The following is a 58,304-nucleotide window of genomic DNA, read 5'->3' as shown; positions in this document are numbered from 1 at the left end:
AAATAAGATCAACACTCGTTAATTCTGAACACGCTGACTTTAGATTCAAAAACCGCCTCTGAACGCATCATTTCTCTAAGGGTGGCCTGGAGTGTGGCGATTATTCGCGCCAGAGCCTGGATAATCATTGATCTCAGCATCCATTCTTCTAATGGTGACATCAGCTATTTCCATGTTCTCCTAAGGATTTGAAAGGTGAAACAAGGAATAAGATCAATACCAAAAACATAAGAAATTATATAGCCAAAAATAGAAAAACTAAGCATGGTACTACTTCTTTTCACAAATGAAAGAGCTGATGTTCTTAATTATGTTGTCTTTGAAAGCAAGAAGGCACAAAAGTACTCACCATTCGTGTATTCTCTAAAACCGTATGTTCTTGAGATTTGTACACCAGACTATTGCTTCCTGGCAACAAAAATTAGAATGTACACACTTAATTAACCATCAATAAATCATTGAAAAAAGAAGAGAAAAATAATATTAATGTTAAAGTCTGTAAGACAGTTAAAAGATTACTTACTTGTAATTGGGACGGCATTCAAGTAGATAACTTGAGAAAAACAAAGAAAAGCCAGAAACAAAGTAAGAGAAGTGCGAGCCATAGCTAGATGCATATAAATCTTTTCCTAATTAATCTTGCTTCTGATCAGTTGTGATGAGCTTAGCCTTTCATGAAACAAGGGCTAGCTAGTGCCCCATTTTATACATTCTTATTATGGAGAAATCCGCACTAACACAATATGAAAAGAAAGCACTTTGTGTGTACCTATTGGTTGCGGCAATCAAATCACAAAGTCAAAAAGGTGACATCTATCTATCTTATGGAAGACGTGCAGCATTAGGCAATACATGTAATTAATATCTACCATATACTATATGCTAACAGTGCAAGACAATATTTATATTATCAGTCTAACTTAATCTATTATAGCATATTAATTATATCATTATTATCTATTACTTATTTCCTCTGTCCCAATTTATATGACATTCTTACCGTTTTAGTCTGTTCTAAAAAGAATGACACATTTCTATAATTAGAAACAATTGAACTTTAAATTTTTCCTTTTACCCTTAATGATATGATTTATAGCCATATAAATGTTTAAGGATTGTTTTAGACCACAAATTCAAAAGTCTCCTTCTTTTTCTTAAATTTATACCAAATCAAACGGTGCCACATAAATTAGAACGAAGAAAGTATTAATTAATGTTTATTATAAACTTAACCTGATTATCTTATAAGTGATCATAAATAATTTTCTAAATACTTTTTAATAAACACAATCAAGGGTATAATACTCTATATTAGTACCGGTACTTATATATCGCATTAACAATCGAAATATGGTTGAAACCATTGGTATAAGTGAATGTGCGTGTGAACCATTGGTATGAAACCAAAAGCTAGAAGGGAGACAATGGAATTTAGGTTGAAGTGGTAGGTATGATGAGGAAATTTATTAAGTCAAAATGGGGAACAAGGATGAGCACACTGCGGTAGTGGGAAGTGACCAAATAATGATGTGTCTCAATAGTACTAGTACTAAATCGAAGTCAAGCCTTAGTGGAACATATAATGAATGATTTTATGGATATATTAAATAGGGTTTTCCTGAGGCAGAATCGCAGAAAAAGATCCGCATCACTAATATAACTTGTTATAATTACTTTGACATTAATTTTAAGATTGATGCATGAACTTTGACATGAATAGTGGTGGAAACTATATCAATTATGAAAATGATATACATTATCTAATTACAAGTGGAACTTTCCAAATAGTCACTTCTAATAATTCTTTCCATCTCCCATTTTTTTTATTTGTAACTAGCTCGCTAGATGCTAGGGTTATCGAGACAAAATTTAGCATGATGGGTCATTAATTAGTACTTATCACTGTGCAGATGATATACGTGTTTTCGGGTAAGACTCGACTACTTAATTAATCGTGTAATTAATTCCATTCATCATCATTTAAAGGATTAATAATTACTTCATTTTCAATCAGTTGCGATCATGTTACTTCTAGAGACATTACACATTCATGATCTACAAGCATTTCAATTCGTTTAATTTATTATGCATTAGTGTTGAACTTTTGGAAGACGAAATGATCATATATTTGACGAAGAGTTCGACATAAACTTGTAAATTATTTTTTTCATTTGTGATAAGCCAAAGTACTTTCTTTTAGTTTCTACATATTTTCCTAATTAAATTGTCCCAGACTATCTTAATTCAAAATAAGGGAACGTTAAGAATCCACCAATCTTGAATATTTCAACAGGTTTAAAGCAGTTTGGAACACCATAAGCTTTTTCCCTGAAATGACTTGTCCAACTTGAGTGGCTCTAATTCGAGAAGAAAATATCAGCCATATATATCGTATTTGAACATGTCGGCAGGGGCTATAAGTTTAGTTTAAGTTCTATTTATTGATCGTGTAAAAAGTTATTTCTATGATATGATCATTTCAAAAGTGGGTATCTGTAATTTTCTACATAAATATTGTAATTAATCACTTAGAATGATAAGTAACTTGATGTAACCGGTTAACTATGTTGATATTGTAAAAACTCTTTACAATCTCATCGTGTATAACTTAAAGACACTTCTGAGTAGGAATGAGAGAAAGTAAAACTTAGTAGAAAATGAGTGTTATATTCCTTGCGAGGAGTAATGAATGTGACAATAAATTTTGTACAATGCGAAATGCAATGCCAACACTCAGATAGTAATAGATTAGTAGAAGTGTTGCGCTGTGGGACACTGGATTGGGGAAAAAATAGTAAGTCAACTGATACTGTCCTCTACATATTTAAGTGTAGATATTGTGTACATGTCCGTAACATGTCACGACCCAAATTACGGACCGTACGGGCACCTACCGTATTATTACCTAGTAGGCGAACCCTTACCAACCACCCCAATATTCAAACAAATTTTTATTACCGGTAATATAAATAATCATCACAATTTAAAATAAAGATTCCTCATGACTCTGCTATCAATACAAGAAAACTGAAAAGTTCCCGAGATCTAATCTAGACAGGTGCAAGAGCTCCTATTGCACAAGATTAGAACCAAAATAAACGACACAGCCTCTGCCTGGAATGAGATGAGCAAGGCTGTAGGAAGATGTCCAGTAATCCACTAAGAAAAACTTTAAGTAATAACCTGCAACACATCTACACCCAAAAAGGATGTAGCAAGAGTAGTATCAGTACACCACACGTATTGGTAAGCATCATAGGTCAACTAAGATTAGTTCACGCAACACAATATAAAATCAACAAGATAAACAGATAAGTCAATGTACACCCTCAAGACTCCCAATATAGACAACTACACTTGTGCGAACTCACCTCTCTAACTCCTGGTTATTCCGATTCCCTTATTACCACACTAACACCAGCTACCCGACTAGTCAAAGTATAGTCCTACTTCGTATTTCTTTTAGGGTCAAATAATTAGTCTTTATCTCATCAATTCCATTAACGTCTACCCTTAGATTATTAGCCCTAGAGTTTTCTATTCAGTTCACTCACTAGGGTATGATGCATCCACGGAAACGTACTCAACACACTTTTACAAAACACTGTGATCTCTAAATCCATCATATGTAACACAGAAATTCTAGAACTCAGTAATTCATTCTTACGCCAACAGCTTCATGTATGATCAGAATTCCTCAGACAGTTCAACACAATTATAGGAGATGCATACTGCAAATCTAGTAGCATGACGGCATGTAAGCATAAGGATATAAAGGTATGTAATGCAATGCAATGGCCCAATACACAAACTGTACATACATGCTAATTGATGTCTTTTCCCAATAGTCATGACCTGCAGGAGACCCATGGTGTCCATGTACCCTCGCTTCGGAATCTTACCTCAGATCACGAGCCTTTAAGCTAGGCCACATCCTTACCCCTTGTCAAATATGCCCAGAATCTAGGTCACATCCTCACCCCCCGTCAAATGTGCCATTTCATATATATATATATATATATATATATATATATATATATATTGTCACATCACTATCAATGATCGATTTTCAAGTAATACCTCATATTCAACCCAACTCAGCCATAAAATCGGGTAGTACAACTGATATTTACCCAGACTCTCCGCTCCATGCTGTGTTCAATAAATGCAAGCAAATATATGCAACGATACTAATGAATAAAATCAATATCATGGAATATGCCCTTGACGAGCGCAACAACATCGTTACGGCGTAGCTTCAACTCACCAAATGCAACCCTTTTTATTGACAAGAATGAACAACCGTACGAATATTACAATTAACTCGACAATTTATTGCGGAAACTAAATATACCTCGGAAATTACGCTGACCTATGGGGTAACCTTCCTTAATAGCGACAAGTGATCTCTCCCAATCAGTAACACATAGACATCAATGAACCTTACAACTTAGTATCCATTTATACACTCGTTATTATCCTAGTTACTATATGTATACAACTTTCCTTTAAACTACATGTATATCCATCCGAACTCCGTGTCCGAAGACCTAATCATGCTTTCTCCTGTCAATTGTACACGTATATACGACTCACTAATCAAAGTCTAACTCAAGTAACCCTAACCTACCTCGATGACGAGCAGCTATTTGAACTTCCATGAAGTATCCACCCTCCTAACTTTTATCTGAAATCTGCGAGAGATGATAGTTGATTGAGAAGATGTGAAGAATGTTGGAGGAGCCTCTTTTTCCTGGTGTCAAGGGTTTTTCTCAATGTAAAACCTAATAGCAGCCTTGAAGGTTGTTTTATTAAAAAAGGGAGAAAAAAGGGGGGTGAAAGATAAAACTAAGTATAGGAAAACGCGTTCACGGGTCTCTGATGTCCGCTGCGGCGGACATCAGGCTCGCTATGGTGAGACCGCTGCAGCGGACAACAGGCTAGCTACGGCAAGACCGCTGCGGCGGCACCCTGTCCGCTGTGACGGACCAAGCTTGCCCGGGCCCACGACTTTTAACTCTTTCTGAAACTGATTTTTCCAACTATTGTTCAATTTAGACACCCCGTAGGGCTTACCATTTAAGATCTTAGGCCTAGATTTGGTACGGGTTCGCGAAGTATTAAATAACGACCGGGCGGGTCGTTATATAACATCTTCTTTTTTTTGTTTTTTTTTTTAATTTAATTACCACTAAGCGTACTTAGTGGGGGTTTTTTATTAATAACATGTCCGTAAGATCACATTCTCTTCTCATTCTTTTTTTCTTCTTTCGTTTTTTGTTTTTCTTTTTGGGTGGTAGTGAGCGGTGGGAACAAGTGATAAGTTGGGATTTTACCAATTTATTAAATATTTACACAAGTTTTTATCGTCTTTAACTGATGATTATGACTATATTCTTATATAAGTTACATGATTTCAGGTTGCACTTGAGTTGGAGTTAAGAAAATGGAAATAATGAAGAAACAGATCAAAAGGAGTCACACAAGTGCAATTTTTAACTTGAGAAGAGTACTGCTATAAGCTAAAGAAAATCGTTAATTGTTATTCTAAATTGCTAAAAGCTAAATGGAGTTTCAAGCAGTGGAAATTGAGCCAATTAAGTGTGGATTTCAGAACCGCTATTCAGTGAATCAGAATCGTTAATGACAAAACTGAACTGCTTATGGCGAAATTGAACTGCGAACGATGAAACTAAATCACTAAAAAGCGATTTTAATCAGCTTTAGCTATTCCATAAGTTCAGAGAAATGCAGATAAGAAAGATATTTCACTAATGGTGAAAACCAATCTCAAAAGGCAGTTCCGGCACCGCATTAGCTCCAGCTTTCATTAACTGTGTAATTAGTTTGTTAGGTATAACTAGAATAATTTTGTAAATTATGCAATCTTTTGTCTTGAAAAAATAACAGAACAATGCTTGGGGAATAGAGAGGCAAAGACCTACACCATTGGAGAGGAATTTTAAGTGTCTATTGTCATGACACAATTTTTAGAACTTTCATTAGTTTTGAAATATGAGATCTAAATACTTTATTGTTCGTGTTTCTCTAAACATGAATAGGTACACCCGTTATCATGGGTTTTGATGGAACCTTTTGTTGGTTGAACTATTTGATTTTGTTTTCTGTTAATCGATCTATTTTAATTTCTTTTGTTCAACTTTGTGTTAGTTGAGTTTAATTGAAAGAGCTCTCAATTGAACGTGCCATTGTACACTCCATTTTTACTTGGAAAATATAATAGGATTAAGTAGGTCTTGAACAACGGTGATTCTGAATAATCAAGGGATTGATTGTTAGGATTTCAACGTAGAAGTTAGGGATATGCCTATATTGTCGGGATTAATGTGAGTGGTTGATTCGTTAACTAGGGTTAGTGCGGATGAATAATACCAGGATATAATTGATATTCATCTGGAGACACTAGTAGTAGCTAAAGAACTCACCATCAAGGAAAATGAATGTGGCGAGACTAGAGCAGAACTAGTCATTAGTTCAATCTGATAATTAGGAAACTCATAATCCTAGGTCATCTACACATAGACTTCTTTGTCAACCATTTACTCTGCACTTAGATAATTCTTTATTTAGTTATTTAAATGCATTTAATTAGTTAATCTTTAGAAAAATCAGGTATAATCGTTTCTTCAACTTACTTAGTGATTGAGTCAGTTGGAGCCTTTTTTAGTTCTCTGTAGAATCGGTTCTGTTACACTTTGGAAATTTCGCGTCGTTTGCATTATAAGTAAACTAACACAAGACTAAAGTGGATATGAAGCCCTTACAAGTTTAATGAGGGCATCTAATAATTCTAAGTATGTACCTTAAGCTTTCGGAGCTAAATGAAGCGGCGGAAGTAAGTTCGTTGAAGGTTAGGATTGGTGTCATGTTTTTGGGAGGATTTTATGTCATTTGACTTATACATTGCTTATCATAACCTTGAGAGGGAGTTATAGGGCTCCTTAGATGGTTAATGAAGTTTTATAAAAGTGCCAAGAAGGTTTCATAAGGATTGGAGGTCAAACGAATCAAAAAGAACGCGTTTTCGTGAAAATTGGAGTTTGTGGACCAGTATGCGGCCGCAAACTAAGTTTGAGGTGCAGCATACTGGCCACAAACTTTCCATTTTGGCTGATCCTACTGCCCAACACCACCCCCATGTTGCGGAGGGAGTATGCGGCCGCATATTGAGTATGTGGTGCACCATACTCCCCGCAACACGCAGCGGTGGGGCTGTTTTCAACCCTTTTTAAGTCCTAAAAGATCCCATTCTTCACACCCATTTCCACACTTCTTTCCCCACATTATCAGAGAGTTTTTGAAGGTTCTATAAAATTCCAAAACCTTCCATACCATTATCCTTGCTTCTACTCAATGTTGTGAAGAACTTGGTCTTAGAAGGAGTTGAGTAAGGTGAAGTTCTTCTATTACGAGGTATGTTCTTCATCTTATTTATATGATTGAGTTGATTTAAAGGTTTAGCAAGTCTTGGAGAGGAAAGAATCATAGTAGAGAAGTCATAAAGTGTTGAATTGAAGTTGATGACTATGAGATGAACTTGAAAGGGGATTTGAATTAATTTAAGACTCAATTGAATATATTTCCTTGATTATGGTATTGTGGAGGTTGTTATTGTTGCTTGGGAGTTGTTTTAGAATTTGGTGGAAGTAGACAAAATAGGGGAAGTGCTGCCCAAATTTCGCTAGCTCATTGGTTACTCTAGTTTGAACTTGTGAGTGTTTTCAAGACTTAACCTTAGTATGAATCCTCTTGAATGTAGATTTGCGAGCTTGGGAGGAGAACGTTAAGTAGTTAAGGAGACGTAAAGGTATGTTAAGGCTAACCCTTTCTTTTTTAAGGCATGATTTCTTTGTTGCGAACCTCCATAATATCCTTATTCCTAAAAATGCTAGAAGCTCATGATTCTCAAGGTCCTTATGATATTGTTGATAAATGTTCTCCATGATAATGATGATTCCATTTCTAGAGATACCAAAACTTACAGTTCCTGATGTTCTCATGATATTATTGAGCTTGTTCCATGATTATTGATTTTATTCATTGTTGTTGATCCCACCTTATGGTAGTTATTCTTTCAAGGTGGGATATAGCGATGATGATGATTCCATAATAGAAATCAGAGGTTTACCGACCTTACGTCACTCCGATAGAGTGGTAATGTTGTATTTGGGCTCTGCGCATACTTTATATATATATGTAGCTATTTTCTCACACCGACCCGCGCTATAGTCGGCCGGGTACGGCACGTAGATGTGCACACCACTGCAGTGGGTACGTTATGATGTTATCCTGGACGCGCGATGATATGATAAATGGATCGGGTTGCACGTTCCGCAACACTAACACTTATATTATATATGTATGGATGAAAATGTTTTTTTTTAAGGCTAAACATGCATGACATCCGCCTTAAGAGGCCATCAGATGTACAGCTTATTTCTCCTATCTCATGGTTCTTCCATATTTTCATTATGTTGTTATTCCTGCCTTACATACTCGGTACATTATTCGTACTGACGTTCTTTTTATTTGTGGATGCTGCTGCGTTCATGCTCGCAGGTAGACAGAGAGACAGACCAGACCCCTAGGCGACTTTATCAGCGATTATACAGGAGTGCTCCATTTGTTCTGGAGCTACAGTTTAGCTGATACTATTCTTTTGTGTACATGTGGGCATGGCGGGGTCCTGTCCCGTCCTTATGATTCTATGCACTCCATGTAGAGGCTCGTAGACAGATGTATATAGTTAGATGTTCGGTAACCTCATCGGTTCATATTTTTGTATATAATTTTTGGCAGCCTTGTCGGCTTGCGTATATAAGCACAGTTGATGATGTTTACATAGACAGGCATATATTTATTGAACTCGTGTCTCTTGAAGTTTATGATATTTATGAGTTAGCCGTGTGGTCCACCTAGATACGATTATGAGATAGATTTTAGTAGATGCTCGGTAGGTTAGCTCGGGGTGCCCGTCGCGGCCCTCCGGCTGGATCGTGACAAAAGTGGTATCAGAGCAGTTCGTCCTAGGGTGTGTCTACGAGCCGTGTCCAGTAGAGTCTTGTTTATGGGTGTGAAGCACGCCACACTTATAAACAGGAGGTTGCGGGGCATTTAGGAATGATTGACCTTTCTTTCTCATCTTATATCGTGCGATAGAGCCATGTTGTAAGGACTCTCCTTTTTCTGATAGTATGTTATGATTTTAGTGACAATGCGTCTGAAGAGAAAAGCTACAGCGGCCCAGAAGCGAAAGTCAGCGGCAGGTAGGAGGACTGAATAGGTACCACCTATAGAGATAAAAGAGGGTGAGTCCCATAATGAGATTCCATCTCGGTCCTCTCACACTCTGCCTGCTCCAAAGGAGCATAGAGAAGCCCCAGCTCCAGCACCCCCAGTTCCTCCACCGGATGCCTCAGGCCAGGAGATGAGGGAGGCCATTCAGTTGCTGACCCAGTTAGTAGCCGCTCAGGCCCAGCGGCAGGGTACGGGTCATGGTGATAGAGCTGTCAGCGCCAGAGTTCGTGATTTCATCAACCTAGACCCTCTAGATTCTTTGAGTCAAAACCAGATGAGGACCCGCAGAACTTCATAGATGAAATGTTAAGGAAATTGCGGGTAATGCATGCTTCGGATGTTGAGTCAGTAGAGTTGGCCTCTTATAGATTGTGAGATGTGGTTGTTAATTCGTATAGTACCTGGGCGTCTTATAGAGGGGTAAAGTACCTCCACGGGTATGGCAAGAGTTTGTAGATGACTTTCTCCGACACTATTTGCCGCCAGAGGTTCGAAGGACCAGAGCTAATAGATTCCTGAACTTCAGACAGGGGAACATGAGTGCCCGGGAGTATAGCCTTCATTTTAATTCTTTGACTAGGTATGCTCCAGTTATGGTAGCTGCTATGGGAGATCGTGTCCATCGGTTTATGAGTGGTTTGGGGCCACATTTGATTGACGATTGTTTGACGGCCTCACTTTAGGAAAGTACGGATATTTCTTGCATTCAGGCCCATGCCCAGAATCTTGAGGAACGACAGCAACAGCGGAGGAGTGAGCGTGAGTATGATAGGGGCTATGGTAAAATTGCCAGATCCTCAGGTGCTGTTAGTGAGTTCAGAGGGGGTCAGAGGCAGCAGTATTCTAGACACTCCGGCTATTCAGCAGCTAGTGCACCTCCACGATTTGCAGGCAAGAGATTTGATCGACCTATTTATTCCGGACCAGGTCAGAGTTCCAGAGCCTCGGGTTCCCAGTATAGGGTTGATTCCGGTCAGATGAGGTCACCTTTACCACGATGTACTCAGTGTGGTAAGTTGCATACTGGACAGTGCCGTTTAGGTACGGATGCTTGTTATGCCTGCGGTCAGCCAGGCCATATGATGCGTGACTGTCCATCGAGAGGTGGTAGAGGTATGGTTCAGCCCACAGGGTCCGCAGCTGGTTCTTCTTCATCCGTATGCCCTCTGTGAATGAGTTCATAGACACCAGCAGACCGTGGTAGAGGCAAAGGGGGAGCATCTAGTTCGAGCGGTCCTCAGAACCGCATCTATGCACTAACTGGGAGACAGGATCTCGAGTCTTCACCTGATGTGGTTACAGGTATATTATCACTGTCTTCTCACGATGTATATGCATTGATTGATCCAGGCTCTGCATTGTCGGTTTAGGGTGAAACCTGAGTCGATTAAAGAGGCCATCAGATGTACAGGTTATTTTTCCTATCTCATGGTTCTTCCATATTTTCATTATGTTGTTATTCCTGTCTTACATACTCGGTACATTATTCGTACTGACGTCCTTTTTGTTTGTGGATGTTGTGTTCGTGCCCGCAGGTAGACAGGGAGACAGACTAGACCCATAGGCTGCTTCATCAATGATTATGCAGGAGTGCTACATTTGTTCTGGAGCTACAGTTTAGCTGGTACTATTCTTTTGTGTACATATGGGTATGGCGGGGTCCTGTCCCGTCCTTATGATTCTATACACTCCATGTAGAGGCTCGTAGACAGATGTGTATAGTTAGATGTTCGGTAACCTCAGCGGTTCATATTTTTGTATATCATTTTTGGCAGCCTTGTTGGCTTGCGCATATAAGTAGAGTTGATAATGTTTACATAGACGGGCATATATTTATTGAACTCGTGTCTCTTGAATTTTATGATATTTATGAGTTAGCCGTGTGGTCCACCTAGATACGATTATGAGATGGATGTTAGTACGTACTCGGTAGGTTAGCTCTGGATGCCCGGTCGTGACAAGTTCGGACTCTAAAATAGGATTATATATTTGGACCTCTTACCGTTTTAAGATTAGTTTTTGACGTGATCAAATTTTGGTGTCAGTATGGAGACCAAACGCTTTAAGTTTTAGTTGATAAACATTATGTAGTGTTTATAGTTGAACAACTCATTTCGTTTTGTCTCATTACTCATAATTAATCTTGTGTGGATAGGTGTATGCCCTTAAGAAGTTCATAGTTGTTGAGTTATAATGATCAGATCCTCAAATCGAAAAGACATTCAGGTATTTTATCACGATTCAATTTCTTATCTAGTTGTAACTGATACCTGATACATTAACTTGAATTAGGTAACCTTCTTGACTTTCTACCCCGTCTAATCTTAACATACCATGCAATTTCATGAGATTTAGAATAAAATTCATAACTTTCTATTTAATCCTGAGGTTCAAATTAAGCCCTTTTTTAATTAAACCACCAATCAGATTGGTTGGAATTTATTAAAACAAATAGTCTTACATGAAACTACCAAAACCTGGTTAGTTGAAATAAAAGAGCAAAAAACAAATAAAGGACTGAAAAGCGACAACGGGACATGAAATTAACAGCTAAAATTTTCTAGTTCCTTAACTTGATTCCATATTCCACACCTCCAAGCTCTCACTAGGTGGTAAGAACAAAGTTAGTTGAATTTTCTTCAGACTGCCAGGAAGTAGCAGGATTTCTGCCTAGTTATCAGCTTCAGTTGACAAAATCAGCAAGTATAACTTGTGCCATGTCCTAAAATCAGGTGTTGAAGTTCAGCTTGAACATATGAGGATTCCCTACATGGGATTGAGCATGAAACACTAATACCGCCCATGTAGAGTTCCCACACATGTAGTCACTAAACATTAGCCCATACAAACATAATCAATTCCAATAAGATGTAGACTAGCAGCAAAATCAGTTGCAGTCACAACTGTTTTCTCTCTTCAATTTTGTTGGTTGGTTATGTCATTAGCATTCCTGATTCTCAGATTTTGAATTTATCTGTATTTAATATCTTTCTAGCCATGGATAGAAGATCCCGAAAACTGTTAAGCTGCTGCACACCAGTAAATAAGAAACAAAGTTTGCAAAAAAATCTGCCAGTTCATTTCCTTCTGTGAAAACATGTTCCACTTGCACAATATGGCCTCTCCTCAGTCTATTGATATCATTCACCACCATAACAATGCTCCAAGCAACCTCCCATTCTCCTTAAATAATTATCTTCATAGTCATAGAATCAGTTTCCAGTATATGAGGATGTAGATTTTGTGCCATGCAGTATTCAAACCCTTTTTGGTAGGAACTGCTTTTGCGATAAGATTGTTTTCATCAGGAATCCTCTGAGCTGCATCATGTATAAGGTCATCATTTTCATTTCTACCACAAAATTTCACTTCTTTCTATTCTGACAAGTAAAAAACTTTGTGAAAAAGCAAAGTCATTCAATGCGAAAACATATGTATGCATCTAATGGAAAATCTTAACAAGAACTTTATAACTGTGTTTATGAAAGCCTCTAACAAAAAGATATGGGCTGACCACGACATGAACTTTCCGACTAATTCTCAAAATAAATAAATAAATAAAGAGACATATTAAACCCGTCGCCATGGTAGCAAGGGCGAAGCTCATCAAAATCATTTTTGGAGTGAGGGAATGACCTGGCAGTAGTCTGATCATCTGCAAAACTTGCACCTACATGATTGTCATGACCCAAAATCCCCAAATAGAGACTAAGTCGCAAACATAAATTAAATACGAAAATAAGTAAGAACAACCCATAATAATTTTCATAATAAGGACATAAAGTTGTCTAAGTGAATATATCTCCCAAACCCTAGAAGTCATATATATAAAGAGCGACTATCTGGAATACAAGTCTGGAGAATACTACATAAAATTGTTCGAAATGAAGATAGATAGAAAATAAAGATAAGAGTAAAGGCCGGTGTTGTGGGACCATCATTAGCTCACCCTGGACTCCAAAGTACGCCTCATTTAACAACAAAACCCCAACCTTTACTCGTGCCCAGAACAGAACCTGCACACAAAAGGTGCAGCAAGTGTAGAGTGAGTACGGGAAGCACGTGTACCCAGAAGCATAGTTGACCGACCCTAAACTATAGCGATGACGAGGGTTGGTACTTCTGATACTCACCTCATTTCTTGTTAGTCTTAAGTTCACTGTTTATAAACATCCAAGTGTTCAAATAAGACTTTCAAATACACAACATAGTCAAATAAGAATGGTATGAAATGCAGGTGATATGTAATGCAATGCAATGGCCAATATGCACCAATATACACACGCTTCTACAGTAGGTTTCACGTGACCCATGGGGGACTCATGAGGTCCATATACTCACCCGGAATTCCAGATCCTCTATATCAACATCGGGTCCCAGCCAATCGGGCTGTCAAATCATCATCACTCCAAATCATGTACCATACTCAATTCGGCCTCTACGGACCATTTCTTATGTTTCATCAACTATATATCATAATGTTATGAGATGTATGAAATGGATATGCATACACCATGCAAATGTATAATTTTTCAATTCAATATCAAGAATAGTTCCTCTTTCATAGTTTAGACGAGATGTGAAATGATAAATTCATAATGAATCAATAATCATAAGTATATGTCAAACATGGCTATCATGAGCCCACATAATCAACAACCATACCAAACCAATAGATATATCACTACCTGCAATGCCCGTAGGCTCAACATACATTCTCCGTCACAAGCACATTCGTTTTACATTAATTACCCACACAAATACACTGGTACCCGCACAAATGCTCGTCACCTCACGAGTACGTAACCCCAATTCCTCATTACGCCCCTTAATTACATTAACCAACTCAAAACACTACATCAAGGGTCTAGTAACTGTCAACTTGCCTGAATCTGAAGCCGAAGATTCACTCTGTGGCTTTCCCTTTCCTTGAGTTTCCGAACGAGCCCAATTTAAGAATACAAACCCATTGACACCCACATTGCATATAAAGGATTCAGGTCCAAATGCCATCCTGAACCCTGAAGGTCAAAACTGTTATTTAAACTTAAAATTCATCTTACCTATAGTCTAAATAGTATGAATCCTAAAAATTATGAGAATCTAATCACAATTGGACCTTTAATTTTATCATTCTCACTAAACCCATTTCCATGCGAAAACCCTTATTGTACAATCTAAATCATGGAAGAAAAAACTAAATAATGGATGGAACCATAAGGAAAATGCTAGATTATGGTTAAGAACTAACCCCAACGTAGAATCTTGAAGATAAAGACTTGAAATCACTCAAATCCGAGCTCTCTAGCTCCCAAAATTGAAATAAGAATGTGAAGTTCGAAGTTGGGGATTTAATTCTATCCAGGTATAAAATGGCCTTCGCGATCGCTAAGCACAACCCGGACCCGACCCATTTTCCCCTCTACGTGATCGCGAGCTCAACGCTGGCACAATTGCGACCCCACACGAGAAGACCCATTATGATCGCGATGAAGGAAGCCAGTGATAGCTAAAACCAGATTAGTTTCTCCAAATCCCGATCCAACACCCGAAACTCTTTCAGAACCCCCCGAACACAAACCAAAAGAGGTCCTCTTGACCTGGTGGTGTTGACCAAGGTCAACTCCAATTAATCAAAATTTTATATTCTCAACCAACGACCCAAATCACACCCAACGCCTGGGGACCCGAACCAACAATCCGACTAAGTCAAAAATCACATTCTGAACCTAATGGAATCGATGAAACTTCAAAAATGACGCATTGACCCCAGATGTTGACTTTGGTCAAACATCTTCGTTTCTTTAACTTGAAACTTTCAATTTCAGCAAAATCAATCCAAAACCCGCCTGATTGCCTCAAGAACTGTGCCACTCATGCCGGCAAGTCATAAATACTAAAATAAAACTATAGGAAGGGTATTTTGGGAATATATGGTAAAAAGCTCAAAAAGGCTAAACGATTCGTTATATCAGATACCACTTAAATAAGCGTTCGTCCTCGAACGGTGAAGGATAGAAGAATACTCGGACTCTCAAAAAGCTAGGGATATCTAGAACGCATATCTGACTCGGTCTCCCAAGTAGCCTCTTCAACTGGACGATGCCTCTATTGCACTTTCACTGAAGTTATCTCCTTTAACCTCAATTTTTTAACCTGTCTATCCAAAGTAGCTACCGGCTTTTCCTCAAAAGCCAATTGCTGATCAAGCAACACTGGATCCCACTAAATCACATAAGAACCATCTAAATGGTACTTCTTCAGCATTGAGTGAAATATGAAAAACTAGGTGAACACTCGATAAGCCAGGAGATAAAGCCAACTCATAGGCCACCTCACCAATACGCCAAACAATCTCAAATGGGCCAATATACCTCAGGCTCAACTTGCCCTTCTTCCCAAACTTCATCACACCTTTCATGGGTGAAACCTTCAACAGGGCTCGCTCCCCAACAATGAACTCTAATCCACAAACCTTCTGATCCGCATAACTCTTTTGCCTACTCTGAGTTGTAAGAAGTCTTTCCTAAATCAACTTAACTTTGTCGAAGGAATCTCTCAACAAATTTTTACCCCAAGGCCTAACCTCGAAGGCATCAGACCAACCAATTGGAGGATGACACCTCCTACCATACAAAGCCTCAATTGGTGTGATCTCAATACTTGAATGCTAATATTGTTGTAAGGAAACTGCACCAAGGGTAGAAACTAATCCCAATGACCACCAAATAAATCACACAAGCTCGAAACATATCCTCGAGAACATGAATAGTCCGCTCAGACTGGCTATTAGTCTCAGGGTGAAAAGCAGTACTAAGCTCCACTCTAGTACCCATCTCTATCTACATAGACCGCCAGAAATGAGATGTAAACTGTGTACCTCGATCCGAAATAATAGAAATGGACACTCCATGCAAACGAACTATCTCTCAAATGTAGATCTTGGCGAACTTCTCTTAAATTGTAGGTAGTCTCAACCGTAATGAAATTTGCAGATTTGCTCGACCTTTCCACATGACCCAAATAGCATCAAACTTGCCAAATGGTCATGGCAATCCTACCACAAAGTCCATAGCAATCCGCTCCCACTTCCACTCGGATATGGTCATCCTCTAAATCACACTACCAGGATTCTGGGGCTCATACTTCACTTGTTGACAATTCAAACACCGAGACACAAACTTCGCATTGTCTCTCTACATTTGTTACCACCAATAATCCTACTTCAAGTCACGATACATCTTTGTAGCCCCTGTGTGAATGGGATACGTCGAACTATAAGCCTCCTCTATGATCAATCGAGTCAGATCCCCCACTCTGGGAACACAAGTCCGACCCTTGATCCTCAAAACACCATCACCATCAAGAATCGCCTCCTTAGAATCACTTCATGACACCTTGTCACGAATCTTAAACAATTTCATATCATCGAACTGCTAAGCCCTAACCTGCTCCAATAAGGAAGACTGTGCCTCCACACAAGCTAGAACTCTACCAGGCTCCGAGATATCAAGTCTCACGAAATGATTAGCCAAGGACTGAACATCCATAGCCCAAGGACATTGTCGATGCTAGACTACCCATACTCACCGCCTTCCGACTCAAGCCATCTGCCATTACATTGGCCTTGCTCCAATGATAAAGAATAGTCATGTCATAATCCTTGAGCAACTCAACCATCTACACTATCTCAAATTGAGGTCCTTCTGATTGAATATATACTAAAGACTACGATGATCCGTGAATACCTCACAATGCACCCCATAAAGATAATGTCTCCAAATCATCAAAGCAAACACTACCGCTGCCAACTCCATGTCATGAGTAGGGTAGTTCTTCTCATGTAGCTTGAATTGCCTTGAAACATAAGCTATCACCTTCCCTTTTTGCATCAACACACAACCAAGACCCACTCCAGAAGCATCACAATAGACCGTAAAGCTCTCTCCTTCGATGGTTATGGTCAAAATCGGAGCGGTATTCAACAAAGTCTTGAGCTTTGAAAGCTCGCCTCACACTCACGAACCAATAAAATGGTACCTCCTAAGTCAATTTAGTCAATTGGGATGCAACAGATGAAAACCCCTCCACAAAACGCCAATAGTAACCCGCAAGACCTATGAAACTCAGAACCTCGGTGACTGAAGCGGGTCTAATCCAATCCCGAACTGCCTCAATCTTCATGGGATCCACCACAATACCATCCTTAGTTACCACGGCCCAAGAATAGCACCGAACTAAGCCCAAACTCGCACTTCGGAAACTTGGCATAAACAGAAGTTCATATAGTAAATTATTCGATGTACTTAAGACTCCATGAGGTTTTATCGAATTTTGGTGTGAATTGAGAACATGAATCAGTTATAAGGTGTAATTCCTCGGTAATTGAGGTGATGAGCTAGGTGGGATTCATCTTTTGAAGTCGGAAATGTCAGCACAAGGTTGGTTATTTATGACTGGAAGATGAAACGGGTCACTATAGACATGAAGAACTTGTTACTACTTTGGGATGACTTGGGACCAGTTCGATTGGCTTTTTGATTTGTAATTCTCCTCGAGCTTTCATTAACTAGTAAAAACCACATTTCAAGCAATTTCTTTCTGTCTACATGGTGACTTCCTTGGTTCACTCAACATCGGGGAAAGGAGTTAACTTACACGTACAAAAATCAAGAAAATGAAAAGGCTTAATGAGAGAAAACTAGAAAAGGAAAAGAAAAGGTGAGAGCTTTAATTGATCTATAAAGAGAATACATACAAATTGCAACAAGTATGAAACTTCCAAAAATTGTAAGGCTGCAATTTAATATAGGAATAACTTGCACAAGTCCAACTTAGCCTAATCTTGGATTAATTAAGGAAGCATACAATTTCATTCTTGAGTATATTTTCATAAAATGACTCATTGAATTTTACACCCCCCAGAACCTTGTCCATGACGGACATTGCCGTAGGCAGAAATTTCAAGAAGATCCATGTCACGACCTGGATGTAGTTTTAAAAGGTTAAATTACAGATAAAACATACAATAGATTGGAAAAAACTTGAACACAAGACTGCATCTACCTGAAACCCGACAATACGAACTTCTCTGAATAAGTTCAGCTTTTGATATATCAGTTCGATTCCCCTTGGATCTATTAACTGTCGCCTGCAGGAAGACAGTAGTACCATCAATTATCTCAACTTTTAGACACACGAAATCGCCAGTTTCTTCCCTCAACTTTCTACCTAAGCATAACCCTTTCTTTTCTCTTCCGGTTTTTCAGCCCTCTTTTGGATGGAGAAAAGGAGCCAAGGCAGGTCACAAAAGTTCCATTTCAATATTGAGATCGACACTGACTCAAAGAAATAGACCAGATTTTACACTTCTAGCAGTCATCAAGGAGCAGTAGAAACTAATAACTTGTCCAGAGAGCATGGATAAAGATGGTTAACCAAGCAGCAAAATGATTAAGGAGATAAAAGCACAAGATAAGCAAGTGACCATAATCCATAAGTACTCCTTGTTTTCTGAAAGAAAAAGTAGGATATGTTTCAAATCATTAAAGAAATATTGTCTTCTAAAGTAGCACATACTATGAAATATTTTTTTGAGAAGGCACATACTATGAATTAAAGACGGATTAACTGAAAACAAATCACACAATAACAGGAAACCCATAACTCATAAGTATGCTATGATGCAGCAAGGAATTTTCAAGATCTCCACACAGCAAGCACAAACAGAGATGTTCTATAAGAGAGAAAATCTCACCTGCAAAACCTGACAATTTTCTAATGTACTTTCTCCACCCTGCAAAAATTTGCCAGATGAACTCAGTCAAATGTCTACTTTTGGAGATTTGGTAGTTAAACCAAAAAAAATCAACAATAAAGCAACCATAGCAAATAATGGGCCGAAAAGACAAGATTAATCTTTTCTAGAAGCAGATATTTCTTATCAATAGAGCACTTCAGAAAATATGACCTTTTTTAACGTACCCAAAGAAATGAAATAAGATGCACAATTTTAAAAAAAATGATTGAAACTGATGGTGTGAATGCTCCTTTAAGGCTAGACGTTGTCGTATAGAGGATTACTAAAATTGAAAATGCAAAACAATTTCACAGCACGTTAGCACTCAAGCGCTCGCCCCTCTCTCAAACCCCCAAGAAGAAGAGAAAAGGAAAGGACAAAAACGGAACAGAATTGAAGATCTTTAGCAACTACTGGCTCTTAAGTGGAGCCACTAACTGTTTAAATTGTACGTTAAGCATGCTTGTAACTTGTATTTTATCAGAAGTACTGATCTGTCTCTCAATCTCATCGTATACAATCTAGTCTTCTTTGACTTCGTCATCCTCTTCTTTGCTTTTCCAAAGTTTAATGAAGTTCCAATCAATTAAGTCTGACCAGAATCATTGGGAAGAAAAGAAAACTATACTTGTTTTTTGTGTGACTCGATAAATTTTGAATATTTCTGCAATCACAGGTCCGATTAAATGAGGTGAGAGAACATGCAAAAGAACCAAGATCACCAAATGAACTGTTCAGTTTTTCATAGATAGTGGGCTGTTCATTTTATCATGAAAGTTTATCAAGTTCTCATCATGTAGTCCATACCAAAGGATGTCCTTGACAGACTAGTATAACAATCCTGCCAGTGAAATGAGATCTGTTATAACAAGCTAAAGATCAAGGGTCATACCCTTTACGAAATGACCAATTCAGGCTTGTAAGAGTGGTATGTAGTAACAATTAACTTTTTCCTTTATCTTCCCTCAGCAGCAAGGCGCAAGCTCCAAACAAAGATTTGGGCATAGATTTGAAAATGTATGTAGTGCGGGTGTCCGATATGGGTGCAGATCTAGAGGCCCTTCATGATCTAAATTTTAAGATTCGGGGGTATGAATCCAGGCACGAATACGGGTGCGGTGATTAGGCTAAAAATAATTCAAAAAACTAAAAATAGAGTTATATGTCTAAATTATGAGACATTATGAGGAAAACTTACAAGGTATTCCGAGAAGAAAATAGTGATCAAGAGAGAATCCTAAGAGATATAAGGAAAAGGATTGACATAGAAATCTCTATATACAAGGTATTCTATTTTCTTCAATTTCAACTTAACTTTTGTTTTGATTATAGAAATCATCGTATATGTCCCGAATTTCTCTATTGACTTTGGTCAAAGTATCCAAAATCATTTGACCATATCCGGTACGGATCCCACACCCACGCCCATGTCGTGTCGACACGGGTGCAGCAGCAAAAGTGAAGAGTCCGAGCAACTTAGTTCATAACATATCATTATCGATTATTAAATATCCCTGCAAGCTCTATTTATTGTTGGTGACACACTCTTCATGACTTAAGTGTGCATGTTACGAACCTTAAACAAGACTACTTTCATATGGTATTTCCAGTTATACCGCATCTCTCCAGTCACTATTCTCACCTGCATTTTAGTCATCTTTAAGTCATTATTCAGACCACTTCTCCATTTTTCTGGTCCAAATTTGGACAATCAAAAATTTCTTAGCACATCATTGGCAACTTTTCCAGCAACAATATTCAGGCAGCTTTTGATGTCTGCTTACATTCTTGTTCAAAAAAGCAAATTCAGATAGGTCTCCCCATCTTGCGTTTAAGAAGACGTGTTAAAAAGTTAGTTGTTAGCACAAAAATGTTATAACACTAGAAGTGTAAAGTTGTTTTTTTTTTTTTTTTTTTTTTGATGACAAGGGAACTCGCAGCCGCTACCCTTTGGGTGCGCACAGGGTAAACCCTACTCCTGTGCAATAACCCGCAAACCACACAGGAGAGATAACCCGCACTAGGCAAGCCCCGTGCGACTAGTGTTATCAAAAGCGAAAAGCGCAAAAAAGCTCTAAGGTCAGCTGGGGCTTTAAGCGCAAATAAAGCGTGGGCTTTAATGAACAAAAGCGCAATAGTGCAAAAATACAAATATATATATGTTTAGTCCAAGATTAATAATAATAAGCATGAATAAAAAATATATGGACAAAAAAATTGTAAAAATATTACGATAAAGTGAAATATCAATCATCTAGCGTCACCTCCTCAAGAGAGGCTCATTGGCAAGGAAAGTATATCTTAGAGCCTTGATGACGACACTGAAGCGCACATAAAGTGAGGCAAAGCGCTCAACATGTTTTGAGCCTTGCTTCAGGGCTTAGGCGCGCTTAAAGCGCGCCTTTGATAACACTGCGTGCGACGAGCTCAACCCAGAAGGCAAATTCCCTGCTATCGTAGGCATAGAAGTGTAAAGTTTTTAAGTTGGATATTGTCTGACAATGGACAAATATAATGCATGTTTTGTATTTATCACTTACAATAGGCTTGTCCTGTATTCATACAGATCTTCGGTTATCAAAACATATTTTCTCTTATTTTTTCTCAAGATTAAAGGATCAATTTAATAAACTAAATCTCCTATGGTGCAATTCTTCATAAATACAAGAATCAAAAAGATGATGAATTAGCAAATAGCTTCTAGAACAAATAGTACTATGAAAACAAGTATGCTGGGAAAGAATTTAAAAGTCAAACAAGAATTAAATAACCTATACCCAAAATATATTAAATTAAGTAGTACCAAAGAAAACCAGTTAAGACTACAAGAATTTTTTCTATACACATGATACATCCTTCTATAAAACAATTTTTACATTTTGCACTTTTATCTCCACTAGGAAACCATTTACAAGAGAAACATGCATTACTATCTAAACCTTTATTTCTTTCGAAGTCGTGATTACAGTCTTCTGATATATTTGCTAAATTATCCATTTGAATTGGTTCGAGGGAATCGAAAGTCTCTGACAACTTTGTATCTTGAAATACACAAAACATGCTGCTGCTACTTAAACTAAATCAGTGATTCCCCAGAACAGCATCAAAAAATCAATATTTAAACAAACCTTATAACTACACCTCAATCCCAAATTTTATGGTTCAGATCTATTCCAACTATAAAGATCATAGTTTGGCTTCTTTTTATATGACTCTCTTACTTTATCCAAACTTGGGACTTGAAAATGGACCAATTATGCTTTGCACAGCTCACAGAACTGTCCATCTTATATGTTTTAAAAAACATACTCCCCCAGATTCATTTAACAAACACTATTTGTAACATATTCAATATTTATAAACCTTTTAGGTTTAGCTTTTCCATTTTAACCTTAAGACAAGTTCTTACAGAGATAAGATTGACTTGCTAAAGACTAAATAATTCCAAGGGTATATGGCATACATTTAAGGGGTCATTTGATAGGATGTATTGAAGAAAAATAATACATGTATTAGCTTTGGTATTATTAAATCCACTAGTGTTTTTCAACCTATGCATAACTAACACCCTATTCAGTGGAGTACTATTCTAATACAGAACAAACCATTGTATTAGCAATACAAGGGTTATTAATACATGGATAAGCATGGTTAAAGACAAACTACCCTTAATACACCAATCCAAACAATGGATAAGAAATAATCTCAGCATTACTAATACAACCTGTTCAGTATTATTCTTATACACTCTACCAAACGATGCCTAAACCAAGTCAAACCTTGCTCTTTCTTTCTTAAACTTCGTACCTGTAGACATCAAAATTTTATGAGACTTCACAAGACGAGTCCAATCCATCTTTCAGACTCTTAAGATTCGTTAGGGTTTCTTGGAGGCTACTCGACCCTAAACCCTAGCTCATGCTTATATAAAGGGACACATATTCCCTTGAAAAGGCATCTTGAAAAACCCATAACCTCATGGGATATTCACAAAGTGACAAGACATTAAATATTGCCTTTCTTCAAAGCCGACGTTCCTATGGATCAAATACATCTCAAGGAGATCCCCTTTTGGTTTATCCCAAAAAAATTGTCTCTTTCTATATTTAGTAAGTTGACAATTCAAACATACAAGTTTATAACCACAAGATTCAAAGGACATATACATATTTAATTTAGAACCACAAGATTCAAAAATCTCTATTTATTTCTTAAACTCTGTGCCTAATCAAACTAAGACACTTAAATTGGGACGGAAGGGCGTATTATTTTATGATTGCATTTTATTTTTCTGCATCTTGAGAAATTTGTTGCAAACAGTACCAAGTGAGAAAGTTGTCATATAAATTGAGAAGTTGGAAGACAAAAGTACCTTAGAATAAGGGACAATATGGTCATAGTCATGGCATAGACAACCAGGACACCCTACAAGCTTCCTAAATATAGTGTTCCCTAACGGGTCTCTGCGCCATCGGTCAGGGTCTCTTCCCTTCACTTTCTCTGCTTTATCCCAGCATTGCTGCTTAACACTATAAGGAAAACTTCTTGGATTGGTAGTCTTAGGTGAAATTTCAAGATTCTCAAACAAAGCTAATTCTTCAGTCACGATTTCACTGTCAAGCACTGAGACTGAGGGTGGAGGAGATAGCCTGGAATTGCGTCCTGATTGGTTAACGGGTCGGGTTCTTTTTGGGGATGATACTTTCTTGTTTTTCCTATTGTTACCTTCTTTGCTTGACCTCATGTTTCTGTATATTTTTGCTCAAGTGTGAGGCTATGTCAGCGTTAGAAGTTAGAACCTTTTGGAATTGGACACCTGTTTGAAAGGGGTCATTTGCACTTTTATCCCACCATAATTGTTGCTCCTCGAGACAAACAATTTTGTCCGTCCCGCGCTGCTCAAGATAAATAATTTTTTCGCGACACATAAAATTATATTTTTACGTTGTAATATCTCACAAGTTATGTCGGATCCTAGCTAGAAATAAATTTGATTTTGAAAGACAAAAATTAAAGACTAGCTCATTTGGATTAGTAAAAATTAAAGACCATCCTATTTGAATGTCCCGGGCTGCTCGAGACAAATAATTTTTTACGTCCATGCTGCTCAAGATAAATAATTTTTTCGGGGAATATAAATTTATATTTTTAGTTTATAATATCTCACAAGTTATCTTGGGATCCTAGCTAGAAATAAATTTGATTTTGAAGAACAAAAATTAAAGACTAGCTCATTTGGATTGGCGAAAATTAAAGACCACCCTATTTGATAGACAAACCGTGCAATTTCTTCGTGTGAATGCGGACATATGAATTGGGCCTACTGAATATTGATCAGCCCAACTGGGTAATACTGAAAGGGAATGTTCCTTAATTGCACAGTTTATGCCCTTAATAACAAATTATGAGGATATTATTGAGTTTACAAAACACAACGACTGTTTTTTCACAAAACATATCATACATACATGCATACACTAGTGGGCATACATACATACAGTCATACATGCATGCATTTTCGTACATACATACATACAATAGTCATAGTACATACATATATACAATAAAAATCTACTATAAAATGAAATTTTAGCGATTTTTTGCAACAATTTAATTGCTGAAATTTATATTAGTGGGCTTAAGTCGTTATATCGCGTAATTTTCCCATTTTCCTAGCTATGATAAAATAGGACCCTGATTACCCTATATAATGTTTTTTAACCAGACTTTTAAGAGCTTTTGCACTAGTGTTTTGAGAAAACATACAAGCCCTTGTTAAAAACGCCTAATAGCTGGAAATTACCTTAAATACGTACGCGCAATTAGCACATGTCGATTATGAAAAAGGGTCAAATATACCCCTGTACTATCAGAAAAGGGTTAAACATACCCCTTGTTGTACTTTAGGTTCAAATATACCCCTGTCGTTATACTTTGGGCACAAATGTATCCTTCTTCCGTTAACTTTGTTCAAGTTGGACATCCAATCCTATATAGCAATGACATTTGATGAGGTAGATACCACGTGACATGCCACGTCAGCGTCCCTAACCCATTTTAACCCTCCCCTCTGTTTGTTCTTCCGCCACTAAAATTCCTTCCCCTCACTTTACCCATTGCCACCATTACCACCATATAATTAGAGCTCTGGAAAAATGTTCTTCCGGTGGACTGTTCTTACTCGTACTATTTTTCAAGAACTCGTGAACCTCCCCCCAGCCGCCAGATCTGATACATTACCTACTTGTACTGTTCTTTCCTCCTAAAAGTACAAATTAAACAGCCAAAAAGGAAAAAATTAACAATTATTCAATTTACAGTGAGAAAAAGAAGAAGAAAATTCAAAATCCCGCCATGAAAATGGAGAACTGACCTGCATTTTGTTTAAGAAATCTCTCTATTTTTCTCAGCTTCTTGTTGGTTTTGCTTAATGTCCAAATGGAAGAGAAGATATAATAAATGTGATGAACTGAACTAGAATGTTATAGCGAATGTAACTGTTTTAATTGTATTTTGATGATTAATTAAAATGCCATGCTTTTTACTTCGAACAGTCCACTGGAAGAATATTTTTCGGAGCTCTAATTATATGGCGGTAATGATGGCAATGGTGGTGGAGGAGAAGGAAATTTTAGTGATGGAAGAACAAATAGAGGGGAGGAGTAAAATGGGTTAGAGGCGCTAAGGTGACATGTCACGTGGCATCCACCTCATCAAATGCTATTGCCACGTAGGATTGGATGTCCAACTTGGACAAAGTTATCGGAGGAGCCGTATATTTGTGCCCAAAGTATAACGGCAAGGGTATATTTGGACCTAAAATATAACGAGAGCTATATTTAACCCTTTTCTGATGGTACATGGGTATATTTGGCCCTTTTCCGTATCAATTAAGATTTCAGTTTTATTTGTGTATCTGTGACTCACCGATAGATATAGGAAGTAAGCATAGTATTCCCTTTGGCCTTCTCAGAATTTGGAATATTAATTCTGTGCGACACCACCAGTTTCACTCTTAATTCCACGCCCTGTATCACTCTTATATTCCCAACCAACGTGGCCTATTAACAGCTCCTGTAGCATAAATAGAATCAGTACATTGGTGTTCATCCTGTTGGTTTAGAGGATTCCTTTTAATTGGAGATCCAATCCTATTACTACTAGGTTTTTTATCTGTAACCACTATCCTTAACCTTCATTATTGTTAGCAACAAGGATCTTGCCCTTGTCTACAACATATGCAGCTTCTTCACCATCCACCGGCACATAATTATTGTTATTTTTATTGCCTGTAGCTACAGTTTTGTACCATACTTTTCAACCATAGATAGCTCCATCTGCCCAGAGGTCACAACTGCATTAGAAACCAACTGTTATCCATATTTTCAGTAATAATTTGCTCATTTGCTCCCTCTGCCATATGCTTTCCATTATTCAATTTTTTCACAAGCTGAACATCATCATATTTAGATTAGTCTGCACCATTAGTACCACCTATAACACCTCCGTTTCCAACAATTAGCTGCTGCTCAGAATTGACTAGCGATGCACGATCAATGTTGTTGGATTAGCTACTTATTTTGGACCACAACCTGTTGCATAACAGTTTTCAGTGGTATTTTCTGCTACAGCCGGAAGCTGCCTAGAACCACATGCAGTTTGTACATCTTTTCCAGCCATCAAAGTATCTCCATTAAGATTAATTGAATTATCATCATATTTCTCAACATAAGAACCATTCTCCACAATTTCTTCCTGATCATTACCATCTTCCTTTCCCAATAAAAACGGAACCTCCTCATGACCGTGATGTTTACGACATAAACAAAACAAGGGCAAACTATCATATATAAGTTCTTCATAGTGCTCCAAAATTTACCCTATTTTCTCATCAATGTAATGAATCCGACTTCAATGAGGCCGTTTGTTAAGCAAATCAAGCTCTACCTTTATCCTAGTTGTATTTAACCAATAGATATGGGTTTACCAGCTGCTGATCCAATGGACAAAAGGAACTGTTTGACATCCTTGCCACTTGTGTAGCTTTATCAATAGTCATGTGCCACTTGAGATAAAAAATACGATAAGATCATCTTAAAAGTTTCAGTCCCCTTGTAATACTTCAGCCAACCAAAACGATATGATATCTTAGTTAGGAAAGACAACAATTAAAATGAGCTATCCTCATAATCCATCTTCCAGACTTAGTTGACTAGGCTAGAAATTTAGAGCCCGTTTGGATTGGCTTATAAGTTAGTCAAACCAGCTTATAAGCCATTTTTAACTTATTTGAGTGTTTGACAAAAATAGAAAACAACTTAAATCAAGTTAAAAAGTACTTAAAATAAGCCAAAACCAAGAAGTTGCCAAAACCAAGAAGTTGCTAAACCCCAACTAATTTTTTTTTTGGCTTAAAAGTCATTTTGGTTTGACCAACAACTTTACCCTTTTATCCCTTATATTTTTTGTTAATTCCAATACTACCCTTACTTCTAAAAACCCTTTAAGCACTTTTATCCAAACACGTAACTGTTTATTTATAAAATAACTTTCAGCACTTAAAAAGTACTTTAAGCACTTATGCTTAAAAGCCACTTTTTTTCAGCTAATCCAAACGGGCTCTTAATAAGCATATCCCAAAAGTAAAGTCTTTACATCAGTGTATGTTTAGCTTTACATTAACTACACGCAGATGTTAAAAGTTGAGTCTCTGCTCTTTACAAGAGAAGAGAGGCGAGGAGATTAGAGTAAAAGAGGCAACGCACTACTCTCTATCTTCCCGCTTCGGTGCTGTTTCAAATTCCCTGATGAAAATACCAATCACAAGTCTGTTTCGATCGCACATCCTGCCAAAACAGAAACTCATTCAGGTACTCTTGAATGTGGACCCAAATCATAGCGTTCCGATTTTCCTTTTGGCAAGTGGACGAGCACATACAACATATTATGACCCACATCTACAAGCACACTTGGTAAACAACGAGACTACTGCACCAATCAAGTATCAAGCTATTTCATCGACTTACTTGTTGATGCCTAATACAAATCAACTATGTTACAACCGAGAAAGCATAAAGTCTATTGCTCAACTCAACACTAAGAGCGAATAGCTTGGCACAGAAATGCATCGAACAATACAAACAGTCAACCTAACTTGCAGAAAAGTCACAGCAGAATCAGCTAAACACATTTAAGTATACTGCAGCAGAAAATTCTACGTCTTTGTAGCAATGTATTAGGAAAATCAATGAAAGAAGGCAGAAAAGTAGAAAACCAAAAAGAGAATGATGATAAACTTACTGTATTATTTATTGCATTGCTTCTTACATTGTCTTAAAATAGAAGACTACATCTTTATTTATCGATCATAAACTTAGAAAGAAAGTAAATATTTTATAGAATATTCCTAAACTAAAACAAAATAAATATTTTAATTAATAATGTAGGTCCTAAAGTATAAGGAAAGCAATTATTATAAATTATCTCTAAATATATTTGACAATTATTCCCAAGAAAATAGAAAGGTTTACATTATTCAATCTCATTCTTCTAGCACGTTCTTATTAATATCCTCACCCAAAGTTGACAAACAGATATATGGCTCAATTTTACATGGGCGGGCCATATTTCTTTTTCAATTTCACAAAATGGACCTGAGCATTATACCTCACCACTAATTTCAACTGTTCCTTCTCTTATTTTTTTTCCTTTTCTTTTCCTTTTTTCGGTCCCCTTTTTAAAATGAATGCACTAAGAGTAACTGATGTTTTGACTTGAGAATAGACCACTGAATTTGAAACTGGGCCAACTTCACCATTACAAATTTGATAGTCAAGCAATTTAATCATTACTATTAAATTAAACTCAATGTGTTTAGCTGAAAAATCATGTAATTTGAAGGTTTTCAGTAGGCGATTCAAGATTATGTCCGCAGTCATCCATCTGAATGCTATTCAGTCATACGAGCTAAAGCATGCAGAAAAAGCTCAATTTTGTTAGAGACCAATTAGTGGTTTCTCATCATTTATGTTCTTGCTTCTGAACTAGGCAAATATTTTATTTTTCTCTACATTGAAGGCAGCGTGATTAGTAGAGGAAAACTCAGAGAGAGAGACAGAGTGAGAGAAGAAGAAGAAGAAGAAGAAAAGAAAAGCCAACGGCCAATTAAGGATGCGGTAAAATTCTTAATTTTAGGCACTGCATACAGAAAATGAAGTATTTTTCTCCTGACCGAGTCAAGTTATTAGTTTAATCGTGACATCTTAATCACTTTAAAGAGTCATGTAGAAGTTCTAAAAATTCTACTTCATCAAAGCATGAGCAATATTCAATTTTATGTCATCCGCATGGAAATTTTTAATGACTAACATCAATGCTCTTAATGCTAATTCATAACAATGTTTCGAGGCCAAAGATTAAGAAAACATAAATAAACTCATAACAGTATAACTAGTATATTTCAGTGTTGAAAGCTACAATGGAGTACCCTTTTAGTTCTATGGATTAAGCAAATAAGAACATATGGTTCTAACTCTTCATTTGTATTTGGATTGTCGAAGTGTAAGGAATTACATTAGATAAATTATCCTGATTATCGGTTCCTATTATGAGCAAGAATTCATGTTACCCATTCTTACCTAAACATTTTAGCAACTTGCATGCCAATCACTTTTCTCATATAAGTTGCACGCATACAAAATCACAGAACATATAGTAACTTACATCATCAAGACCGATGACTGCTAACCGGGACGTAGACCAAGAGAATTTCATAAGAGAAGTGCAGAATGAAATAATTACATTACATAGAGGTTGTGTTCCTTAGCACCAAACCATATTCCTAGTGATTGCTTATAGAACAAAAAATGAAAGATACCTTTGCTTGTCAAAATCTTCACCTTACATATAGTTCAAAGCTTCAACTTGAACCCCGTTGAAAGGAAACCATCTCCTCTGGTAAACAAAGGATAAAACAGACATTTAGCAAAGAAAGAAAGAGTATACAAAACAAAGTGTATAACTAAATATCCCTAAATTGCATAGGTTTGGATGAGTATGCGTGTGTGTGCTTTTTTTTGGGGTGCGGGGTTGGTGGGGGGGGGGGGGGGTTAAGAAAAGGAGAAGTGAAAGAAAACAAATTTCTACAATATTCTAAAGAAAGTCATGTGGAACCAGTCTAACTACTTCACCCAAATGTGAATAACAGTTCCCTGTTGTTGAAAGAATTGATCCTAAAGCTCTAATTGTAAAAGATATACTAAATGCAACTGTGCTACAATATAACCACAAATCAACCAAATAATTGACCTCCTCTTTAAGGTTTTCCTTTGTTCTCCTTTATCTTGACTAAACAGTTTCTTCAGATAACTTGCGTCATCACTGGAATCGAGCTGCACCAGGCTTCCAAAATAGATGTAACTATTGAAATGCAGAAAGCCCTGTAACGTGCCAACTTGGGTATCAACAATCTTTGTGTAACCCTTCTCAATATTAGTCCATAGGAACCGTATATTATCTTGTTCCACCAGAATTTCCTCCCCACTCTTCGAATACGCGAGGGGAACAACAAGAGGACCAATAGGCGTATCTGGCTGTTCAATTGACATAATCTTAGTCCATGACTCCTTAACTCCGTATTCCTTCATCACCCATATGTCCATATGGTCCACAAAACTATCCAAATACTCCCAGTCATCAAGAAAACAATCAAACCAGTAGGAGTGAGATGTGCAAAGACAGCCTCCCAACACGTCCAACTTCACACTGAAGGTTTCATTAGTATACGGGGGATGAGGTACAATCCGACACTTCTCAGTTTCAAGATCAAATGCAACAATCAGTCTTTGCAAAGGTATCTTTATCTCAGTACTAACAACCCAATGAAGTGCACCATTTAGATATGTACCTGATTCATCTTTATGTCTAACTAAATAAGGAAATTCCTCAATCCCTTTCCAAGATTTTGATTTCAAACTGTAAACCTTAACATCAGAGCAAAACCAACCCTTTCTCTCAGTACAAGCAAACTGCAAAATCCCAACAACCTTATAGTCATCATTGACAACATCATATCCAAAACCAAATGTAACATGACCATTTTCTCTACCAAAACTCACAACTGGTAACTTCTTGTACTTTCCAGTACACGGGTTCCATAAAGCAATGTCGTCCACACTATTTGCTATCAACAACAACCCATTGCAAGAACCAATAATCTTGGTAACATATCCACTAGACCTCAAAGGGTTGGTCAATTCTTTCAGAGTAACAACTCTGGAGTTGAGAGAATCAATATTTAGAGAGTAGAAACATCGGTTTTTATATACAAAAGACTCAGTCTCTATAAGGACAACCCAAAGGTTAGAGTTGATTTTGGGTGAATGTTTTAGATGGAATTTAACAAACTCAGGAGTATCAATAAGAGAGGATTTCAGCCAGTACGTCCAACGGAATGGTTCACATTGTTGAGCAGTGTTAGGTCTAAGAAAGAGACGGTGTCTTCATAAGTGATTCAAGAGTCTGTTCAATGCTAGTATGAAATACACTATATTTATGGACAAACATGATTTGGGGAAAAAAAAAAAAAGAGATGGACAAACATGAGAAAAATCAACTAAGTATCTCTTTGATAGCCACCCATGTAATTGGCTGCAATTACATAGTTTGACATGTTTGTCAGGCAAGTAATTATATGATCAGCATGTAATTGAGTGTAATTGGAGGGGATAATTACACTACCCAATCTCAAGGGGTTACTATAGGGTTATTTTTCTAAATTTTTTTCTTTTTAATCTATTTTTATTTCTATTATTTTAATTTCTTTTTCATTTGTACATTTTAAATTATTTTTATTTTTTAAAATATTTTTCTTATATTATTTTTCTTTCATTTTCTTTCTTCTCATTTCCTAACCTTTACTTTGTGTAATTCCATGTAATTGCTCGCATTTTATTTTAATTTTTTCACATTTTATTTTAATTTTTTCTTATTTTCTTTATTTAGTGTGACTACATTATTCTTCTAGTTTTTGAAACTACACTTCCTAATATTAGAAAGAATGAGTCATTAACAAACTTGACATATAACGATTGATGTTATTAAATTAGAATTCTTTAGCTGAATGAGGTATATATATATTTTTACTTTCTTTTGAATTATATTTACTTAAGTTATGTTGCAACTTATTTTATGTTATGTTGGAATTTGACATAAAAGTATCATGGTAAACTTTTTTTTTTTTTTTTGGATTTTGCATTTTAACTTATATTTTTCGGTTTCAATTTATTTGCTTCAGTACTATTCACTTGTTGTCTTACATTGTATATTGTTCATTTTCCACTTACATTTTTGTCAAACATTTGAATAATGTTATGACATTATATATATAAAAATTAATCATTTTGTCAAAATCCAGCCCATGATGTTCTTACAAAATGTGTGCTTTTAATTTCCATAATTAATTAAATTAAAACATTACTAATTTGAAAAATATATACAATTATTTTTACAATATTATTGACACATATGTGATTATTAATTAATATATTTTCAAGAAACAATATGTATCTTAAATACCTAGTTTAATATATCATTTACGTACTATTTGGTTGCCCAAGTGTAATTACATAATTAGATATTTCAAGATACACATAATTTTGAAAATATATTGTAAAAAAATTGATATATACAAATTAATTGAAATAAACACACATTTTGCAATAGTATCACGGACAACATATTTGACCAAAAAAACTAGTATTTAAAATAATAATTTCATAATATTATTTAAATTCGAAAAGGTAATCTACCAATTCTAACATCACTTAGTGTAAGCTGAGTTTGCGTATAACCTCATCCAACAACAAAATTCAACTTTAATTACATGACTCGTTATAAGCCAAGTGTGTGGATGACTTATTCTTTCTAAGATTAGGAGGTATAATTTTTCCTTTTTTAGAATAGTTAGAATAATAACATAGCTAAATGAAATGAAAAAAGTAAAGAAAAACAAATAAGAAGGATGACATAACTAAGTGAAACGAAAAAAATAAAGAAAAAAAAATAAGAAAGACGAAAAATATGAGAAATAATGTAGAAGCACATGAAGTAAAGGTTAGGAAATGAGAAATAAAGAAATAAAAGATGAATAATGTAAAAATAATAATATTTGAAAAAAAAATTAAAAAGTTAAAATAAAAATAAAAAATGAAAAAGAAAAGAAAAGAGATTAAAAATTAACCTTGTAACTACACTATGTAATTACCTGCAATTCTCAAACACCCCCCCCCCCCCCCAACCACACACACACACCTCGTCGAGAAATGGAGAGTGTAATTACACCCCCTCAATTATATGTTGACCAAGTAATTATCGTTAGACAAATATGCCAAAACTGTGTAATTACACTCAAATCCTGTCACACCCCAATTCTGATAGGGCATGATAGGCACCCGACCCTCACTTAGAGCCGAGCTAACCCGCTGGTTCTCGTTATGCTCATAATCTTACTGGACTCTTAATCATGAAATGATATGCATAATGAAAGCTTTTCAAAACATTCTTTTCGTCTTCCTTAACTCTAGTAAAAATCTGTAATAATATGAATCCGTAAAGTAATGCATAATGCTACATCGGCTTGTATAGCTGCTTACAAGGCTAATGTACTGTATACATGACTCTGTCTGCAAAAGTCTCTAACATAAGATATAATATCAAAACCTAAGTTGGGACAAGACCCCAACATACCCATAGTGTGTATGACTCAGCTCATAAGGACATACTCCGACGCGGTATCACTCCGAATCGAATGGAGTCTACCAATCCAGCTAATAGCCTGGAACATCCTATAGTCAAACTCCCGGACAACTTTCCTGCAAAGCAATATGGGGCTGTGTGGCATGAAACACAGCGCCCCCAGGCAAAGGGACATCAGTACGGGTAATGTACTGAGTATGTAAAGCATAATCAATAGCATAATGTAAGCATATGAAATAACATAGTATGGACGAGTTATGAAATAAAAGAGCTAGGTATACCTCTAGCAATGTTTGTTAAACTTACTTATCCTCTTTCTACTGGGAAACTTCCATTTCATACATTTGAACACATAGTAGTATCATACCCGACAATAGAGGTTCGGTGTCTTACGTACCCAGCCTTAATAAAGCTGGGTGTTAGACGTACCTGGCCCTACCAAGGCTCAGTGTTATCCGTACATGGCTCTATCAAGGCTCAGTGTTATCCGTACCTGGCCTTACCAAGGCTCAGTGTTATCCGTACCTGGCCGTACCAAGGCTCAGTGTTAGACGTACCCGACTGCAGTGGTGTGAGTGCAATGGATATCTTACCCGGCCATATAGGCTCGGTGTCACAACATAGCATTCATACATTTATAACATACATATGTATCCGAGAGAAACATTTCAACACTATCGGGGTGACACAAAGTCTATAAACTCCCGATTTCTATTATTGAATCCCATCATCTTTATCGTCATCACTATTATCATTATCATCATCATCATTATCACTATTATCATTATCATCATCACTATTAGCATCGTCATCATTATCATTATCACTATTATTATCATCATCATCACTACTATCATCGTCATCTTTATCATTATCACTATTAGGAGCTTTTGCCAAAGTATCTCAAGAATATTGTAAGTTATGAGCTTCTAGCGCCCCTAAGATTTGGACGTTTTGGATATCTTGGATGGCATCTCTAAAATTGAACTCATCATCATAATCGTTATCATTATCATCACAAGAAACATTGTCAACAATATCAAGAAAATCTCGAGGGTCATGAGCTTACAACCTTTATAAGAATAGGAATAGCGTGAATATCTCGTATAGACGCAAAATGAGGAAAAACATGTCTTTAGAAAGAAGGGTTAGCCTTACATACCTCTTTGTCTCCTTAACTCTATCGACTAAATGGTTCCCTTCGAAGCCGACGATTCTACATTCAAGAGAATTCGTGCTAAGATTAGATAATCGATAATATACTCAAGCTTAAGCTAGAGCTAATAAAAATTGGGCAGCATCTCCTTTGTTTATACGACTTCCTCCAAATAATATAACAACTCCCAAACATCAAATACAACATTCATGATACCATAGTCAATAGCGTCGACAAGTTCGACATTATTCAATTCTCAAATTTTCCTTTCAAGGTCATCCATAGCCATGGCCATAATATAATACCACATTCTTCCTCATATAATGTTTGTCCAATATTCTTAATATCATTTATAACAAAATTATACTCATACTATCTCAAGAATTATTGTTCATGTCACACTACTATTCAAGAACACCATTGTTTTACATATGAGCTTCATATTCTACTTTCTTCCATAATCCGAGTCTCCCAATCATTCAATATTCTAAATAACATGAAATGATCATAAAACTTACCTTTGATTGTGTAGGAATGGGTTTTGGATGGAAATGCCTCATTTGGAGAAAACCCTAACTTCAATTCTGAGATTTCTTGCTACCATCAACCCTAGCTAGCATTCTTGTACTTGATTCTACTAGTTTTTGATCTTTGCTTTTCCTTGGATTCATGTAAATGAAGTGTGTGGAATGTTCTTGAGGTTTAGCGAGAAGTGGTGGAAATAAGAAATGAGACTTGGAGTCCTCTTTTTATAAAAATTAAAACTGTCCGTCGGGAGTTATACGGACCATTATACGGTCCGTATAATTGACCGTATAACTCCATCAGTGATGGACCTTCACTGTAATGGTTATGCGGACCATTATACGGACCGTATAAATGGTCGTATAATTCACTTTTTCTTCAAACTTGTTCTCGTCGCTTCGTTTGATCTCCAATCCTTATGGGACCTTCTTAACACTTGTTTAGCACTTCATTAGAAATCTAAGGGGCATTATAACTTCTCCCCAAGACATTATTAAATCAACATTAGCTCGGTACTTTGCAAACCCTTTTCCAAGACACAACTTAAGCTTGACATTCTTCAACGAATTCTCTTCTCTTGCCCCAAACGTCTTTGGAATCTTAATTCGAACCGTTAAGTACTACTTCTTACTCGTAGGAACATTATATACTTCTTACCCCGCGTTAGTCTATTTACTGTGCAACGACATGAAATTTTTTGAGGTATAACATTCTTCCCCCCTTTAAAAACGTTTGTCCTCGAATGTTAAGTTCTCGGGAATCCTATAGAAATTTCGCCAGAGTTTCCCCTATAATACAGTGCTACCATTATGTCACAACAGTCCAAAATAACACTGCCACTCAGAGCTACGATATCACAACGCACCATATGGCCACACACGACCAAAAGCATTAAAATTAAAGTATTGCATTGCAAACCTGGGGCAACAACGTTTCATCTTGAACCTCTTTTGGGAGTCATCATTTTAATCCTCTGACATGCACTATCTATAACATTCCCTTTGAATAGCTGAAAATGAGTTTTCTTCTTAGTAATGACTCTCGGTTGCAATACTCCCCCGATTCCTCAGAAATATCCTTTCAAGAGATATAAGTGAGTCACTTTCCTGATATGATTCTCGTTGATACTCGGACTCATCAATCCTTTTTCTTGCTCAATAATAGTATTAAGTTTCACATGGTTTGCAAATCTTTTCCACTTCCTTTCTTCCATATAACCATGATAATGGTATTGATTCACATCTGTAGAGTCGAGATAAATTCAATCCGAGGTGTCCTGTCATAGGTGTCCATCGTCGACTTATCAAAGGCCTCATAATTTTCGAGAATTTCATAACCCTCTGGTAAACTTGTTGGAATTTCGCTATAACCATAATGATGCAAGAATGAAAGTTTCAGGGTGTAATGTTCTTCTGGCAAAACCCCCTTATTCAATGATCTTATTGAATTCGTAAGCAATCTAACACACCTCGGGGCTACCGTAGGAAACATATAACATGTACTTATATCATATTCAGAGCAATTGTCCCATTTGTCCTTAATGATAATTCCAACTCAACATTTCGACTCAATTTACCATATATTTTCCCTCAACTGACCCGGAGTATCACAACCACACCTTTGTTGCTTACCTCTTACTCCTCTTTTTAAGTACCCAATTGGTTTCATTTTCGACATGTAAATACTTGCAGGTTACATAACCGTTCTTGTGTGATTCGTGTATGAATATCTGTTCTTATTTGTAAACTCCCTTTCCTTGGGTTTGTTCTATTTTACGTATCTCATACATACCAAAACTCTTTTGTCTATCTGTAGTAACTTATCTCGTCATACTCTTTTCTTTCCTTTATTTGTCCCTTGATTATCACATCTTATATTCTACTATAGAAAACTTTAGGTCCCTTCTTAATTGTCACTTATAAATCGCAATATCATTAACAAACGACTCTACCGTTAGTGCCTTTGTCTCTATTCTAGTATAGCATCACTATCTTTTACAATATTCCTTGAGTTATTTGCTCTCAATGTCACGTTGTTCAAGGTCTTCACGAATGATTTCCAGTACAGTCTCAGATACCCGCTCGATTCTTGTTCATTTATTTACTAGATATTAGACTCCTTTCCGCATAACTCTCACTTTTTGTTTTAGAGTCTTTATCTGTCACATCTTAGGATTAATCATTTCAATCTCTACACTGGTATTTTCCTTACTCGCTTCCCCTCTTTAAGGGTCTTACTTATACCATTCTATGATCCGTTTCCTCACTTTCAAATCTTGAATTCATGTATCCCTTTCCTCAATTCCCTTATTATACCGCATCATATTCATGTCATTCCCCATAATTTATAGCCGCGGTAATTCATGTGTGAAGTTTTAACATACTCATCTTGCAGTTTGTAATCAAGTAATGCAACCGACATCGCAATCCAAACAAGAACGTGCTTTACTTAGCTCAACCGTTAGTTATGAGTTAATCTCTACATCCACTCCAATTAACGACTTCCGTCCCATAGGGATACTCGAAATAGTAGTATGTCTAGTGGTCCGTACTATCCATGCAATGTCACTTATCCCATTCTTGATACTCAGAGTTCACTTATAGTGTTATCTTTCCTATAATCGACTTATAGTAACCATAAATGCATTTTCCCTTGAACCCGCCATCGTTGTTTTCAAGGATCTAAGTCTCATGCCCACTAATACCTTTTATGCCTCATACTCTTTTACTCTCGTTTTGCACTCAACATTGATTTCAAAACCAATCGTAATCATATCACATTTGTCGTTGATGATAGCCTTGTGTTATATCTCGCATTTTGTACGTCGAAATATTTTCAGTTGGTTGCGACGAGTTTTGGGTAAGGCTATTTTCCGACTTTGTTGTAAGGCGTAAGTCGCTTATGATTTTATTGGTATGGAGATATTAAGGAAAATTTGGGGTTAAAAGTGGAATTTTGGAAACTAATATTTTATGAAATATGGGACCAAAAGTGAATTATGGGAAGTTGGACATTTCATGAAAACTTGGGGCCAAAAATGAATTAATGGAAGTGGTTAATTCATGAATAAAAGGGGGCCATGTGGCCGGCCACATGTGATGTGGGCCATGGCCACATGGATGTTTAATATAAGAGCATAGAAGATGACTAATTAGTCATCTTTTCCATCTCCCACCTAGAAAATTCATGAAGTTTAGAGAAAAAGAAAAGAAGGCAAAAATTCGGCCATGGTGGCCGAACATGCCACCATGGAAGTTGACCAAGAAAAATTATTTTTCTCCTAGTTTTCTTACTAAATGGAAGGCCCTCGTTAACGTGGAATGGTTGTTGGAGCAAGCAAAGCAATCGTTTTCGCCAAACACAACTTTAGCCGAGTGGTGGAGTTGAGGCAAGAATGTGAGGTTTAATCTTCCTTACATGTTTTATGAATGATTTGTGCATGTTGTGATATGTAGAAATGAGAGAAATGCATGAAAGGGTGATGTTGAAGTTGTATCCGTGTGTTGTTGTTGTGGCCGTGAATGTGCCATGTGTTATAGGAATGATGAATTATTGTTATTTAGTATTTTGGTTGTTGTTGTTATATATTCTATGATGAGAATGAAAGTTCAATGACTCAAGTGGAAGTTGTAGCCGTTTGTGGGATGTTTTGGAAGCTAATGAAATTGTAATATGGTTTGTAGTATTTATGATAAGAATGTTGTCATTGTGTGAATTGTTGATATAGCTTATGAATTTGGAAGAAAAGAATGCATTGTGTTGCTCTTATTGCCAAGTTTGGAAAGTTTCGGGTGGAGTAGTACATTGTTTGAATTGTTTTGAATATTCCATGGATTGTTTAAATGTTCTTGAATCTTATGTGAATGGTTTCGGATTGGTGCTTGAACATGTAATCGTCGATGTTGGGTTGAATATATGTAGTTGGAATGAGTATAAAAGAATGTCGTCGAATTATGTAGTAAGGAGTTATTAATGCTAGAATGCGTTTTGAATTAATTATTGATGTTGTTTATATGGTTGTTGGTATTGTTGTTGAAGATTTGGCCGAGTTGAATTCTCGGGGATGTCGTATTTATAGGGGAAATGCTGCCCAAATTTCTGTAGAAAAAGTAATGGCTTGGAATTTAATTCTTCGATGTTTATGACTAATGTTCGATATCTATTGACGCTGTGTAGACCTTGGAGAGTCGAGACTTGAGTTGGATTAGCTTAGGAAGCGATCGAGGTATGTAAAGCTTAACCTTTCTTTCTTTGGCATGTCTTAGTGAAAAGTAAGTTATGACACGTACCCCGAGGTGATTCTACTCTTGCGATCCGAGCATGTTTATGATCTATATTTGTTTCTTGATATTCATATTCTTAATGTAGTCAAATTATGGTCTTTATGTTTTTCGCATGAATGGATTTCAAAGATTTCATAAAAGTTTGTTTTCAAAAAGAGTTTGTTTCCTAAACGATTCCGAAACTACGAACGTCCGTAACTTTCACATAAAGGCTCGGATCGCTTCGATTTGTTCGTAGAAAGTTCTAAAGTGAATAAGGTTTGTAACTTTCCGAGGCGGACTCGGATTGGTTTGGCATAAGACTATGATCCCTATGGTTTGAATATGACTATGATCCCTATGGTTTTGCTAATACGTTTATGATGTATGCTATGTTTCCGAAAGATATTTGATATAACTATTGTCCGACTTTCAAATGACATTCCGTTTAGACTACTTCATTGAGTCTTTGAGATGTTTTAATTGCATTTGGTTTCTCACTACTCTGCTCGTGCCAGCCTCAATATGTCCTTCACTGCGTCCCGGGCCAGGGCATGTATTCGTGCACGATTCTATTGCATTATTCACCGCGTCCCTCACTAGAGGGCCGGGGCACGTTATATATATATATGATGATGATGTGATGATGGGGATGGCGTGATGGCATAGAGTCCCTTGGGATGGGGCCGAGGCACGTTATTCACCGCGTCCCTCACTAGAGGGGCGGGACATATATATATATATATATATATATATATATATATATATATATATATATATATATATATATATATATATATGGATATGCATGCATGATGATGATATGATTTTATTTACCGCGTCCCTCATTAGAGGGCCGGGGCACGTTATATGTACACTTTATATATGTATATTATGATATTACTCACCGAGTCCCTCGCTGAGGTCGGGACACGCTATATGTTCTACGATGATTTTATAACATTGACATGCATGATATATGTTTTCGAAGGCAAGTCTTATGATTTTCTGTACTCTTTACTTCGGTATGATCCCGCTTACTATATTTCATGCTTTACATACTCAGTACATATTCCGTGCGACCCCCCTTTCTTCGGGGGTTGCGTTTCATGCGCGCGGTACACCCGGATGAGTTGAAGATATTAGCAAAAGATGTTCCGGCGGGATTGGCGAGCTCCATTTTCTCCGAGTCTTTGCCGAGTCAGAGCATTATGATATCGTTTCATGTTCCATGTTAGAGACTTTGCAGACAGTGTCGTGTATGTAGTATGTCAATTTTGTAAGCGGCTCCATAAGCCGATGTATTGTGATGCATTATTTTACGGGTTTTATACGATTACAGGTCTTACTTGATTTGAAAAAGATGAAAAGCAAGTTTGTTTTCTGAAAATCTTTCATTATGTACTTATGTTATGCTATGAAGGCCCAATATGATTATGAGTGTCACGAGAGTCAGCGGGTTCGCTCGGCCCTAGGTAAGGGTCGGGTGCCCATCACACCCTATCGGATTAAGGGTGTGACAAATTGGTATCAGAGCGGTTCGTCCTAGGGGTTGTCTGCAAAGTCGTGTCCGGAGAGTCTTGTTTATGGTGTGAAGCGCGCCACATTTATAAACAGGAGGCTACGGGGCATCTAGGATGGTTACTCTTCTTTGACATCTTAGATCGTGCCATAGAGCCAAGTCGTAGGAAACGGGATTCCTTACCCTGATTTTTGACTGCAGCCGAAGAATGGTGTCGACGGAAGAAAGTGACAGCGATATTGGAAGCTATAAAGCATGAAGGTAAGCAATGGTATGAAAAATATATGTCGGGTAGGATATCGAAGTACGATTGAAATACAAGCTGTGATCAAAAAGGGAAAGTAAACAAGAAAGTGTAACAGGTGCCGGTTGAGTTGGGAATATGAGGTTCGTTCAATTATTTTTTCACTGTTGATGATATTGGGAGCCCTGTGTGGCTGTAATATGATACGATATGCATATATATGTTGGCCCTGTGAGGCATTGTTGGTATTCCTTGTGTACAGGTTTTGAGATGATAATAATTACCAGAGGAAACTCTGCCGAAATTTTTCCAGGAATAAAGAAAGAATGAGATTTAGGTTTGTGATATGTCTTGGAAGGTCGAGCCAATAGTAATGATAAAAACTTGACTAAGTTATGAGTGTGGCCGACACCGAGAAAGAAGTTAATTACTGAATTGGGAATAATAATAATTAGGAGTTCGACATCGATATGGCGAGAGAAATTTGGAAAGGGCTTGTAATCCTAAAAGACGATCCCAAAAAAAAAAAAAAAAAGGGCAGGTTGTGACGGAGTGTTATTTAAGGTACCGACCGAATGGACAAGCAGGAGCGAATTACGACGAGCCTATAGCTAAAAGAAGTAATAGTATGATTAAGACAAGAGTACGGAGGAAAGGAATTGTAATGGATACGAATGTATCGATAAGACAGTTGTGAAACGTTAAGGGTAAAGTTGATCAGAAAGGATTAAGAAGCGATACAATATAGGGTTGATTACGAATAGGACACAATGTAAGCATAGTGAGGATTGTTACGGAAATAAGTAAGCCTAGTGAGGAAATGGCTCAAGCTATGATATGATCTATGTAGCTAGGGTATAAGGGCAAGTGTGAAATGGGAAAGCGAGCTACAGAACGAATGAGTGGAACTTATTAAGTTCGGTAGGGGAAGTTTAGGATAAGGGTTACTTAATAACGGGAATATTAGCGAGGGTGAGCGAAGAAAGGGTAATTGGAAGAAGGAAATAAGAAGGGAGTGAGACAACGGCATAGTAATAGACCATGACACGCGTCGTTAAGGATCCAGGTGTCAGAAGTGACGGGGCTATGGAAGGCTCGGTTATAGAAAGGATGAGGACGAGGTCAAATAAGGGCAGAAATCCAAAGGCCGACAACCGAGTATCTGTAAGTAGCGGTGATCGAGGTGTATTCCTCGCCATTGAGATCTGGAGGTCTAAGACGGAAAAGTAGTCATGTCTAGAGGTGAAACGTGAATATTGAGGATTAAAGGGAGTTAAAATAGAAATTGTGAAGTCAGGAGACTAAGAAACCCTTCTAATTCGGAGGGAAACGTGTTATGAGGACGTTTCGAAATCCGTTAGGACTTCGACTTACTCTAAAATACGTGACAAAGGTGATGCGGTAGGGTGGACGCAGTTATACGAGCGTTAAAGTGTCGTATTCATCGGAGTTCTAAAGTTAAGCGTGCTAAAGCGAGAGAAATTCTAGGATGGGTGACCCCCGGGAAGTTTTACGAAAATTCTACAAATTCGTAAGCAAGAAGTAAATGAGGAGTTAGAGTGACGTAAGGATAAATTAAGAGTCGAGGTGGGCGAGAAACCTAAAAGATCGCGGAGACGGATGTAATTAGGCCGATAAAGAGGAAGAAAAGTGCATCACGGTTCTAGGGTGAGTTAGGGTGAGTCGGAATATATAATGGAGATATCTTGTAAGCAAGATAGTAGGGGCTATATGTGTACATAGGTACGCACAGGATATCCTATACATGGTTAGATCAGCGGATATATGTATTCCGGTAATCAACGTGAGTAAATGAACGGCAAGGGGATCAAAATGTCGGGATAAAAGTACCGCTTAATTGAGATTGGAAATACGGATTTAGGGCAAAGTAGAATTGGGCGATAGTATAAGTACACCCCTAAAGGGGGGAAGCGAGGGAGAGAGATACAAGTGTAAGACGAAGACAATCGACGCTACAATGTCCTGGATACGAATGCTTGGGCCGCAGGTAAAGTTCTTTGCTGAGACAAGCTAGGGAGATCGAAAAGCCAGCAGTAAAGGAATAGAAGTCAGGGTAATAATCGAGATGGCGCTGAGAATTAATTGTAAGTATCCGGAATAACATGATATTAGGAAATGGAGACTTAAAAAGGGAATATGACAAAGGAAAGTAACGAGTAGCTTACGGAGACATTGTGAAAGGTAGTACGACTATACGGGATCAGAGGTTAAGATGTAGGCAATAGAGTGGTTGCTAGCAGTAGAAAGTTTCCTATGGTAGAGAGTAAGAAAAGCAGGGAAAAGGAGTATGACAAGGTAGACTCCTAGCAAATGCGAGCATGGGAGTGAGATGTGGAATAGTACGAACCGGAGAAGGAACGATCGTGACTAAGATTAAATATGCAGGTCGTGCAAGGGCAGTCATGTTACCTATGAATATTTATACCCTGGAGGTGAGACCAAGTAAATGCTTAACGAGAAAAGTTTAGGGTCGGTAACAACAATACGGTGATAATACTTTAGGAGCATTAAGGAAAGATGTTATGATGGTTTGAGATAAATTACTGAGGTGAAACTAGTACTGAGAACGAACAGGACATGCTTATGGTTGAACAAAAAAAAATGTATTCCGACGCTGGTGGTAGGAGAAGAGAGGCAAAGATAAAGTGAAACATAAGAATTAGTGAAGCTACGTTGAGGCGGTTCTTAGAATAATTTTACCCCCTTCGTACATTCGGGTAAAGATTGCAACATCACGTGTGACGGGAAAGTTGAGAGCAAGATCTGAGCAAAGGGACGATAGAAGAGTTCGGATTAGAGATAAGGTAATGATATGAGACAATGTGTTGAAAATGTGACAAGATGAGTAAAGAAAGATTGTAAGACGATTTAAGCAAGTGATCAGAACTAGATGGCCACTAAAAGGAGGGTGAATTTATACGCCAACCTCTTTCAGAATTGTATCAGCCGATAATGGTTAAAGCAGGGAACGACTATTAGTAGCTCAGAAACGACAGAAATCATATGACGACAATCAGTATCGACACTTAGAATTCCAGACTGGCGAATGGGTGCTTGAAGATATCATCCGTGAAGAACGTAATCAGATTCGACAAGAAGGAAAAGCTTCACTTGAGATGCACCGAACCTTATTACACTAATTGTAAGGCAAGAAGGTTGCGTGTTAAAGACGTAGCTTCTGTTAAGGCACCGCGGCGGGATGATAATAGAAAGGAAATGACTTGCGAACCTGAGGAGGAAATGAAAGAGAAATATGATTGGTAAATGAGATGGCATGTTATGGTTGTAAAGGAAACCCCCCTCGAGCCCCTTAAGACCCTAGACGACGAGTTGAACATTTGAGGACGAATGTTCCAAAGGGGGGAAGGATGTTATATCTCGCATTTTGTACGTCGGAATATTTTAAGTTGGTTGCGACGAGTTTTGGATAAGGCTATTTTCCGACTTTGTTGTAAGGCGTAAGTCGCTTATGATTTTATTGGTATGGAGATATTAAGGAAAATTTGGGGTTAAAAGTGGAATTTTGAAAACTAATATTTTATGAAATATGGGACCAAAAGTGAATTATGGGAAGTTGGACATTTCATGAAAACTTGGGGCCAAAAATGAATTAATGGAAGTGTTAATTCATGAATAAAAAGGGGCCATGTGGCCGGCCACATGTGATGTGGGCCATGGCCACATGGATGTTTAATATAAGAGCATAGAAGATGACTAATTAGTCATCTTTTCCATCTCCCACCTAGAAAATTCATGAAGTTTAGAGAAAAAGAAAAGAAGGCAAAAGTTCGGCCATGGTGGCCGAACATGCCACCATGGAAGTTGACCAAGAAAAATTATTTTTCTCCTAGTTTTCTTACTAAATGGAAGGCCCTCGTTAACGTGGAATTGTTGTTGGAGCAAGCAAAGCAATCGTTTTCGCCAAACACAACTTTAGCCGAGTGGTGGAGTTGAGGCAAGAATGTGAGGTTTAATCTTCCTTTTACATGTTTTATGAATGATTTGTGCATGTTGTGATATGTAGAAATGAGAGAAATGCATGAAAGGGTGATGTTGAAGTTGTATCCGTGTGTTGTTGTTGTGGCCGTGAATGTGCCATGTGTTGTAGGAATGATGAATTATTGTTATTTAGTATTTTGGTTGTTGTTGTTATATATTCTATGATGAGAATGAAAGTTCAATGACTCAAGTGGAAGTTGTAGCCGTTTGTGGGATGTTTTGGAAGCTAATGAAATTGTAATATGGTTTGTAGTATTTATGATAAGAATGTTGTCATTGTGTGAATTGTTGATATAGCTTATGAATTTGGAAGAAAAGAATGCATTGTGTTGCTCTTGCCAAGTTTGGAAAGTTTCGGGTGGAGTAGTACATTGTTTGAATTGTTTTGAATATTTTGCGGATTGCTTAAAGCGCTCTTGAATCTTATGTGAATGGTTTCGGATTGGTGCTTGAACATGTAATCGTCGATGTTGGGTTGAATATATGTAGTTGGAATGAGTATAAAAGAATGTCGTCGAATTATGTAGTAAGGAGTTATTAATGCTAGAATGCGTTTTGAATTAATTATTGATGTTGTTTATATGGTTGTTGGTATTGTGGTTGAAGATTTGGCCGAGTTGAATTCTCGGGGATGTCGTATTTATAGGGGAAATGCTGCCCAAATTTCTGTAGAAAAAGTAATGGCTTGGAATTTAATTCTTCGATGTTTATGACTAATGTTCGATATCTATTGACGCTGTGTGACCTTGGAGAGTCGAGACTTGAGTTGGATTAGCTTAGGAAGCGATCGAGGTATGTAAAGCTTAACCCTTCTTTCTTTGGCATGTCTTAGTGAAAAGTAAGTTATGACACGTACCCCGAGGTGATTCTACTCTTGCGATCCGAGCATGTTTATGATCCATATTTGTTTCTTGATATTCATATTCTTAATGTAGTCAAATTATGGTCTTTATGTTTTTCGCATGAATGGATTTCAAAGATTGCATAAAAGTTTGTTTTCAAAAAGAGTTTGTTTCCTAAACGATTCCGAAACTACGAACGTCTGTAACTTTCACATAAAGGCTCGGATCGCTTTGATTTGTTCGTAGAAAGTTCTAAAGTGAATAAGGTTTGTAACTTTTCGAGGCGGACTCGGATTGGTTTGGCATAAGACTATGATCCCTATGGTTTGAATATGACTATGATCCCTATGGTTTTGCTAATACGTTTATGATGTATGCTATGTTTCCGAAAAGATATTTGATATAACTATTGTCCGACTTTCAAATGACATTCCGTTTAGACTACTTCATTGAGTCTTTGAGATGTTTTAATTGCATTTGGTTTCTCACTACTCTGCTCGTGCCAACCTCAATATGTCCTTCACTGCGTCCCGGGCCAGGGCATGTATTCGTGCACGATTCTATTGCATTATTCACCGCGTCCCTCACTAGAGGGCCGGGGCACGTTATATATATATATATATGATGATGTGATGATGGGGATGGCGGCCGGATGGCATACCGAGTCCACTTGCTAGAGGGGCGGGACACGTTATTCACCGCGTCCCTCACTAGAGGGCCGGGGCACGTTATATATATATATATATATATATATATATATATATATATGTATATGCATGCATGATGATGATATGATTTTATTTACCGCGTCCCTCATTAGAGGGCCGGGGCACGTTATATGTACACTTTATATATGTATATTATGATATTACTCACCGAGTCCCTCGCTAGAGGTCCGGGACACGCTATATGCTTCTACGATGATTTTATAACATTGACATGCATGACATATGTTTTCGAAGGCAAGTCTTATGATTTTCTGTACTCTTTACTTCGATGATCCCGCTTACTATATTTCATGCTTTACATACTCGGTACATATTCCGTACTGACCCCTTCTTCGGGGGCCGCGTTTCATGCCGCGCGTACACCCGGATGAGTTGAAGATATTAGCAAAAAGATGTTCCGGCGGGATTGGCGAGCTCCATTTTCTCCGGAGTCTTTGCCGAGTCGAGCATTATGATATCGTTTCATGTTCCATGTTAGAGACTTTGTACAGTGTCGTGTATGTAGTATGTCAATTTTGTAAGCGGCTCCATAAGCGATGTATTGTGATGCATTATTTTATTTTACGGGTTTTATACTGAAAAATGTTTTATACGATTACGGTCTTACTTGATTTGAAAAAGATGAAAAGTAAGCTTGTTTTCTGAAAATCTTTCATTATGTACTTATGTTATGCTATGAAGGCCCAATATGATTATGAGTGTCACGAGAGTCAGCGGGTTCGCTCGGCCCTCCTATCGGATTAAGGGTGTGACACCTTGCTTTATCGTTTTATCATCGTACGGTAAACTCGTAACTCATGGCCACATTTTTCTCTCCAACTTAGTCCTTTATATGCTTTACTCGCTCTGTCTTGGTATAGGATATTTGTAGGAGATGCATCTTCCTTTTCTCATATTACGACTACTTCCTAAGCGTGCGTACTTCGCATATTTCCTTTTCTTTCTATACCTATACTTATTCCTTTACATTCTTCCCTCCTCAATTTATCTTATTACCTCCCGTTTTATAATCAATCCCTTATTCCTCGCACAAGGAACCCTATTCTTAACTCAGCATCGCCTTGTATTTTAGAATACATTACTTCTATACAATCCATTCTTCGCTTCCAAAACTTAGTCTGCTCATTCTGATCATCCCCTCTCATCCTTATTATGTTTATCCCTTTCCTAACAATCATTCTATTTCGTTATTCATCTTTCCGTAGTCTTGGTCTTTTACACCCAGCCAAAGATATCACTCATGCTCTCGATTATACAAATCACAAACTGTTACTACTTTGCCATTATTTCTTTTTCCTTCCTTTTGCTTGCTATCATTTCCGTCATTACGAAACCTCTTTACTGGATTTTCCCCTAACAAGGTCTTATAAGCTTTCTTATCTACTGCCCTATGGTTCGCTTATTGTTTCACACTTGCATTCACTCTTTATTCATATAGAACATGTCACATCTTAGTCGTTTCCTCGCTATACTTTACTTACTTTGTATTACAGTTCTTGCTATGTTCTCATTATATCCTAATCATAATCACCTCTATAGAGTGCCACTTCTTGATCTCGTCCGCAAGCCTGCGTATAAAATGGAATAAACCTCGTGGAGTAAGCATACCTAACTTATTATTCTTTCCGATCAGCCCTATTACACTTACCACATAAGTCGTCTTACCAAGGTATTTACATTCGTTATAACCCTTCATACTTCGAACCCTTGTCTCAGTCATGTTGTTACTCTATTTTGCTAACAGACTTGTCATATCTTACTTGTGCTTATCCATCCAATCAATACTCCAGTATCACACTCTATTGGAGTTACCCTTTCTCTTCTATGCCATGTTTTAGTACTACCAGTCTCCCAAGTTTACTCTAGCATTTCCCTTTACCATATCAATGTTGATCTTATAATTACTGTTACTATCAATTCAACAACATTTAACTCACCTCTTGTAGTTGTCAATGATACTCCTAACTTAATCCTGTCCTGCCATTACTTTTTACACAACATCTTTTTCCCGTTAGAACATATTACAATCTTATGTGTTATCTTCTTTAAATTCTAGAAAAATTTCAGCAGGGTTTCCTCTATATTTCTTACTATCCAAAAACCTACACGTAGCATATACCAACAATGCCTCACAGGGCTAATATATATATATATATATATATATATATATATATATATATATATATATATATATATATATATATATGACATATCTCAGCCACACAGGGCTAATATATATATACCACATATCTCAGCCACACAGGGCTCCCAATTTCAAGTAAAAGTACAAAGATGTCGAAACTTACCTCATATATCACACCTCGAGATGTACCTGATCCTTTAGCGATCTGCCCTGTTATGCCTTCCTATTTACTTTCCCTTTCATCCTTCAGCTTTGCATTTCAATCATACCTCAATATTCTTACCTTACCCGACATACATCCTTTCGTACCGTTGCTTACCTTTGTACTGATTCATTCAATTTGTTTAGTTCACAAAATTATAACTGAACTTATCATCAAGAGATACATTTAATTAATTCCTTTGTTGTACTTTCTCTGACTTACCTTTACGACAACCAATCCATTATAATATAAATATATATTCTGATAACATAGCCCCAACAAAGTGACCTACCTCTGTAACTTCCAATATCATCACTCACTTCCTTCGGTCGATACCGTTTCTTTTGCTGTAATCAAGGATTACTATAAGGAACCTCATTTCCTATAACATGGCTCTATCGCATGATCTTAGATATGAAAGAAGAGTAACCATCCTAAATGCCCTGTAAACTCCTGTTTATATATGTGGCGCGCAACACACCATAAACAAAACTCTACTAGACACGACTTTGCAGACACCCCTAGGACGAACTGCTCTGATACCACTTTGTCACACCCCAATTCTGATAGGGCATGATGAACACCCGACCCTCACTTAGAGCCGAGCGAACCCGCTGGTTCTCGTTATACTCATAATCTTACTGGACTCTTAATCATGAAATGATATGCATAATGAAAGCTTTTCAAAACATTCTTTTCGTCTTCCTTAACTCAAGTAAAAATCTGTAATAATATGAATCCGTAAAGTAATGCATAATGCTACATCGGCTTGTATAGCTGCTTACAAGGCTAATGTACTGTATACATGACTCTGTCTGCAAAAGTCTCTAACATAAGATATAATATCAAAACCTAAGTTGGGACAGGACCCCAACATACCCATAATGTGCATGACTCAGCTCATAAGGACATACTCCGACGCGGTATCACTCCGAACCGAATGGAGTCTACCAATCCAGCTACTAGTCTGGAACATCCTATAGTCAAACTCCCAAAAAACTTTCCTGCAAAGCAATATGGGGCTGTTTGACATGAAACACAGCGCCCCCAGGCAAAGGGACGTCAGTACGGGTAATGTACTGAGTATGTAAAGCATAATCAATAGCATAATGTAAGCATATGAAATAACATAGTATGGACGAGTTATGAAATGAAAGAGCTAGGTATACCTCTAGCAATGTTCGTTAAACTTACTTATCCTCTTTCTACTGGGAAACTTCCATTTTATACATTTGAACACATAGTAGTATCATACCCGACCATAGGGGTTCGGTGTCTTACGTACCCAGCTATAATAAAGCTTGGTGTTAGACGTACCTGGCCGTACCAAGGCTCAGTGTTATCCGTACCTATCCTTACCAAGGCTCAGTGTTATCCGTACCTAGCCCTACCAAGGCTCAGTGTTATACGTACCTGACTGCAGTGGTACGCGCACAATGGATATCGTACTCGGCCATATAGGCTCGGTGTCACAACATAGCATTCATACATTTATAACATACATATGTATCCGAGAGAAACATTTCAACACTATCGGGGTGACACAAAGTCTATAAACTCCCGATTTCTATTATTGAATCCCATCATCTTTATCGTCATCACTATTATCATTATCATCATCATCATCATTATCACTATTATCATTATCATTATCACTATTAGCATCGTCATCATTATCATCATCTCTATTATCATCATCATCATCATCACTACTATCATCGTCATCATTATTATTATTATCACTATTAGGAGCTTTGGCCAAAGGATCTCAAGAATATTGTAAGTTATGAGCTTCTAGCGTCCCTAAGATTTAGACGTTTTGGATATCTTGGGATATCTTGGATGGCATCTCTAAAATTGAACTCATCATCATAATCGTTATCATTATCATCACAAGAAACATTGTCAATAATATCAAGAAAATCTCGAGGGTCATGAGCTTACAACCTTTATAAGAATAGGAATAGCGTGAATATCTCGTATAGACGCAAAATGAGGAAAAACATGCCTTTAGAAAGAAGGGTTAGCCTTACATACCTCTTTGTCTCCTTAACTCTATCGACTAAATGGTTCCCTTCGAAGCCGACGACTCTACATTCAAGAGAATTCGTGCTAAGATTAGATAATCGATAATATACTCAAGCTTAAGCTAGAGCTAATAAATATTGGGCAGCATATCCTTTGTTTATACGACTTCCTCCAAATAATATAACAACTCCCAAACATCAAATACAACATTCATGATACCATAGTCAATAGCGTCGACAAGTTCGACATTATTCAATTCTCAAATTTTCCTTTCAAGGTCATCCATAGCCATGGCCATAATATAATACCACATTCTTCCTCATATAATGTTTCTACAATATTCTTAATATCATTTATAACGAAATTATTCTCATACTATCTCAAGAATTATGGTTCATGTCACACTACTATTCAAGAACACCATTGTTTCACATATGAGCTCCATATTCTACTTTCTTCCATAATCTGAGTCACCCAACCATTCAATATTCTAAATAACATGAAACGATCATAAAACTTACCTTTGATTGTGTTGGAATGGGTTTTGGATGGAAATGCCTCACTTGGAGAAAACCCTAACTTCAATTCTGAGATTTCTTGCTACCATCAACCCTAGCTAGCATTCCTGCACTTGATTCTACTAGTTTTTGGTATTTGATCTTTGATTTTCCTTGGATTCATGTAAATGAAGTGTGTGGAATGGTCTTGAGGTTTAGAGAGAAGTGGTAGAAATAAGGAATGAGAAATGAGACTTGGAGTCCTTTTTTTTATAAAAATTAAAACTGTCTGTCGGGTGTTATACGAACCATTATACGGTCCGTATAATCTTATACGGTCCGTATAATTGACCGTATAACTCCATCAGTGATGGACCTTCACTGTAACGGTTACACGGACCATTTTACGGACCGTATAATATTATACGGACCGTATAAATGGTCGTATAATCCATTTTTTCTCCAAACTTGTTCTCGTCGCTTCGTTTGATCTCCAATCCTTATGGAACCTTCTTAACACTTTTTTAACACTTCATTAGCAATCTAAGGGGTGTTATAAATTCTCCCTAAGACATTATTAAATCAACATTAGCTCGGTACTTTGCAAACCCTTTTCCTAGACACAACTTAAGCTTGACATTCTTCGACGAATTCTTTTTCTCTTGCCTCAAACGTCTTTGGAATCTTAATTAGAACCGTTAATTACTACTTCTTACTCATAGGAACATTATATACTTCTTACCCCATGTTAGTCTATTTACTGTGCAACGACATGAAATTTTCCGAGGTGTAAATTTTGACGGCCCGTCAAAATGCTCCGTATAACTGCCCAACGGGATTTTAAGTTACGCTTTATATATTTCACTCCACTTCATTTGGACATTTTATTTTACCAAATATGATCTAAAAGCTCTCCAAAAACCCTCTCTTCAAATCCATAAACTAATCCAAGCAAAAATCCAAGGGAGATTAAATATCAAGAGGCAAGAATCAAGATATCCATGTGTTAGAAGTCTTGCTAGGGTTATTAGACTTCAAGAATTCTTTGGGTATTGAAGCTCGGGTTTTCATATAAGTTGATAGCTTGCTCTAAAGCTCATTCTTATGAGATAAAAGGTTAGTTTTCATGCTTATTACATGTTATCAAGAATGTTTAGTTGTTGAACAACTTGAGTGGAAGGAGAAAGTAGAAAATGAGTTCTAAATGTTGTTTTTATGATGTTTTTGAGTAGTAAGCTAACTTGAGTTATGATTCTTAGTGTGATATGGATATAATCTTGCTATAGAAGGTAATAATGACAATGAGACACGTTCTATGAAAAATGTGCAAAGGGTTGGTGTGAAGTTGCTAGTGTAAGTTGAATATGAGAATGAATATGGAAGACTTAATGGAATGTGACTACGTGATTATGATATTGTAGATGTTATTATGGTTATTTGGGAGTTGTTTTGTGATATGGTGGAAGTCGATGAAATAGGGGAAATGCTGCCCGATTTTCGTTAACTCATGAATTGTTCTAGTTTGGATTTAAGAGTATCTTTAAGGCTTAACCAAGGTATGAATCCTTTTAAATGTAGATTTTCCAAGCTTCAACGGTGAACGTTAAGTAGTTAAGAAGACGACGAGGTATGTAAGGCTAACCCTTCTTTCATTAAGGCATGGTCCCATTGCTAAATACCTTCATATGAGTTCCATAGCGTCTTCCAAATAACTTCATTCCTAGAATCGCTAAGGCTCATGATTCTTGATAAATATCATGATACCATTGGTCCCATCCTATGATAGTTGATTCTCTAAGGAAGGATATAATGAAAATGATGATGACGATGATAATGTTGAGAACGTGTATGTGCTTCTATGTATATATATATATATATATATATATATATATATATATATATATATATATATATGTATATATATATATATATGTATGTATTAAAGTATGACTACTAAGCGCACCGAGCCTTCATGGCCGGGTATGATATCTATCGCGCGCACACCACTGCAGTTGGGTACGGATAACACTGAGCCTTGGTAGGGCCGGGTACGTATAACACCGAACCTTATCATGGACGGGTATGTAAGACACCGAATCTCTATGGTCGGGTATGATACTACTACACCTCTAAATGTATGAAATGGAAGGTTCCCATTAGAAAGGGGATAAGTAAATACGATGAACAACGCTAGAGGTATAAATGGCTTCATTATCTCGTGACCTCTCTATCTTATGTTATTTCTTACGTTTCTATTATGATGTTGATTATGCTTTACATACTCAGTACATTATTCGTACTGACGTCCTTTTGTTTGTGGACGCTGCGTCATGCCCGCAGGTGGACCGGGAGACAGGCTTGATCCGTAGATTTCTTTTCAGGGACTACATAGAGGAGCTCTATCTCAACCGGCGCTACAGCTTTTGGGTATTATTCTTTTGCGTACATACATATGGGAATGGCAGGGTCCTGTCCCGCCTATATGATGTTACATACTCTCCTTAGAGGCTCGTAGACAGTTGTGTATGGTTAGATGTCTTGCAGCCTTGTCGGCTCATATTTTGTATATCATTTTGATAGCCTCGTCGGCTTGTGTATATGGATATGGGCATTGTTATTGATGATGATATAAATGTGTTGTTGCCCAATGAGATTAGCACTATTGTTGTATATAAATTATGCGTAAGCCATGTAGCTCACCTAGATGTGAATATGAGAGTACGATAAAAGGTCCCCGGGTAGGTTAGCACCGGGTGCCCGTCATGGCCCTCCGGTTGAGTCGTGACAAAAGTGGTATGAGCACTTTGTCACACCCCAATTCTGATAGGGCATGATGGGCACCCGACCCTCACTTAGAGCCGAGCGAACCCGCTGGTTCTCGTTATACTCATAATCTTACTGGACTCTTAATCATGAAATGATATGCATAATGAAAGCTTTTCAAAACATTCTTTTCGTCTTTCTTAATAATATGAATCCGTAAAGTAATGCATAATGCTACATCGGCTTATATAGCTGCTTACAAGGCTAATGTACTGTATATGACTCTGTCTGCAAAAGTCTCTAACATAAGATATGATATCAAAACCTAAGTTGGGACAGGACCGCAACATACCCATAATGTGCATGACTCAGCTCATAAGGACATACTCCGACGCGGTATCACTCCGAACCGAATGGAGGCTACCAATCTAGCTAATAGCCTGGAACATCCTATAGTCAATGTCACACCCTAACAATGGTAGGGCATGACGGGCACCCGACTCTCATCAGAGTCGAGCGAACCCTTAAACATTCTCTCTATCAAAACCTGTCATTTCAAAAACTTTTAAAAACATGAAACTTTTCTAAATAGAAATCATTATCTTTATGACGATTATGAAAACTTTCAATCAAATAAGTACTTTAAACCAATTGAAATCATCTAAAATACATACTCTTTTAAAATCCACAAATGACTCTATCGACATCACTTTGTCGACATCTCGACAAATATACCACGAGACAACGTACGTAGAAGTCTCTAAGAAGTGAACTGAATATTATGAGTCAGGACAGGGCCCTGACATACCCATAATTATGCATATCTATACATGACTCAGCACAGCTCCAAAATGAGGTTGAACTTGCCAATCTCAGCTGACGTCCAAGCATTCTAGCTATACATTTAACACCAAACAATGCTGGGCCGGCGAGTACGAGCATGAACGCGGCGTCCCCGAAAAAAGGACGTCGATGCGGACAATGTACCGAGTATGCAAGGTGATAACAAATCATAATCATAATTTGATTTAGGAGAGAAGAAATCACAATTTAACTCAATACCTGCAGCCTTCGCTGGAAGAAACAAAAATGTGCACACGAAGTCTCAAAACAATCTTTAAGTAAATAATGCAATCCAACACATATGCCGCTTCTGACATGTTAACAGAATGATCCTTCGGACGGCCGCTTAGGCTAGTATCACAATAGTCCGCCGGACGGCAGCTTCCGGCATAATAAGGATGGCCCCTTCGGGCAGCCGCTTCCGGCTTAATATCACCATCATATCAACACAAGTTGAATTCATAATAACAATTTCAATTCAAAGCATAAGTCACTAATCAATTCACAATCCAGTTATTAGCCTTAGTCTTTCATAAGAAGTTATCAAATTTGTATCTCACTAGACTTAGGAGTACATACTTTCAGGTTTGAGGGTAGAATTGTTATGAAATTCTTACTACCTGTATTCTACTCAATTTCATCTTATAGCCTTACCCAAAGAATAAATGATCATGTCAATACAAAGGGATGATACTATGGAATGTAAACATAAATCGTAAATGAAATGAAGTAGTAAAATCTCGCACCCCTTTCGGAGTGGTTTTTAAAATCAAACTTTGTGTGTTCTTTAGTATAAAACTCATTTCCTCGAAATCATTAGTAAAACCATATACACAACTCAACGTGGCACCTTATGGGTGTTCCCTTCGGAATGTATTAGGAGTACAATATCAATAAGGCATCACAAGAAACATTTAGACCTTACTCGTCTAAGAATGGAATCATATGGAGTACATATAGAACGAATAACAACAAGAATCATGCTAAAAGAAGAAAAGTTTGCCTTACATACCTTGTCGCTTATGTGATTAGCTTAACTTATGCTTCCAAACACTGGCCAATCCACAATAAGGGTAAAGGAAACCCCGTAGACAACTTGAAAAAGGTTCATATACTTCTCTAAGCTTGTAATTAACTTCCGTAAATTCGGCAAGATTTTCTCTTGTAATCTTCGCTTCCCTCTAATTCCAATTCAATTTAACAACACAATCAGCCAATCAATAACAACAACAACCATCTCATATAAGCCTCTCTTTGAATTCAAAGCATCAAGTCCCAAAAATATACACCAAAACAGACCCGATACGCTTTGTATACGATATCTACATTCACTTTATTCTCCCAAATTCAAGAACACCAACTTATCAACAAAATCAACAACAATATCAACAATCATTTTATATCAATATCCAACTAATTCTATCCATTTAATCATACCAAAATAGCCCCAAGTCATTTGATATCCAAAAATTATAACCAAACTTTCAACGTCATTTTCTCTATTCTAACCCGTCAAATCCATCAATGATCATGGTAAGAACATCATTAACATCTTAAACATACCTTATATGAGCAGCCACCACGAAACCAACATCCCCCAAGTTCAACTTTTAGCTTAAAATGATGACGACAACTCGTACTACACTTTATCCTTTACAAGCCTCGGGATTCGGGGCCTCGAACTTGATCGATTCTCCACTTTCTCTCTCTAACTGTCCTCTCTCCCTCTCTAAAATATTCTGGACCTTTGGTGAGAAATGAGGCAGATAAGGCTGAAAATTTCCCCAAATAGCAAGGGAAGTGGGCCTGACCCGACTTGGAATCGGGTTGGGCCGAGCCCACTGCCCAGCTTGATCCTTCTGCCTTAAAATATCCATAACTTTTTATTCCTATATCGTGTGAAGGCCCACGACCTATGGTTGGAAAGGTATTTCAATTATCTACAACTTTCATTTTTGGAGTTTGCACAAATTCCCAAATAATGATGGGCTTATGGCCTCCTGAAGTCAGATCACCTGAAAACGTAACTTAAAAACATCTTTTTGGAGGCCTTACACTTGGATTTGGCTCAAGGGTCCTTCTTGAGTTATGTTTAACTTCACATATATTATTCATATAACTTTTCATATGTCCTTTATAAAATCTCAACATGTGGACCCCACCTCAGCTTACGATTACGAGGGCTATATATCTTTTAACGTATCATTCCGATCATACTGTACGAATTCCAAATATCATACTCATGCTATCCTCATGCTAATACAGTAGAATTTCATCATTTATACTTGTAATATTTGCTCCTCCTTGAACTCACATTAAGCCGTCTGCAGTCTTAGTAACGCGAAATTTTCTGGGGTGTAACAGTCAAACTCCCGGACAACTTCCTGCAAATCAATATGGGGCTGTGTGGCAATTACAGGATGGCTTTCCAAGCAGAACCTAAAGGTACTCCTTAGTGTTAGAATAAAGAAATGGTGACAACTTTGACTAGCTAAGTGTTATATCCTGTATTTCGTACGTCGGAATATTTTAGGTTAGTTGCGACAAATTATGGGCGAGACTATTTACCGACTTTGTTTTACGACAAGTGGCTTGGTGATTTTGTTGGAAGGAAGCACTAAGGAAAAAATTTGGGGCTAAAAATGCATTAGGGAAAAA

General features: G+C 37.3%; 2 protein-coding genes across 5 annotated transcripts; both read right to left on the bottom strand.

Moving 5' to 3' along the window:
* Nucleotides 1–11,836: 11,836 nt before the first annotated feature.
* On the bottom strand, nt 11,837–23,947 carry LOC132044245 (uncharacterized). Of its 4 annotated transcripts, none has more exons than XM_059434734.1 (5): nt 23,490–23,947; nt 20,694–20,759; nt 19,076–19,114; nt 18,385–18,469; nt 11,837–12,638 (listed from the first exon to the last, which is right to left on the bottom strand). In XM_059434734.1, exons 1-5 carry the CDS (start codon nt 23,859–23,861, stop codon nt 12,523–12,525), a joined length of 678 nt encoding a protein of 225 aa, XP_059290717.1. In that variant the 5' UTR covers nt 23,862–23,947; the 3' UTR covers nt 11,837–12,522. The 4 variants fall into 4 exon arrangements, with proteins under 4 accessions (XP_059290717.1, XP_059290719.1, XP_059290718.1 ...); XM_059434735.1 differs by lacking the exon at nt 11,837–12,638 and adding an exon at nt 18,028–18,303 and having other exon boundaries at nt 23,490–23,945; XM_059434736.1 differs by lacking the exon at nt 20,694–20,759 and having other exon boundaries at nt 23,490–23,945.
* A 3,748-nt stretch (nt 23,948–27,695) lies between these two features.
* On the bottom strand, nt 27,696–31,597 carry LOC132044244 (F-box protein CPR1-like; the record flags this gene model as incomplete). Its single annotated transcript, XM_059434733.1, has 3 exons — nt 27,696–28,153; nt 29,994–30,070; nt 30,425–31,597. Coding segments are annotated over 2 exons (1,216 nt in total), but the record flags the coding sequence as incomplete, so codon positions are not given.
* Between the last annotated feature and the right edge of the window lie 26,707 nt (nt 31,598–58,304).

Source organism: Lycium ferocissimum, unplaced genomic scaffold, assembly GCF_029784015.1.
Source record: "Lycium ferocissimum isolate CSIRO_LF1 unplaced genomic scaffold, AGI_CSIRO_Lferr_CH_V1 ctg4031, whole genome shotgun sequence".
NCBI lineage: Eukaryota > Viridiplantae > Streptophyta > Magnoliopsida > Solanales > Solanaceae > Lycium > Lycium ferocissimum.
Note: the sequence above shows the minus strand (reverse complement) of the source record. Positions and strands in the feature narration are given on the sequence as shown.

What these genes read in the sequence shown, in the direction of transcription:
- LOC132044245 (XM_059434734.1), bottom strand. Translation starts at nt 23,861, where the DNA reads ATGAGGTCAAGCAAAGAAGGTAACAATAGGAAAAACAAGAAAGTATCA. An exon ending in AAAATTGTCAGGTTTTGCAG is followed by an intron (nt 18,470 to 19,075) that starts GTGAGATTTTCT and finishes GTCTTCCTGCAG; the next exon opens with GCGACAGTTAATAGATCCAA. An exon ending in TTCGTATTGTCGGGTTTCAG is followed by an intron (nt 12,639 to 18,384) that starts GTAGATGCAGTC and finishes TACATGATGCAG; the next exon opens with CTCAGAGGATTCCTGATGAA.